Source organism: Cydia strobilella, chromosome 12 (genome assembly GCF_947568885.1).
Source record: "Cydia strobilella chromosome 12, ilCydStro3.1, whole genome shotgun sequence".
Lineage (NCBI taxonomy): Eukaryota > Metazoa > Arthropoda > Insecta > Lepidoptera > Tortricidae > Cydia > Cydia strobilella.
The window spans coordinates 6,905,467-6,977,555 of record NC_086052.1 but is presented as its reverse complement, the minus strand read 5'-3'; the positions used below and the strand labels follow the sequence as shown (position 1 = coordinate 6,977,555).

At 38.9% G+C, this 72,089-nt stretch overlaps 1 protein-coding gene across 37 annotated transcripts; it reads left to right on the top strand.

The window, feature by feature from the left end:
• Positions 1 to 12,195: 12,195 nt before the first annotated feature.
• On the top strand, positions 12,196 to 36,049 carry LOC134746024 (myosin heavy chain, muscle). 37 transcript variants are annotated; one of them, XM_063680230.1, is made up of 25 exons: positions 12,197 to 12,489; positions 13,035 to 13,178; positions 14,858 to 15,042; positions 15,482 to 15,677; positions 16,788 to 16,851; positions 16,930 to 17,028; positions 18,415 to 18,518; positions 19,525 to 19,666; positions 19,853 to 20,118; positions 20,748 to 20,918; positions 23,801 to 23,980; positions 24,223 to 24,379; positions 24,857 to 24,915; positions 26,220 to 26,307; positions 26,594 to 26,711; positions 27,506 to 27,623; positions 28,322 to 28,458; positions 28,902 to 29,028; positions 29,416 to 29,625; positions 30,566 to 31,452; positions 32,026 to 32,104; positions 32,803 to 33,048; positions 33,234 to 35,069; positions 35,387 to 35,426; positions 35,629 to 36,049. In XM_063680230.1, the coding sequence occupies exons 1-24, from the start codon at positions 12,283 to 12,285 to the stop codon at positions 35,408 to 35,410; spliced, it is 5,844 nt and encodes a 1,947-aa protein (XP_063536300.1). In that variant the 5' UTR covers positions 12,197 to 12,282; the 3' UTR covers positions 35,411 to 35,426; positions 35,629 to 36,049. The 37 variants fall into 37 exon arrangements, with proteins under 37 accessions (XP_063536292.1, XP_063536268.1, XP_063536293.1 ...); XM_063680222.1 differs by lacking the exons at positions 20,748 to 20,918; positions 24,857 to 24,915; positions 27,506 to 27,623; positions 32,026 to 32,104; positions 35,387 to 35,426 and adding exons at positions 21,094 to 21,264; positions 25,618 to 25,670; positions 27,065 to 27,182; positions 31,808 to 31,886 and having other exon boundaries at positions 12,196 to 12,489; positions 19,525 to 19,662; positions 19,849 to 20,118; XM_063680198.1 differs by lacking the exons at positions 20,748 to 20,918; positions 27,506 to 27,623; positions 32,026 to 32,104; positions 35,387 to 35,426 and adding exons at positions 21,094 to 21,264; positions 27,065 to 27,182; positions 31,808 to 31,886 and having other exon boundaries at positions 12,196 to 12,489; positions 19,525 to 19,662; positions 19,849 to 20,118.
• The last annotated feature ends 36,040 nt before the right edge of the window (positions 36,050 to 72,089 follow it).

Below are 72,089 nucleotides of genomic sequence, written 5' to 3'. Positions count from 1 at the left end.
AACAAATAATGGATAATGGCACGTTAGCTGCCGAAAACAGGGGTGGTCTAGGGGCTGTGGCTTCAACAACGCATACTGAAGACGGTGGTTCAAATCCAGCCATAGGCACACGGCTTTGCTATGGTTAAAATTATAAAAACGTAGGTAACGGTTTCTGAGTCCTGTTTTTTGCCCAATCTTATCTTATAATTATTGACTTTAGAATAGATATAAATAATTTTGGCGATAACGAGTCTCCTTGTTTATCTCCTCTTTCGATGGAAAATGTAGGACCAGTAGTTTCTAGTTTTATTCTGGTTGTACTGCTCATATAAATATTTTTGATTATTTGTATACACTCTTGCTCTACTTCCTGAGTCTTCAGAGCAGTCCATATACTTGAGTGTGACACGGTATCGAAAGCTTTTTTATAATCGACGTAAGCGATATAGAGTGCTCTTTGCTTTTCTTGATACTTTTTCATGATTAGTTTCAACGTATGCATATCGATTGTAAAGCAGCTGCTTGCTCTATTGATTGTTTTGCTTCTAGTGTTAGTGTAGCACTTATTCTGTTGTTTATGATGGTAGAGAATAGTTTGTAGATACACAAAACTAAGCTTATAGGTCTATAGTTTGTAATATCTTTTGAAATCGCCTTTTTTGTAAATTAAAATTATTTCCGACTCCTTCCATTGTGATGGTATTTCAGCAGTTTCTAACATGTGGTTAAATAAATGTGTCAAGGGTAGAGTCAGTAACAAGTGGGCGACCTTTATAGCTTCATTTGTGATGCCATCTGGTCCTGGACTTTTATCTGCCTTTAACCTTTTTATTGGCTGTATAACTTCGTTTTCAGATATTGGTATTATATTTCCACTTTTGTTTTTGTTACTAGAGTTTACATCGCTATGGCTAGTACACTCTTTTACTTGGGCACTGTATAGTCTTGTAAAATTCAGTTGCTACCTCTGTGATTTCTTTCCGGTTGTTTACGGTTCTGCCTTCTCGGTTTAAACCGTCTATCCAGCATTTATTTGTTCTTAATTCTTTAAAAGTTTTTTTTAAGCTTCCCGTTTGTTGCAAGTGCTTTTCGATCGTCTTCGATCTGTAAGTTTTATAGTCATGTTTTATTTATTTACTTATTAGCTTGTATAGTGCTGATAGTTCATCTTTTGATGCCCAAGTCTTGGTTTTAGTATGATGTAGCTCCTGTGTTCTCTTAAACAAAATATTTAAAAGCAACATGCCAATATGTATGAAAACAAAAGTTATGAGAACATGCCTCCCTGCCATGCATAACCTATACGCATGCGCATGTCAAACTTGGAAGTATACTTACATAACATCTTCACCTGAGGAGGGGTTCGTGCATAACAATAAACCTAAAACTACATAATTAACAATACACCACTCAATATATAATATAAATTTATTTTGTATGTTTTAAAAACTGTAGAGGGGGAAGTCCCCGAGTGGCGGACACCTAGCCTTTTTGAAGAAAATAAAAAAGTTAGTATTTGAAAAAATATATCTTATTTATTATTATTTATTATTTTACTGTTTCTGAAAAATATACGCGTAGACCTACAAAAATGTGCCGTGTATGTGCAAAACACTTGAAGCAATTCCACATCTGAATCACTTATCATGTAAAATACTTCATTAATTAAACTGTACTAAATTATAGAAATATCTCCAGGCTGTCAACACGGACATCAGCTGTTATTTTAGCATTTAACGCGTGTTCATATTTCCTGTCAGATATTCATATGAAGATGTGCTAAATTAAACTCTAGGCCAATCAGTGCTTCTGAGTATTTGAGACTTCTGTACTCCAAAGATTAGCGTTTAGAGAAGGGAAATATCAGATTAGATACACAAAACTTTTTAGTATGAGTTAGCGTTATGCATCATTGCTGTGACATTAAATGAATGGCCTTTAAATCTTAATATTTTTCTTATAGATACAAGTATGTCCAAATCAAAACTTTAACGTTTTCCGCAAATTTTTAAAATCAGCGTAATGCGTTAAATTAACTGCAAGTTAAATAATTGTAAAAATTGTAAACATATTTTTGATAAAATAAAACTATGAAAACGGATTATATCGCGTATATTCAATATACGTGATATAATCTACCTTCTCGACTACTTATTCAGAAGGTGCTGCTTTTTTATATATTGCTCTCGCGTTTGTTTCACATAGCAAAATAAAATAAAATAAAATAAAATAGATTTTGGTTAATTTTGGATATGGGAACTCATTTAGCATTACTGAAAAATAAATGCAATCTGAAAAAGCAAGTTTTATTGAATATGATTCAGTCTTTATTATAATTTATCTGATCGGTCCCGTCTATTCCCCTCATGCATTATCTGGCCCCGCGCCAGTCTGTCTGCTTGCATCAGCTAATCGGCCCAAGCTGCGCACAGGCACATCTTCGCAACTGAACTAAAGACTGGAAACCAGTATATAATGTGGTCTCCGATTACATACAGTTATTGTGGACCTTGACGTCATACATAAAGTAGTTACTTTACGTATGTGTCGACAAGAATAACAGCAAATATCTGTGTAGCTATGAAAAGCTTTAAGTCAAAAAGTAAAAACAAACTGACGTAAAAATCTCATCTTCTCTGATTTAAATCAATAATATATAGGTATTCATTTTATTTCCAGTTAAATCGCGAATAGTGAAATGGAACTAACCAATGGTGAAATTGAGGAATGCAGAGGCGCTATCATGGTTGAATTTTTATCACTAGTCATGTCATGCGTCACTTTCGCACTTAATACATACTTATTTGAACGTGACAGGCATGATGACAGATGATAAAAAACCGACCATATTAGCCCTACAGGGCGTAGCTTTTTATCAAATATGACATTCTTATAATAATTAAAATTTTATGCAAATTGACAGTGCTAGAAATATTAAATAAACTTTGTTATTAATTAGACAATAATTCCTCCGATTTATTAATTATCAGAGTAAATTACTTACTATGCTCCGGTATGGCACACCTAAATAGCATCAAGTTGGCACGTAGGATGCATAAATTAGTTTTATAGTTTCGTTAAAAGGAGTAATTCCTGTAAATTGTCTGTAAAACTTTACGGATCAAGATATATCTACAAGCGATTAATAAGAATTAGTACCTATTACAAAATCGCTGATGTGAAAAGGAAGCATTAACTATAAAACTAAAGAATTAAAACAGTGAACATTGATGAAGTTTTAATTACAAATCTCTTAAATGTGTGTGATAATGAAATACTTGACATGTCTTAATGTACAAACATTAAGACATGTCAAATGCAACCCGCATGAAGCCCGATTTGGGAGAAATGCTTCATACCTACTTATAAACGTATTATTTTTAGGGTTCCGTACCCAAAGGGTAAAAACGGGACCCTATTACTAAGACTCCGCTGTCCGTCTGTCCGTCTGTCTGTCACCAGGCTGTATCTCATGAACCGTGATAGCTAGACAGTTGAAAATTTCACAGAGGATGTATATCTGTTGCCGCTATAACAACAAATACTAAAAAGTACGGAACCCTCGGGACGCGAGTCCGACTCGCACTTGGCCGGTTTTTTTAATATTTTTATTGACAATTATTATTGTGCCAAAAAATTGACTGTTTCATACATTTTGGCTGGTCCATTTCCTATGGGAGGGTAATTTTTTTTTCTAACCTTCGTGGTTGGTCCAATAGTAAAAGTTGCTCAGTATAATCCCAAAACCTCCCTGGCAACGGGAATGCACTTATGTTTTAGCCATCCTGTATAAGTACGCGAATTTTCCAAGTCGAAGGAGGCACCAAACCTTATTAGACAAATGCATTTCGCTGTTCAGGTACTACGGCCTTCGTCACACATGACGATGAGCTCCAAAATGTATGTACACAAGACGAAATCATTCTTTATACGCGTGCCAAGAATGTGATTGTTGCGTGCTGTTTATTTTCGATCTTGTAAAATAAAACTGTTTTATTACCAGTCGACGTTTACTTTACCCTATTGAAATATTTTAGTTAACAAACAACATTGACTTTGACGTATCTATGCCGCTATATTATTATCCTGATATGGTTCGGTTTACAATATCCTTGTCACTTGTCACTTGTCTCGTATTGTCGTTTTATATAATCGGTTTTGATTGCTAACCTCAACATCAGCTTAAATCATGGATGTAAGTAAAGGGAGGTAGATATGGGACCTGGCGCTCGATCGTGAGCCATCAAATATAGGTTCCGGAACCTATATTGAGTAAGTCGTACGGCTGACGCCAATATGTCAAGACTGTCACAATCATCTACTAAATATTGCCTGCATTTGAGTTTTGTCAACTATGAACGTCACGCGTCTATTATTAATAAAAGGTCATTGGCTTAAATAGCTAATAAATTACCTAGCTTTTAATCCTTTATTTATCTACATATGCTAAAAGATGATAATATATTTAAGTATTTTAGCCCTTTTGCTGGCTCCACTTTATACACGAAACATATTTTATCAAGCATATTGTCACGGTGATGATACTAATTTCTCTTTTGTTTTTAGATATTAACTAAAATCTGCACTTGACAGACTGATTAACGCCACCCGGCGCGGCGGTTTACTATGGAACTTTCCATACAAAGATGTGTAGGGCAGGGGTGTGTTAATACTGAGTATTTACTCGATATTTACTCAAAGCACCCAGTAAATACTCGTATTTACTCATTTCGGTGAGTTAAAACTATTATTAATAAAATATTTAAAATGGTGAGATTTAAGAACTAGATTGATTTTTTATTTAATAGTGTTAACGTGTATTAATGATATTATAATAACTATATTATAAATTAATGAAATATAATTATAAAAAGCTTATTACGCTGTTTTTTGGAGAAAAGGGGGTTATCACTGAGAGGCAATTTGGAATTTAATGGATAAAGGTGTTTATGATATGATAAAATGTTTACTTTCAAAATATGGCACTTAATTCGTATCTTTGTTCTAGATAAGTGCATGTTGCAAGCTGATTTACATAATATACAGTTGTTAACAAGTTGTTTATGAAAATGAAACTGCCACGAAAATACTTTACAATATTCAAGCTCTTATCTTATCATGGGATACTCTCCTAGAATTTAGGAGGGAATTAAATCTTCTCAGGTCAGAGGTGTAGGGTTAGAGCCGGCGTTAGCTTTATCGCGTATATATTTTACTTGAATATAGTTGTATTGTATAACTAGCCTTATGAACCGATTTTGCATGTACAACCAGCCTTAAAGTTTATAGTTTATTATGGTTCATTATTTTTTATGTGGGTATTTTTGCACATTGTAGCTTTTCTTCGGTCGCCCGTTCACCACGAACGCTGTAAAGGGTTCGAAACGTCGGGATGTATCATAAATCGGGATATAATCCATTTTCATAGTTTCATTTCTGATTATTGGTTTATCGCTTATCTGTCGCATTAGGCAAAACCAGTAATGATAGATTTAAGTTATAATTACTAAACTAAAACTCACTAATTACTAAAATATTAAAGAAAAATCAACTTTATTTAGTTATCAATCCGATTCACTATGGCTATCAAATTCCAATAATTTATTTCAGAACAAAAAATCCATATACAAATACAGTTAAAATAAAATAACTTAAATAAAATTAAAATCGAATATGTTAGTAACAATAGGTAATACTTATGAAACTGTTAGTACATGTTAAAGTGTAAAGATTAATGTTTGTTTAGTCAAAAGATTCTGTGCTAGAGATGTCGCTGTACTGGCCACAAACTGGTGCGGGTGCGTACAACGTATATCCCTGCCCCAATCGTTCGCTAGATGTCGCTGTTCCCACGGCAAACTAGCTGCAGCTAACGACCTGTTATCATAAACTATACAGGGATTATTAATATTATTTTTGATGTCCTAATTTCTCGCTAGATGTCGTTGTACCGGCTACAAACTAGCTAACGACATTCCGCTTTTAATTATATATAAATAAGATTGTATTTTTTATTGCAAGTTAAATAATAAGCTTGTTTTTTTGGACTTTGATATTTTAAGGCTCGGCTTAAAATATCAAAGTCCAAAAAAAAACAAGCTTATTATTTAACTTGCAATGTACCTATGTAAGTATGTATGTAATATGTATGTAACTTGTTTGTAAGGGTCAAATCTTGCAAGTTAAATTGACCCACTTCCCGGTTTCCGATGAAGCTGAAAATTTGCATACATATATAAATCGGGTGACAATGCAATATTATGGTACCATCGAGCTGATCTGATGCTGGAGACAGGTGTTGGCCATAGGTACTCTGTGATAAAACAACGCAATTAGGTTGCGTTTGTTTTCACATCACCTATTCGAAAAGAGGCTTTTTCTTCCCCGCTAGGAGGGATCAAAGTGGCACTTTTCTTCCCTGCTAGGGGGGATCAAAGTAGCACTTTTCTGTTCTAGGACATGATTTTTTCTTTTTTGTATACAATATTTTTAGGTTAAATAATATTTTGGAACATAACAATTTCCTTATAGGTGATGTGACAAACAGTATGTGCCACATGGTAGCAAAATTATTTCCACCTTGGGCGTTAACACTTGTATCCCTCACTACACTCAGGATTCTATTTTAGAATCCCGCGACAAGCTTTTATATCATATAAATTGTGTAATGACGTTATAAGTTGTTAGTAAAAATTTAAAGGAAAAACATATTTTATTATTTTTAGCGCATTTAAATAAAAGTGTGTTTTTTAAAAGTTTTATTACTTTTAATTTATTTTTATTTTAATGTCTTCTTTTTGGCAAATAAATTTGTGTAAAAAAATGGCATTTGCGTTTTCGTTGAATTAAACACTGAAGTTAAACAGTACACAGGAAATAAATTATTAATGAAATACATTAAAATAATTTATTTTTTTATTTTAATAATTATTTGTTTGTCTATGAACTTGTAGTGGTAATTAGTAAGTTTTGGTTGTGACCTGACGATATGAAACATGTCAATGGAATGATACTATTCTGGTGCACACATTGAAGTGTATCCAAAAGCTGAACGTAATTCTCCAGCCGCTCCTTTGAGTGAATCACTTTATTTACGTGCGGCCAATGTTCTATAAATAATATTGTTATTTTCACATTTGCTCTTTATACACACAACAGGATGAGCAATCGAAATTACTATGCGAAGGTTTGGAATAAATCTTATCTGGTTGTTCCTTTTTGAAGTTACCTTTTGCCAATGTTACCCCTTCCATAGCTACTCCGTTCCATTAAGACAACTTATTAAGAACGGTTTTTAATATTCAATATTAAAAAATATACGTGTTATAATGATGAAGAGGTAAGTAATAAAATATAAAATACCTATGTATATTTTTCGTATTCTTACATTACCAGTAGGTTTTTATGTTGATTATGACGTTTAAAGGAAACTAATATTAACACTCATCAATAAGTAGTCATAAATTGGAACAAGTATAAATTTAAAAAAATTGGAAAAGTAAAAAGCACTAGTTCGCGAAAACCAACTTTCCGCACGCTAAACAGCTACGTAAAGTAGCACTTTTCGAGCAACTGTATTAAAAACTCTTTTGTTCGACCTTTTGGATGATTGAGTTAGCTCAATGTTCAGTTCAGTTTTGTAGCGTTAGTAAAGGGAACAGCATTATTAGCTTATAAAACATAATATTGTTAGTAAATTCACCAGACACCGAATATCAGTTGCTAGATGATGAAAATTAAAAAATCGCTATATGATCGAATTTAAACTGTTGTGAGACATACTAACATTAAATCATTTTACGGTTTAGACTCACTTGTTTGTGTCACTCGCGCGACATGTTTCGGAGAGCCTAGGTCTCCTTTCTCAAGCACTAATAGTGCGAGCAGCGTTCACGATGACCGTGTATTGCGTACTGCAGTACTGTGTACTGTTTAGCGTAGTCTTAACCGTAAAATGATTTAATCGCTACATGTATGCCTATATGATTTGAGGAGTTTCCTATATTCCCCATTGATCCCATATCCCCATTGCCCATTGCCCAATGGCCATTATTCCCCATTGGTTCAATATGGAACTATATTTATACTTTTAAACAACTTTTTTTTAGTTATAATAGGTACCTATTTCTAAATCGGTTCGCAAATGACGGAGTTCTGAAGTAACAAACATAAAAAAAGAAATACGGTCAAATTAATAGCCTTCTCCTTTTTTGAACTCGATTATAAATTATAATTTGTCCAGCGCCATGGCACGAAGATGCTGGCAGCATTTCCTCTTTGGATTATCAGACAAGTGCGTTGAGCGAGGAAGCTTCCGGCCCTTCTAGTCTTATCGACAGATTTTGAAGAGACCTAGAATGCGAGGACCCCACGGTCCAGTGGTCACGACACTCGTAACGCGGAATATAACTTATTATTTTATATAAGTTTTAAAATTAATTAAAAGTTTTAAAATTAGAGTAATTTTGTATGAAATGAAGACAAAAAATTATACAACTATTGGTAGGTATATAAAGTTCAATTGAATACGCGCATAACAAACTAGGTACCTTGGACAGTGTTGCTACCTTTCATAACTGAAATAAACTAGAAAATATTGTTAACCCGGTAAGGCTATCGAATTATTTTTATGGAGCCTAAATTAAATTTACGTCACAAATGAACGGATTGCAGATAATTCATTAAATCAAAGACGAAATGTTTTGACATTGCCCAGTCCAAGTTAATATAAACTTATCCAGCACAGGACACTATATTACACGTAATTATATTATTTAATGAAAACTCGAGAACAAGTTTGAAATATGTGCAGTTTCGCGCTACATTTATGATGTCAGCGCTCAATTTCATCAGCGTGCAGTTTTATGATCACATGTTGCTCGAGCTAGGAATAGACAGATTTCACACAGGTTTAAATGTTTATAATAATAATAAATTATTATTCGACCTATATGCGTCCCCCTGCTGGGAACAGGCCCCCTGTCACTATTCCTCATGCAGACCTAAAGCGGGTTGGGAACATACATATAACATAAGATACACCTTTGATTTTTTTTCGCGGATGTATGGAAGTTTCCTCACACTAATTCTTACTGGGTGTTGTCTTAGGTATATGAGAAACAATTAGGTTAGGTAAGGGGGCAATATGTACTAGAATGAGATGGTATATAACCTGCCTACATAATAACTTAATTATTATTGCTTTCTCACAGCAGAAAGCAGAGCTGCCCCTTGTTCCTGCTATATAGATAATAGTAAGCTTGCAAGCAGGATCGTCACTTTCGTCAGCACCTACCAGCTTTTAGAACAACATGACCTACTTAGACAAGTACGAGTACAATGTATGTGTTACTAAGTATTCTTTAATTAGCCATCACAGACAATCGCAAGGACGCAAGGACTACCGTGAATCCTTCGGCCGAGCTATTTCTATATCCCCAGTAAACTGCTCTCAAAATAGATCAGATTGCGCTTTATTACACTGATGTTGAAAGCATGCTCATGCTCTTATTGTGAAGCTTATCTTTAAATAATAAAACAAAATCGTTGGTAGCCTAGTGGCAAGGCATGCGACTTTCAATTTGGAGGTCGAAGATTACACAGTTATTTACCAGTCCCTTTTCAGTGCCAAGGAAACATCATGAAGAAACCGGAGTAATGTCAATGAGACCTAGTTTCCCTAGTCGCTTTCGAAAAGCTAGTGTAGTGTATGCGGTAATGATACTGAAGATAAAAAAAATCGACCTTTTTAGGGTTCCGTATTTATTTTTATTAACAGGTATGAAATTATGCGAAGCCCAACATTTACTTGGTCGGTTTCTTTATTGTTATTTAGCGAAAAAATTAAATATTTAGGTGAAAAAACATTTGGTGAAATTTATTGCGGCATTTATAGATCGCCACTGATGACTTTCACGATAAATGAATGATAAAAAATAAATAAATGAACTTGAATCGTTACACACGGATCAGTAATCAAACGCTCTTTCTTATCAATCACTGTCCCCGTCACCTAGAATCAGTTGTCAGCTCGCTAGTGAACAGAGCAAAGATCTGTGTGACCCTGAATATTTAACGGCGAGATGTCGCACATTCAGGCATACCTTAGGTGGAACGGGTACAAGGTAAGAAAGTGGCAACCCACACGAATAGTAAGAGTAAAACGCAACCAGCATTTTCCATCTAAAAGGAGTAACAGATAAAGTTGGCACAGTACTAGAAAAGTACTCTACAAAGACGGTGTGCACACCCTTATCCAAGAGAACATGAAACCTGTGGTCACCGAAAGACGTTAACCCTTTCCAGTCACCAGGTGGCGTTTATAAGATTGATTGCAGTTGTAGTAGTTTCTATATCGGCGAAACGAAGTTAACGAACATCACAGCAGTCCAAAATCGTCAAGAGAATAAGTTGACTTTAGCCGTTGGGCTCGTTTTTAAGCATTTACTAGTCAGAATCAAGCCACTGGATTGAGCGAAATAGCAAGCGAGAATAGCAGAGCTAAGGCACCGGGGATCAGGCTGAGACAGGACAGGACCTACCACAACTTCAGCAGTCCGAATGGATTAATGTGGCTCAGGAGAGTTCGGGTCATTGAACCAGGACAGTAAATAAGGAAAACAATCAGCTAACATTTTCACAACTCGAGCGGTATAGAAAATACTCAATAGTTTCGTTAAACTCCAAAATAAAATGCAACAGACAAAATAATGCATACTCTATTTACATAGTACCTACGTGGATACTCTAACCTATTCTAATAACCTTGTAGTAATCTCATATTTTGAAGAGAAAACCTCTAGTGTCTAGGCCTGTTTCACGCCTTATCTAAACAGAAACCACCAATTTGCCTTCAAAGCACCTTAAAGCATTACTACGTACACTTTTTCAGATTTTATTTACATATCAAAGACGATTTAACTGATCTGAGTGCTCGTGAACACCCAAAAGAACTATTTCGAAGTTTTATAGCCAATCAAAGTCTAAGCGGATTTTATTGACGATTTAAACTGCCCTTAACTCCATCAATGTGTATTTAACGTCCAGAATTTTTTTTTATACTACGTCGGTGGCAAACAAGCATACGGCCCGCCTGAATTCCACCTGCAAACACATTCCACTATTTATAAATAAGTACCATTTTAATATCAAATACATCACCGAGTTGTTTCACGTTTTGTTTATGATTATAAATTATGAATTTATATCTGGCTTGTCTCGTCTGTATCTTATACATTCAATAAATAACTCGAAATCAGTGAAAATCTCATACTTTGAAGCTAGGATCTCCAATGACTGGAATATATTTTATTAAAACTATTTCTGATATTACTTAAAAAAAATATATTTAAATTCTTATTGACAGTCATGCAACTGAAACTGTAACAGTGATTCCTGGAATGCAATTGGCATCATTGATCTTCATACGTCTGAAATGCATCGAAAATTGAAAACCGCGCAGCGTGCGCTCACGCTGCCGCCCGAATGAAAGCTAAGATCAGCTGAAAGTGTAGCGGCCGGGCCTGGCATCCACCTAAAATGGGGAGATCGGGCGCGGTGGTGTCGTATTCCTGGTATAAAAACTAACGGAGCGCCCCGCCGCCGGTCAGAACGGCTTCCAACGTGAGTACGCGCGCACGTGGCACGTGCGTCTGTGAAGTGCATCAAGAATCCGAGTGCATAACGAAACCGAAAGTGACGCGTCAGCTGTTTATCAGGATTGTGGTGAAAGTGCTGGATTGTGTATGGTTCATGGTTCAAGGATAGATTGCAGTGCTTGGTTTCGGAACAATCGGTCAGTTCAATTGGAATCCATCGAGAACGTTACTTTTAAAGCGTTAGATGTTAAAGTTGCAAGTTAATATAACTTGAATTTTGAAGGACAAAATAATAAAACAAGTTTGTATATTCAATTCAAATTTAATTAAAGTAATGAAACAAATGAATACGATCGGGCCAGTTATGACGATCTAAATCCAATTGACCCATCAACCAACAGCACCATAAAAGACAATAACCGTTCTGATAATCGGCTGGCGTTGCTCCAGCGCATTCCGCGTGACCTAACGGTTCGGGATAAGCATAAAAAGGCGGTATTACGCAAACGTGAGCTTTGGCACCGTTCCATGCGCGCTACTCGGATTTCAGCCACAAATAGACGCACGCGCCAGTTCCGCTAAACCCCTCTGGGGCTCCGTTGAAATCCTCTCGGGCTTCGCTAAACATCAGCTGTGTTCACAGGAAGGCTCAGGGCTGCTCTCGTGTCTCGACTAGCCCAGAAGTCTCGTTAACCCTCCAACCATGCCGAAGCCAATCGTACAAGAGGGTGATGACCCCGATCCAACCCCGTACCTGTTCGTGTCTCTGGAACAGAAGCGCATCGACCAGAGCAAGCCCTACGACGGCAAGAAGGCATGCTGGGTTCCGGACGAGAAGGAGGGTTTCCTCCAGGGCGAGATCAAGGCTACCAAGGGCGACCTGGTGACCGTCGGTCTGCCCGGTGGCGAGGTAATATTTTCAGTTTTTATTATCAATACTTAAATTCTATCCGAAAACAATAGGGCATCATTGATAGGCTATCAGCATGTATGCTGTGTAAGAAGTGAATTTCAAGATGAAATACCGGAAGCCCGAATATTAGCAACTCCGAACTTTTAATTGAAAAGGCTTTTAGAATTACATTTCTGTTTAGAATTCTGATAGATAACCTAGAATTGAATATTATTTTTAAATTCAAACATGAACTTGAATTTTAAATCAAATAACATTTTCTAATATTTTAATTTATTCCATTTCGATGATGTTGCTAATGTTACAAGTATATTAAACTGATCTTAAATGAGCAGGAAAAGACATTAAAAAAGGAACTCCTATCACAAGTGAATCCACCGAAATTTGAAAAAGTCGAGGACATGGCAGACCTGACATACCTTAACGACGCTGCCGTGCTGCACAATCTGCGGCAGCGATACTATGCGAAACTGATCTATGTAAGTAGGCGCCATTGGCGCCTTTTTATTATTTCGATACTAATGTGACCATCTTTCCCGCAGACGAAAGACTTCAAGAAGGATCTTGTAGGCCAGGTCAACCCGCCCAAGTACGAAAAATGCGAGGACATGTCCAACTTGACATACCTCAACGACGCTTCGGTTTTGTATAACTTGAAGCAGAGATATTACCATAAGCTTATCTACGTAAGTTAGGAGCCACGACGGCTGGAGTTGGAGCCTTGCAGTTTGCATGCCGAATCCTTACTCAAATCTGTAGACACATTACCTGAACTTCAGTCATTACTTGAGAACACGTGTCCATAAATCCATGGTCCTAAGAATTGACTTAGCACTTTTTATCTAGTCTGATTGCCATATTAAGATTGATTACTAGTTGCCACGACATTAGTAAAGTTTTGTAACATGTCAGTCAATCAATTTGTAACTTTGACTTTCAACACTATCTATCATTGCGATCTTATTTTAATAGCCTTCTGATATGTCGATGATATTATTGGAGAGCTACCAAGCCAAAGATCAATAGCTGCTCAGGAGGCGCAATTCGTTTTAGACCGATGGCTCAATTTGTATATAAATAGTGCGTTGGATATCAACGTGCGCTATTTTCGTGCTTGTTATTTCGGTCGCGCTCAAGCTATGCAGACTGTGCGCCAGATGTTCTTAATAGAGCGCGTGCAAAAAACTATGTCACCAGGTGAACGGACATTTTTTTGTACATTTTTATAAAGCTTTACACGTGATATTCAAGTATGAGATGAACTTGATTGGTTTATATTCCTAATTTACAAACATGCATAAGAGGTCAATGTGTCTACCTTCCTATAGTCCTTCCTCAAAACCCTATCCGAACCGTACTTGAACCCTTTTACACAGGACAAGTCGAAGTTCGTCCAGCGATACCGGCGACTGGAGAATTGTGTGTTTCTTGTATCAGATGTTTCACCGTTTTCTTAGTCTACTGATTTCTTTTAGTGCCTAAGTTTTTTTGCAAGAAAGGTATCGATACAATACCCCTTGCAGTTTTACAGAATTCTCGTTTCAGATTGTTTTCTTTGTGGTTTATGTAAGAAATATCCAAAAACTCGTAGATTGTATTGCAGCGCAGAAACACAGAAGTAAAGGAGCCTACTGACTATCAGTCCGCCGGACGATATCGGTTTGTCAGTTAGAACAAAAATTTGACAGTTCCGAACAACTGACAGGCCGATATCGTCCGGCGGACTGATAGTTAGTGGGCCCCTTAAGATGTTTTCAGATTTACTTATCAGATATGATTACGAGTTTTTTGATGATTCTATTATTTTTCAACATGGAGACTCAAAGTATCGATACAGTACTGTCTCCGTGTTAGTGTGTCTTTACTTAATTGGTTTTTGACCTGACGATTGTAAACTAAATACGTAAAAATTACACCACCATTTTTTTACCATGTTTACCAAAAATATTAAAAGAACGATAAGTCTTGGTACACGTAATTAGTTGACAAAAGCAGGATTGTGTGGATATCATTACACTTAGGTACGTAATTTTTTTTCAAAATCTAAAATTTACACCATATTTTTTTTTTCAATTGTTTGGCATTAAATACTATTAAAATCAATCATCTCTTTATCCACCTACAGTTATATTATCTGCAAGCCAAATTGACGACCGGGAACAATTTACTGTCTCTTTTACTCTTGCTAGGAGTCTTAATTACTTCAAGTGTGAATGAGAAGTTTGACGACCCCGGTCATCAGTTTGGTTCACGGATAGTATAGTAATGTCGATCAGTAATATCCACATAAAAAAAAACATATCCCATACTTTTCGTCACCCTCACTATCAGCCTCTGTGTAACATGTACGATTATGATCCTCTAGACGTACTCTGGTCTCTTCTGCGTGGCTATCAACCCCTACAAGAGATTCCCCGTGTACACGACCCGATGCGCCCGCCTGTACCGTGGCAAGCGCCGCTCGGAGGTGCCTCCCCATATCTTCGCCATTTCCGACGGCGCTTACGTCAACATGTTGACCAACCACGAGAATCAATCTATGTTGATTACGTAAGTACATTTCATTACACTATTTTCATAAAGACATGGATAAAGTTTTTTTTATGTCAGATCAGTAAAAGTCCGAGATTTATATATTATTATTAATAGTAAAGGGAAGCAGCAGGCTAATTGGTCGACTTCAAATACTCTTAAGCCAGGCAGAAGGCGAAATTCGTCTTACTAGCTTCTAAATATTACGAGTATAACATAAATACAATCACCGTTATGCCTATGCGATATTCTCGTATATATTTTGGTTTAAAGATGTAGCGCATATAATATGTATTCTGTATTTATATATAATTATATGCGCTATATCTAAACCAAAATATAACCCTACCCATACTTACCTAAAGATGTTTTAATATAAAGTAAAAGTTTCACCAAAATGTAAAATACTTTTGCTTTCCCTTACCCTTGCACTAATCAAAATCCTTACAATTCCCAGCGGTGAGTCTGGTGCCGGAAAGACTGAGAACACGAAGAAGGTAATTGCGTACTTCGCCACCGTCGGTGCCTCCCAGAAGAAGGACCCCAACCAGGAGAAGAAGGGCTCCCTGGAAGATCAGGTCGTCCAGACTAACCCTGTGCTTGAAGCCTTCGGTAACGCCAAGACCGTCCGTAACGACAACTCTTCCCGTTTCGTAAGTATACGCATCATTACCTATTAGGAAACATTAAATACCTACTTAATTTTTTACGGATACCGAAATATTAAGCAATCTTGGTTTTATATCGCTTGGTTGACAACCGGTCTGGCCTAGTGGGTGAAGCCGATGGTCCTGGGTTCGAATCCCGGTAAGGGCATTTATTTATGTGATGAACACAAATATTAGTTCCTGAGTCATGGGTGTTTTCTATGTATACATATAAGTAAATATGTATATCGTCACCTAGCAGCCATAGTACAAGCTTTGCTTAGTTTGGGGCTAGGTTGATCTCTGTAAGATGTCCCCTGATATTTATTTATTTTTTGTCAGATTAATCCTCAAATTGCTAATTAGATAGTCGTACCATTAATATTTGAAACTAGCTATTGCCTGCGACTTCGTACGTGTGTATTTATGTTGATGGTTATATATTCTACATGAGCATCAGAACGTTATGAAGCAAAAGATAGCAGTAGTATGGACGGTTAATCATTTGTTAATAATTTTATAACGCATGGCATTTGTCTGTCACAACCTACGAGGTTTTAAGCCCCTAACTAAAAAAACCCCTTTTAAACCAACTCACGAGATGAATTTTCTATAAATCTGATTTCACTATTCTTGTATTGTAATACTTTTTTACAAAGTTTCAAGTCTCTTACTTAAAAAAATGTCCGTTCCCGACACAAAAACACTGAAATTTCATAAAGCGCAGATACCGCTTTTCTTGTTTTTTAGTTTTATGTCTTTCTACGACGTACTAAGTCACTGACTAAAAAAAAAATACCGAAACAAACTTTAAACCCCTTCTACCTTCCTTAGGGGATAAATTTCCAAGCCCCCATAAAATCGTTCCCGATGCTAACTTTCAACCCCATTTGAACCTACATACCCACTTGTTAAATAAAGACTTCTAAATTCAATAAGTATTTGAATTGGGAATACAAAGAACCGAAATAATTATTATATTATCTTTTGAAGTCAATTGAAAAAGACAAACAATAAAAAGTATAAAAACTTAATAAAACTGATTATCTTGTTGACTTATTTTTCTTTAACTTGCATAATCTTGGTTGATTTTATCAGTTATTCCTCTGTGCCTAGGGTAAATTCATCCGTATCCACTTCGGCCCCTCTGGAAAACTGGCTGGTGCTGATATCGAGACCTGTAAGTACTTCGGCATTCTACACCATGGAATACATCAGTGCCTTGAAGAATTGATTCTAAAGTTTTAAATTTCTCCAGACCTGCTCGAGAAGGCCCGTGTCATCTCCCAGCAAGCTCTTGAGCGTTCTTACCACATCTTCTACCAGATGATGTCCGGCTCAGTTGATGGACTGAAGAGTACGTACAAACATAATACACATCACAGTCATTTAACTTAGCAATATCAAGGAAATTATAATTGGTTTGAAAATATCTCAAAAATAAATATCAAATTCTTCTAGTAAAGGTTGTAGGCATTGGACATGTAAAAGAAAAAGAAGCCTATATATTTTTTGTTTATCATATGTCCAATGTTTTCAATTAATATTTTATATGCAGGATATTTTTTAATATTCTGTAACCAAACCCCTCGAATTTTATTGAATATATAAATTCTTAGGAAATATTAATTTAGTTTACAATCTTCTGTGTAGTTGAAGGTCTCTGTTATCATTCAAATTATTTTGGACGCCCACACTTAATACACTTACACAACGAACACTCGGACAATATCCTTATCCTTACACTGATATACCTACTTCGTTGTTAATAACGTGTGTGTTTATGACATTTAGCCAAGTGTATGCTGTCGAACGACGTATATGACTATCACATCGTTTCACAAGGAAAAACGACAATCCCTGGTTTAGATGATGGAGAGGAAAGTGTGTTGACTGACGTAAGTCTTGGCCCCCAACAATCTGGGAGGCTTTCTCGAGTTTTGTTTTCCATCCGATTGCCCTTTCGCGTTGATATGGGCGGTCGGATCATCGCACCCGTTGGCTGGTGTGACAGTTAGCTTAAAAAGTGTGTATCTCTTCCAAAAACACTAAGGGCGTTAATTGGCATGTCTTAGTTCAGTTTGTATTGTTTGTAAGCGCACCAATTACCAAGAATGACTGTTATTGGTGTCCCTTTATAGGCAAGTGCATTTTATCGAACAACGTCAATGACTACCACATCGTTGCGCAAGGCAAGACTGTCATTCCCGGCGTCGATGACGGCGAGGAAATGAGGCTTACTGACGTGAGTCCAGAACACGACAAACTGGCTCATTTAACACTATATCTTCTTCACTTCATTTCTTCGGCTGTTTCTGTCGCTTGTAGCTTTGCTTACGGCGCCGCTAGTGCCGCGTATGTGTGTGTCAGATCTTGGCTTGATGTTCACAGAGATGACGATGCTAAGCAACCGAATCTCGGACTATCCCCTCGTAAGTCAAGGGCAAACTCGAATACCCGGCGTCAACGACAGCGAGGAGCTGATGCTGACGGTCGTAAGTGCGCCGACGGACGCTTCAGAGTTATTCGTGCACTGGACATTGAGCAATCTCTGACACGCACATGCTCGACCCCCGCGTTGTCCAAAAAGGGCTTTTTGCACAGAGTTTGGTTCCCCTTCACCCCCACAGGTTACCCGACACGTTAACAAAATGCTACACGACGAAACATTTAGGATGTTCCACTTTTTCGGCATAAAGGGTGATTTTAACTACTAAATTGTTCAATATTGTTTGACCAACAGCTAAGTGTTTCTTGTCCAACGACATCTACGATTACTATAACGTCTCCCAGGGTAAGATTACCATCCCCAATATGGATGACGGCGAGGAATGTCAATTGACTGACGTAAGTTGTCTGCGATTAGCAGCAGTTTGAGAGACCCACCGGAAAATTACCCTATCTGTTACCCAATACCATTGTCGTTACTATAATGGTGAAATAGACAACCATAAATAGTTTAGATATAATCACAGCCAAAAGGATTGACCTGGGATTATAGATAGAATTTAGTACCCTACATTTTTGGATTGGGGGGTCTAAAATTAATTCACCTCAAAATTTAGATTCCTGTGCACTGAAACCAAAATGGACCTGTACACGTTGCCCCTTATAACATATAATAACGCTTTTTTGTTTTACATTTTACTAACGATTAATTGTATTTTGTCTTGTATTCACTAAGGCCTTTGAGTATTTGTTTTCTATTATCTCAGCACTTCAATTTTTTAGTACGTTTCGTCAATATAAATTTGCAAATATTAGAATATTAGATAGTGTATAGATAGTTAAATTTGCTGAGAAAATTTTTCGGCTCAAACCCTAATCTGCCAAACAATGGGTATTGTTTCTTTTATGCACCGTGGTAGCTATCAAATTTCTCATTAGTGAGGATCAAGCCCGTTTAAAAGGCAATTTTAGCGTTCTACTTATATTATGGTTAAAATTTATGTTACAGCTTTTTGTTATCTCGGTTGGTCGTCTTACGGTATCCAAACGTGTTATTTCCGAATGCTGTTTCATGAATTTGAACCTTAATACTATCACGATAATTGCTTTTTTAACGAAATTGTTGCTTTGGTACGTGCCGAAGGCTCTGTATAAAAGAAACAAAAGCTTTTATTTAACAGATTAGGGCCCTAGCTGAAAAAAACATCTTAGAAAATTTCAACTATAGGGAGCTCAGATCTTATTATACATATTTTGTCTAAAAATTAATTTTGGCTAATTAGTAAATGTAAATAAAAATCCAAAATGTCCTAAAAATAACTAAATTCGTACGATAATTTATGTATTCAAGGCCTTACTGACACTTTATGAAATCTCGATATTGACATGTGTTTTGGTATTATAGCAAGCTTTCGACATCCTTGGTTTCACCCAAGAGGAGAAGGACAACGTATACAAGATCACCGCCGCTGTCATGCACATGGGTGGCATGAAGTTCAAGCAGAGGGGTCGCGAGGAGCAGGCTGAGGCCGATGGCATGGAGGCAAGTTCAACACAAAATTTCATATCAATTTGAAGTAACCATAGAACATCTCGCCTAATACTTATTAAAAGTTACAAAATCTTTTTATTTTTAATGTTTATAATTTAAAAGGCAATTTTTTTTTCGAAAAATGTTTAAAAAATTTATATAACTGATGAAAACTGATATGTGATTGTCTGATTTCAGGAAGGTGAACGCGTCGCCAAGCTCCTTGGTGTCGATTGCCAAGACTTGTACAAGAACTTGCTTAAGCCCCGCATCAAGGTCGGCAACGAGTTCGTCACCCAGGGCCGTAACAAGGACCAGGTCACCAACTCCGTCGGTGCCCTCTGTAAGGGTGTCTTCGATCGTCTCTTCAAGTGGCTCGTTAAGAAGTGTAACGAGACTCTTGACACCAAGCAGAAGAGGCAGCACTTCATCGGTGTACTGGATATCGCCGGGTTCGAAATCTTCGACGTGAGTATCGCCGGCAAGACTTAGGTACATCTCTTGCTTTCTAGTGAAAGTCAGAAATGTAACCTTATATTAAGTAAATTTCACGAAATCGGTTCTAATATTTGCAATAAAGTGCTATTGCTAAAGCATTAACACTTTAATGCGGTTAACAGAAAAAATATATTATAAGAAAGTAGTTATTTAGTTTTAATTAGTCAAAATTTAGTTATTTATGTAGAGTAGTAGAAAAATCATTACTGATTTTTCAAGATTTTACTGTTTTAATATCCATTTGATTTCCTAGTACAATGGTTTTGAGCAACTCTGCATTAACTTCACAAACGAGAAACTCCAACAATTCTTCAACCATCACATGTTTGTGTTGGAACAAGAAGAGTACACCAGAGAAGGCATCCACTGGGAGTTCATTGATTTCGGAATGGACTTATTGGCGTGCATTGACCTTATTGAAAAGGTATACTGAGTGTAAAGCACGCTCGGTTGAAGGCAGTTCCATGTGTTTAGAGTATAGTTTATATATACTTTAGTTTATTCTGTGCCCTACTAACTAATCTACATGTTAACGAGATAGCATAGTCTTTGTTAACCATAATTGTGGATTTACCTGGGTTTCCTATTGTTCATAAAAGTTCAACGGTTTCGAGCAACTCTGCATTAACTTCACCAATGAGAAGCTGCAGCAATTCTTTAACCACCACATGTTTGTGTTGGAACAAGAAGAGTACACCAGAGAAGGCATCCACTGGGAGTTCATTGATTTCGGAATGGACTTATTGGCGTGCATTGACCTTATTGAAAAGGTATACTGAGTGTAAAGCACGCTCGGTTGAAGGCAGTTCCATGTGCTTAGAGTATAGCTTATATAGACTTTAGTTTATTCTGTGCCCTACTAACTAATCTCCGTGATAACGAGATAGCATAGTCTTTGTTAACCATAATTGTGGAATTACCTGGGTTTCCTATTGTTCATAAAAGTTCAACGGTTTCGAGCAACTCTGCATTAACTTCACCAATGAGAAGCTGCAGCAATTCTTTAACCACCACATGTTTGTACTTGAGCAAGAAGAGTACAAGAAGGAGGGCATCAACTGGGCGTTCATCGATTTTGGCATGGACTTGCTCGCTTGTATCGATCTGATCGAGAAGGTAATAGTCGGTGGTGGTCGATCATCCCGTCGACGCTGGAACTCAAGACGGGGATTTTTCAAACTTCAATCAAATATCGAACAGACCCTCCAGTCTCTGGCAGGGCTTCATTCGTAGGGACTAAAACCAACAGCTGCGGAATGTGATCCGTAGTGAATCCGTATCTAACCCATGGCTTAACTTTCCACATTACTTATTTCCCTGCAGTTCAATGGTTTTGAGCAACTCTGCATTAATTTCACCAACGAGAAACTGCAGCAGTTCTTTAACCATCACATGTTCGTGCTGGAACAAGAAGAGTATCAGCGCGAAGGCATCGAGTGGACTTTCATTGATTTTGGCATGGATCTTCAAATGTGCATTGACCTTATTGAAAAGGTAGTTGGCGAAAACGCAACAACAAGAGCTTGCCTCATGCCACAGGGTGCCCGAAAGAAGTAGCCATAGAACTTTTACTTAAAATTTAATTCCATTCGTTACTTCATTCGAGCTACCCACCAATGCAACGTGTTATATGTGTTCTGTGTTATCTGTGTTCTTTGTTTTTATTTTTAATATTTTCTCACACCAACGGCCATCGTTTCCACACAAACAATGTTAGTTGTTTAACAGATACAATTATTTTTTCCATGTATCACGATCCAGATGAACGGGTTTAATCAGCTATGCGTTAATTTTACGAACGAAAAATTACAACAATACTTTAACCATTTCATGTTCGTGTTAGAGCAAGAAGAGTATGAACGTGAAGGGATCCAATGGACCTTCATAGATTTTGGTATGGATCTTCAAGCGACTATAGACTTAATAGAAAAGGTATTAGAATCCAGTATAGCTTACGATAGGCGCGATTAGACGACGCTTGGGGCTGAAAACGTCTCCCGCAAGTACATCTCTGGCTGATCCCTTGCTCCGCGGTATAAACAAATGCTTTGCGCACACGATCCTTTTCAGCAATCGAGGCTAAAAGCATTTTTAATGAAAGCAGCATCCTTGCGAATCTTTACACGCTGTTTTATTGTATCAAATGATCGACATATTCTATAATACTGTATTCACAATCTCTAACAACCCCTATAGAATCTGCTGCCTGTGAGGAATGCTGGCTAGCTGTTAGGCTGATTTAAACTTGTACTGAAAAAAAAATATATATGTTTATTTTTTTACTCTCACCTATGATCTCTATAAATGATCTTTTGCATTAGAAAACACTATTTTTTTTATAAATTTTTAAATTGATATTTAGGGGTCGCTACTGACATATGAAAATTTGTGAAATCAAAGAAAGACGATATTTTTATTATTTGTATCTCGTATAAACTCACGGGTATATACATCCCGGTCATTTGATAGGCGTGCGTGGGGATACACATCCAACACGTAGAGTCCCTTTGGAGAAGTTTGCTGTTATTATTATTATTATTATTTTTTATACTCTCAACCTCTAAAACGGATGTATTGTATTAGAAAACAGTCTAGATTTTTTTATTTTATTTTTGAATTGATATTTAGGGATAGCTACCGACATTTCAAAATGTATGAAATTAAACGAAGGCGATATTATCGTAAATTACGCCTTTTATTATATAGCAGTCACATAAACTATTATAATAGATAAATATTATCATGGAACATAATAAAAGCAAACCATAATCCCACATCGCAGTACGTATTAAAAAAAAAAGTTGACCGGTGGTACTGGTGGTAGCGACCACTAAATGTTATTAAACAATTCTCAAATTAATTACTAATTATTATTTTAGTAGGTAGGATGAAAATAATGAGGTGAGTAAATAAAATTAAAACTTTGATTTCTTGAATCACCTTACTAGCTGCTGTGTTATTGGATATTATTAAATATTGATCATTATGATATATTTATCACGGTCTGTACCCACACCGCCGATAGAACACTTGCAAAACTACAATATCAGTCTAATCCGTTAATAAGCATATATTTTTTAAGCTAATTAGCTATATTAACTGCACCAGTAATACCAGTATTTTTAACAACTAAAAAGTCAGCAATCAAGTTTAATAAAAAAAGACACTAAAAATATGTGAAGCTATGGAAAAAGAAGCACTATTTTATAGATACAGTACAAAGTTATATAGCTAATAAAATTACACTCACTATTAGAAAAAAGCACACAACTACGAATGCATGCCGCTTAACCGATAACGCTTAACAAAAATATACACGCTAGAACCCCCTTTTACACAAAAGTAGTATTTAAAACCTTTATTTCTCTTTTAATTTTTTTTCCTTTGTTACAGATTTATAATTAAATTAAATTTGTACCTTTTGCCTCATTTTTATTATTCACTTGAATTTTATTATCGACTTTATCTTGATGAAACAACAGCTACTCGTATTTAAATTTCCTCTCCAAGAACATAATTATAGCTTGTCCTATCAAAATTTACATTTCATGATACAATTTTAGTCGTAAAGTAACTACACTTGGCATAAGTAGCATTTTCAGAAGATAAGCAAGCCGTACTTCGTGTTCTAACGCCATCGGTCCGTTTCCAGCCCATGGGTATCCTCTCCATCCTTGAGGAAGAATCTATGTTCCCGAAAGCTACCGATCAGACCTTCGTTGAGAAGTTGAATAACAACCACTTGGGCAAGTCGCCTCCGTTCCTGAAGCCCAAGCCTCCCAAGCCCGGCTGCCAGGCTGCCCACTTCGCCATTGGCCATTATGCCGGCAACGTAAGTATCTTTATCATCAACAATACCAACGATCATTTCACTTCACTTTTAATTATATTGAGCTGATATTTGGTTCATAAACATTTTCTTTACTTAAACAACAGAATGAAAGTAAGCTTCCCTTTGAATTATATCCTTTTTGAAAATCTAGCAAATAAAATGATTGCTAATGTTGGTATCTAAATTAGTTCACTCAGTCATTCACTACCCACCACCTTAATTCACCCACCCTCCTTAAACAGGTCGGTTACAACATCTCAGGCTGGCTTGAGAAGAACAAGGACCCCCTTAACGACACTGTCGTAGACCAGTTCAAGAAGGGCACCAACAAACTGTTGATTGAGATCTTCGCTGACCATCCTGGTCAGTCCGGTGGTGCTGATGCCGGTGGCGGCAAGGGTACGTATCAATAACTTTTACTCAGATAAGGATTCAATTGATTTTTTAAATGATAATTTTTAATACTGATTTCGATAAGCCCCTATAGCAATTTTGATCTCTACGAAAACAGGTGACCAGGTACCATGAGCTGTATTCATACCTTCTGTGAACATATAATATCATCACACACCACAAGACGGGTGATATAAAACCCAAATGTCACTTACCAAAATCACATCAATACTTCAGTGATCTTGGATTATTTCATTATACTTAATGATTAAACGAACTTACCATAAGTGAAGTTCTATTACAATTTTATTATCCGAGTTGCTTCGTCGAATAGATTAGAAATAAACACACATTGTGTTTATTTCTAATCTAGAAGACCTAGCAAAGAGGATAATTACACACTATCATTCTATTGAATGTACTTGCATCATTGTCTACAAAGACATATTAATGTTTATTTCTCATGTCACTTTTCAACTTAAGGCGCTGGAGGCAAGCGTGCTAAGGGTTCTGCCTTCCAGACTGTATCATCGCTCTACAGGGTAAACTTACATTCATTGAAAGGGATTTGCTTCACTGCCTTCGGCGTAGCTTCAGTATCGTCTATCATGCCTAAGATTAACCCTTGTTACTACTACTGAATCTACTGATTACAACTTAGTGGTAATTAGGGTCAGTCTTCCACGCTTTCACATTACCTTGTCAATGTCAACATAATATTAGAGGGTCGGTTTTTTGTCTAGAAGTCTTCTAGAAAACGATTTTCGCTCATGTCGTCTCGGACATGGGTATATTTGGTATTAGTGCATTCAGTATGGTGTCCTGAACACAAATATATGAGATGACAAGCGCGAAAGTGGTGGCGGTAGTTGCTGTGATGTCATAAAGTCGGCAGTATATTTTTTTTTACTTTTTTTTTAAACATACCATGTGTGGTACCAAATGTCTCAAAAACTGGCGATGTCAAGCGCGAAAGCAGTGGACCCCCACCAAATATATATATGTCATCAAATATTTATTTGTGTTCAGGACATCATACTGAATGTACTGATACCAAATATACCTATGTCCAAGACGACATGAGCGAAAAGTAACCTAAAGCCTGTTCGGCCACTCTACTATATGTTTTACAGCACAGCTCATGTCGCCGATAGTCTATGTTTAGCCATCGAGTATTGTCCCGTCATGTTGCCTTGTGATCGTCTTGGTACTAATCTATGCTTGTTTATAATGTACGTTCATAGGCGGTCGCGGTAAGAAGGGTGGTGGTTTTGCTACTGTCTCCTCCGCGTACAAGGTTCTTAAGTTTATATTAAAGATTGATTTTTGGTTTATATTGATGTAGCTTCATATATTCTACATTGTTTTTGAAAATTGTGGTAGTAACATTTCATAGACGTAATATTAAAGGTAACATGAAAATTACCTGTTTTATGTTTTTAGAGGTTGTAATATTTTACATGCACTATGGTGTTATAGTGTAGATCAATGCACTGTGGAAAAATTACACGCACAGCGCATAACGTCCCCAGGAACGTACTGTACGACGCTGCTGGGTCTAATAGCTTTGTGTGTTAGTGTGTGTTTATTAGGAATCATAACTTTAGTTTTGTGTGTGTGTGTGTTTATTCACATCGTCACGTCATTACATGTCAAATCTACGTCAATATTCATGTATCATCGAGTGTCGCTTTTTATGTTGTTTGCAGACATTTCTATTAGACAAAACTAAGAAATGTTCTGGGTAAATAATCAGTTGTATTGGATTTAGACAAACATGAAAAATGCTGTTGTAAATACTATACAAAATCACAATTGTGCATACTAATTTTGTTAATCCATACAGGAACAACTTAACAACCTGATGACAACTCTGAGGTCCACCCAACCTCACTTCGTACGTTGTATCATCCCCAACGAGTTGAAACAGCCTGGTGAGTAATAATTGTGCTAAATATATTTGTGTTAGTAAAGTGACCAATATCACTTTATCTTCTTTTCCCTTTCACTCGTTTTAAAATTTTACTATTTGTCTTTAGTAAAGTAAATTGAGACTTTTCTATCTCTACTCTATTACAACTATAAGGATAAGTAAAAAAATAAGTAATTGGTTTAAAATCTACATACCTGTTTTTTTAAATTAATTAATACACATTAATAGCGAAGGCTTTCTATTTTCTGTAATTTCCTCTTATCCGTGTGCGTGTATTCGCTCGCCAGGTCTCATCGACTCCCACCTTGTCATGCACCAGCTGACCTGTAACGGTGTGTTGGAAGGCATCCGTATTTGCCGTAAAGGTTTCCCCAACAGGATGGTCTACCCTGACTTCAAGCTCCGGTAAGATCCCAACATCAATATCAAAAATAATTCAAGAATTCAAATTACAACTATAACTTTAGTATTTTATGTCTCTGTTTTGATTATAGAGGGTTATGTTTATTTTTATATGTGGTTAGTCAAAACTTTTTTTTAGCGCTGGTATTTTCTGGAGCAACTATTCTGGTTTTACCGCTGACTTGCTGACATCATCAGTCAAATTTACATAGTTCATAGCTATGAGTAACACTTGCTGAAATATCATAGATTATTAATAAGCTGTTTTATATAACGACAAATTATTTTAATGACGTGTCACATACAGAGTAGTTGGAGGGACTCTATTTATTAAATAATTGATGTTCGACAAACAGTTACATGATTCTGGCGCCAGCCATCATGACCAACGAAAAAGATCCTAAAGAAGCAGCTAGGAAGTGTCTGGAGTCTGTCGAACTCGACCCTGAGAGCTATCGTATCGGTCACACCAAGGCAAGAATTATAATGGGGTCCAGAATGGTTTTAGCATGGAGAAGTAGAAATTGTTAAACTCTAAAGAATAGAGTTAATGTTGAACCCTTTTTGTTGACCCATTGTTATTTCTAGGTCATTATGTCATAGAAGGTTCCTGGGATACATGTTATTAATCTTAATTGCAGTCCATACCCCTAATCGTATGCAGTGTGGTTAACATATCAATGTTTTTTACAGTATGTCCCACATTTTGTTCCACCCTCTCCTTATGTGCCTAGCACGTCTTTAGAACTATTTATTGTGACTCTCCCTCATTGTGTGGAAATATTTTGATAATGTAGTTACAAGATCCTGGCCCCTCAAGCTGTGGACAAGGAAACCGATCCTAAGAAGATCGCCCAAGTCATCCTGGACGCCACAGGCTTGGATGTCGAATCGTACCGTCTCGGTCACACCAAGGCATGTTCATTCGGTTGCGTAGTTAGCTGTGAGAAAGCCAATTGCAAGTTATCAATACTTCAGGCAAATTACGACCACCATTTACAATTGGTACAGTAATTTGTCCAGTAGACTAAGCCGCTTCAAAGGGCCCAAGTGACAAGGCTCCTGTTTGGATTTTCCCCTATCCTTTCTACCTGTACATACACATACATACACACACACTGTTATATTTTTGTATGCTCCTCAAACGCAGATACAAAATTCTGTGCCCGGGGTTGGTCAAAGACGGAATGTCGCCAGAGAAAGCCGCCGAGAAAATTCTCGAGACAACCGGTTTGGACTCGGAATCTTTCAGACTTGGAAAAACAAAGGTAGACGTAGTACATGAGTAACGGATACACATACACATTCCGATATTAACTCCTCTTATTCTTTTACTGTCTGTATCGTCTGTACCTCGTGTTGTCTATGTGTCGATTTTTTATGTTTCCATGTCATGCCGCTTCAAAAAGTCTCCGTTTTTTTTCGAGATTACTCACGCAAATTCCCCACTAACATTAGATGTAGAAAAATATATCATTTAAAAATATTATGTTCATATTTCTGACACAAATAATGTGTAGAAATAGTTTTAAATATATTAAAACTAGATGTTACCAGTTACTAACTCTACAAGTCGGGCGTCTGGATTTGTTCTGACTTAGCTATATATCCAGGTGTTCTTCCGCGCTGGTGTCCTGGGTCAGATGGAAGAGATGCGTGACGATAGGCTGTCCAAGATTGTGTCTTGGCTCCAGGCCTACATTCGCGGTTACCTGTCCCGCAAGGAGTACAAGAAGCTGCAGGAACAGAGGTATGATATCTTACCTTATACAGTTTCTTTAATAACATCGCACACTTACACTGTTACTTTTACTAAAGCGGGATCATTACCTGAAATAAAATAACACTTATTTATTCTGGACAGTTACATATATTAAATTCAATTAGGTATAGTAATGAAATCGATATTTGGCATTCCAAATCTTTAATATTTTTTTAAAATGTTTTTTCTTAGTTATTATCTTTTGAAATTTTGTTATTAAATTATTTATTTAATCTTTATTGCACAAAAGAAAATACAATCGCACAAAAGGCGGACTTAATGCTATGAGGCATTCTCTACCAGTCAACCTTCATAAAGCCTTACCTTACCTTCAACCTTAGTTATATCATAATTGCAAATATCCGACTTCATTATGTAAATTAAATTATATTATTCATAAAGATATGCTAAGTTAAGTTTTCTACCACTAGGGTCGCCCTCCAAGTTGTCCAGCGCAACTTGCGCAAGTACCTGCAACTCCGTACCTGGCCCTGGTGGAAGTTGTGGCAGAAGGTCAAGCCCCTCCTCAACGTCAGCCGCATCGAGGATGAGATCGCGGTAAGCATCACTCAACGCATTAATATGATGGAGCACTCTGACCCAATAAATAATCAAATTTAGCGGCGTGAATCAAGCACGTAAATAGCTAACCGCACCCACCTGCCGGTTACGTGACACCGCACCTGCCGCAGCCATTTCTGGAATCCCCCCCTATCGCCCCACTCACCTAGCTAAGTAATCATGCGCGTGGGCGGCTATCGCCCGCTGGAAAACTCCAGCGCCCCGTTCAGTCGAGCGGTCGGCTGGGCGCGCGCCTAACTCCCCTAACGAACGAACCGACATTCCCTATCCAATCAATTGATGTGATCAATAAAATTAAATAAAATGGCAACGATACACGTTTCGGAATGGGATGGTGTGGATAAAAGTGTGGTTGAATTGCAGAAACTGGAAGAGAAGGCCAACAAGGCGATCGAGGCTCTGGAGAAGGAGGAGAAACTTCGCAAGGAGTTGGAGGTCCTCAACGCCAAGCTGCTGGAGGAGAAGACCGCTCTGCTCGGCTCGCTCGAGGGCGAGAAGGGCTCGCTGTCCGAAGTCCAGGAGCGCGCCGCCAAGCTCCAGGCCCAGAAGTCCGACATGGAGTCCCAGCTTAGGGTAAGTGTTAATTATTTATTAGTTATGTGATAGTATAGCACAGATCATGTACATTACTCAAACAATAATAAAAACTATTTATATTGATATCCTCTAGAAAAATGAAAACTTCACAGCGTCATAATAGAAAGTATAGAAACAAGGCATATTAGTCATAATAGTCGAATTAGCAAAACTTAGTAAAATAATAATTTTAAGCCCCATAATTAAGAGTAGGTATAGTAATAAAAAAAAATCATGTAGTCACTTTTGTGATAATGAATCTACTTTTATTATTATGAATCGTCAAGAGAGAAACAGAAAATCTTCATACATAGTCGTAAATTGTTTTGGTACCTCAAACGATAGTGCAAAAAAAGTTGTGAACCATCATCTACTAGTGGCTTGCTAAATTCCTCCTTATACCCTTCAGTTATTAACATGTGGCATATCCAGGCGGATAATAATCGTAAAATTTGTAACATATTTTTTATCCCGGTAATGATGCGTCATCTTGAAATAGCAATGAGCAATTTGGGTCGCGAATACTCTGGCGCTAAATAAATAATGTACCTAATTAGTTTAATTAATTAGCTGAGATTCCTGCGGCGAGTAAACATACCGGACATTAGTTACTTAGAAGACATCCCGTTACAAGCCAAATATGTAGCCGTAACACTGTTGCAAAGCAATGCTTCGTTTGCTAGAGTATTTCTTTAAATAAACACCGTTATGTTTACACTAAAAGCAGCTTGAAGAGTTAAAAATAAATTGCACGTCTGCGGGTTGCACGATTTTATTGCAAATCATTAATTGCTATTATTTGCCGATAGACAGAAGCCAGACGTGTTTAGAGGAATTGCGAAAGCAATTAAAAGCCAACTGTTTATTTTTTCGATGCCTAGTTTTATATACTTGAATACTGAATACCGTATACTGATTCGAGCTGTTGTGACCGTAGGACACCCAGGACCGCCTGACCCAGGAGGAGGACGCCCGCAACCAGCTGTTCCAGAACAAGAAGAAGTTGGAACAGGAGGTCTCTGGCCTCAAGAAGGACGTCGAGGATCTCGAGCTGGCCGTCCAGAAATCCGAGCAGGACAAGGCCACCAAGGACCACCAGATCCGCAACTTGAACGATGAGATCGCCCACCAAGATGAGCTCATCAACAAGCTCAACAAGGAGAAGAAGATGCAGGGCGAGTCCAACCAGAAGACTGGTGAGGAACTCCAGGCCGCCGAGGATAAGGTCAACCACCTCAACAAGGTCAAGCAGAAGCTCGAGCAGACTCTCGACGAGCTGGAGGACTCTCTGGAGCGCGAGAAGAAGCTGCGCGGTGATGTTGAGAAGCAGAGGAGGAAGGTTGAGGGCGACCTCAAGCTGACCCAGGAAGCCGTCGCCGACCTCGAACGCAACAAGAAGGAGCTGGAGCAGACCATCCAGCGCAAGGACAAGGAGATCTCCTCCCTGACCGCTAAGCTCGAGGATGAACAGTCCCTTGTCAGCAAGCTGCAGAAGCAGATCAAGGAACTGCAGGCTCGCATCGAGGAGCTCGAGGAGGAAGTCGAGTCTGAGCGCCAGGCTCGCGCCAAGGCTGAGAAGCAGCGCGCTGACCTCGCTCGTGAACTCGAGGAGCTCGGCGAGCGCCTTGAGGAGGCCGGTGGTGCTACCTCTGCCCAGATCGAGCTTAACAAGAAGCGCGAGGCTGAACTCAGCAAGCTGCGCCGCGACCTGGAGGAGGCCAACATCCAGCACGAGTCCACCCTCGCCAACCTGCGCAAGAAGCACAACGATTCCGTCGCCGAGATGGGTGAGCAGCTCGACCAGCTCAACAAGCTCAAGGCCAAGTGAGTATTATACGTTATATTATATCCTTTTCTACTAGAGCAATGAAAACACAATTTTTATGCTCTAGATTATTGTAAGCTAAGTATGTATGTACGTGCTTTTTTTATAATCAAATATCCTGATTTCATAGATCGTAAAAATAAGTAAACGCAATTGGCGAAATAAAAATAGTTACAGCAAGAGGCACTCGATGCTGAATATTTATAGCACTCCTACGTGGCAAATCTTATAAACATCAGCATAATGTTTATAAATACACTTTTAATATGCAAAGGAAATGTAATTTTGTATTGAACCTTTAAATTTGAACTGGGACTTGAAAGCTTGGGATACTCAATTGTACTGCTAATTCAGGGCTGATCATGACCGCGCGTCTTGCTACTCGGAGCTAAACAACACACGCGCTGCCGTCGATCAGGTGGCCCGTGAAAAGGTAACATGTCATCCACGAGGCATGTGTACCGAGTTCCCCCGCATGTTCCCTAAACGTGAAAGAACCACGGCCCACTCAATGCCCACAACACAAACACATACCAATTAGGTGATATTAATCGTGTTTCTAATCCATCCAGGGCTGAGAAGGAACGTTCTCAGTACTTTAGCGAAGTCAATGACCTCCGCGCTGGTCTCGACCACGTGTCCAACGAAAAGGTATAAATTGTTTTGGCATCAGCAGGACTTCGCTTCGCTTTCGCCAGTTAGATGGAGTTGCAACCCAAGTCGCACAAGAGCTTTATAAAGATTTATACAGCCCTTATAATGCTTATCCTAGGATAGTAGCTGTATATAAGAACTTAAACAACTTGTGTGCTTGGGACCAGACACTACACACGCCCAATTTAACATACCTAATATAGTTTTACTAAACGCAAAAAAGCTATGAGCGCTGTAACGTGAAACTAAACTACAGCTAAAATGTAAAAAACTTTTTTGAATGATTTTTAAACTGATTAATCCCTATTCTAATTATCTTCTAACATTAGTAACATTAAATAAAACCTTTCAACAACTAATTATTGAATAATATAATTAAATAACATATAATGTGCCTAATATTATGTAAGTTAAAAATAGTCGTGGTGCTTACCGTAACAATGTATCAGAAGTTTTATAAATGTAAACATTTGCACCAACCTATGTATGTATAATTCAATATTTCTCTGCAATATTTTTCTTCTCATAATAAATAATACCGTTTGTTTTTAACACAGTCATGATCTGTTAAATACACGCTAAAACGAATATCAGCCTGCATCACCAAAATTTAAATATTAAAAGAATTCAAACCATTAAACTTTCAACTAAACCGTGAAAATACCTTCGTCTAACAATTATTTATTTCCTAATAGGCTGCCCAGGAGAAGATCGCCAAGCAGCTCCAGCACCAGCTCAACGAAGTCCAAAACAAGGCTGACGAGGCCAACCGCACCCTCAACGACCTGGATGCCGCCAAGAAGAAGATGTCCATCGAGAACTCAGACCTGCTCCGCCAACTGGAGGAGGCCGAGTCCCAGGTGTCGCAGCTGTCCAAGATCAAGGTGTCGCTCACCACTCAGCTGGAGGATACCAAGAGGCTCGCCGACGAGGAGGCCAGGGTTAGTATACAATATAACATGGTTCATCTAAAAGAAAACAACAACAAAGATAACTCAAACGACACATTGTTAGATATTGCCATATTGGTGCGTTTTAGTATCAAGCTGAGACTTACTTGGTCTAATGATGCACTTAACAAGGCTTACCGACATAGAAGCTAATTAATGTGTTTTCTTGTTAACAGGAACGCGCCACCCTTCTGGGCAAGTTCCGCAACCTCGAGCACGACCTGGACAACATCCGCGAACAGGTCGAGGAGGAGGCCGAGGGCAAGGCTGATCTTCAGCGCCAGCTTTCCAAGGCCAACGCCGAGGGCCAGATCTGGCGCTCCAAGTACGAGTCCGAGGGTGTTGCCCGCTCCGAGGAGCTCGAGGAGGCCAAGCGCAAGCTCCAGGCCCGCCTCGCCGAGGCCGAGGAGACCATTGAGTCCCTCAACCAGAAGGTCGTTGCCCTCGAGAAGACCAAGCAGCGCCTCGCCACCGAGGTCGAGGACCTGCAGCTCGAGGTCGACCGTGCCACCGCCATCGCCAACGCTGCCGAGAAGAAGCAGAAGGCCTTCGACAAGATCATTGGAGAATGGAAGCTCAAGGTCGACGACCTCGCCGCCGAGCTCGACGCCAGCCAGAAGGAATGCCGCAACTACTCCACCGAATTGTTCCGTCTCAAGGGTGCCTACGAGGAAGGCCAGGAACAGCTCGAGGCTGTCCGCCGCGAGAACAAGAACCTCGCTGACGAAGTTAAGGACCTGCTCGACCAGATTGGCGAAGGTGGCCGCAACATCCACGAGATCGAAAAGGCCAGGAAGCGCCTGGAAGCCGAGAAGGACGAGCTCCAGGCCGCTCTCGAGGAGGCCGAGTCCGCCCTCGAACAGGAGGAGAACAAGGTCCTGCGCGCTCAGCTCGAGCTGTCCCAGGTCCGCCAGGAGATCGACCGCCGCATCCAGGAGAAGGAGGAGGAATTCGAGAACACACGCAAGAACCACCAGCGCGCCCTCGACTCCATGCAGGCTTCACTCGAAGCCGAGGCTAAGGGCAAGGCTGAGGCCCTGCGCATGAAAAAGAAGCTTGAGGCCGACATCAACGAGCTCGAGATCGCCCTCGACCATGCTAACAAGGCTAACGCCGAGGCCCAGAAGAACATCAAGCGTTACCAGGCCCAGATCAAGGATCTGCAGACCGCCCTTGAGGAGGAACAGCGCGCCCGCGACGATGCCCGTGAACAGCTGGGTATCTCCGAGCGCCGCGCCAACGCCCTCCAGAACGAGCTGGAAGAGTCCCGCACTCTTCTTGAACAGGCCGACCGCGCCCGCCGCCAGGCCGAACAGGAGTTGGGCGATGCTCACGAACAGCTCAACGAGCTGTCCGCCCAGAGCGCCTCCCTCTCCGCCGCCAAGAGGAAGCTCGAGTCCGAGCTGCAGACCCTCCACGCCGACCTCGACGAGCTCCTCAACGAGGCTAAGAACTCCGAGGAGAAGGCCAAGAAGGCCATGGTTGACGCCGCCCGCCTCGCCGACGAGCTCCGCGCCGAGCAGGAGCACGCCCAGACCCAGGAGAAGCTCCGCAAGGCCCTTGAGCAACAGATCAAGGAACTGCAAGTCAGGTTGGATGAGGCCGAAGCGAACGCCCTCAAGGGAGGCAAGAAGGCTATCCAGAAACTCGAACAGAGAGTCAGGGAGCTCGAGAATGAGCTTGACGGTGAACAGAGGAGGCACGCCGACGCACAGAAGAACCTGCGCAAGTCCGAGAGGCGTATCAAGGAGCTCACCTTCCAGGCTGAGGAGGACCGCAAGAACCACGAGCGCATGCAGGACCTCGTCGACAAACTGCAGCAGAAGATCAAGACCTACAAGAGGCAGATCGAAGAGGCGGAGGAGATCGCCGCCCTCAACTTGGCTAAGTTCCGCAAGGCGCAACAGGAGCTTGAGGAGGCCGAGGAGCGAGCGGACCTGGCCGAGCAGGCCATCAGCAAGTTCCGAGGCAAGGGCCGCGCGGGATCCGCTGCGAGAGGAGTCAGCCCGGCGGTAAGTTTCACTTTCTAATCTGAAGTCATACACAGATTCATTATTTCTTGGTCACTTTCATAACGGTGGATTATAAAGATAACAAAAAACATTCGCCTCTTTCTCGTAATACTCCTAGACATATGCGGAAGCTTTATCTTTTTATGTTATCCTAACCATCATATGTGTTTCAATTTCTTGATGCACACTATTTGAAACATTCTTAACTACATAGAAGGAACATTTTAATCTGTGTAAGACTCAACTCAAATATGCTATTGCTTCCAATTTTCTTAGACACCTACTGCTATATAACTAAACTGTGTTCTTTCGTCCAGGCGTCCATAAAAGGGCGCGTTTAGTGAACCAAGGAGATATGTAAGTTCAGCTTACCCCCACGGCGACAGGAACGGTCGTCGCTATCTGACACCTCAATCCAACAGCCAATCAGCTGTCAGATCAGGCCTATTGAATGCAAGCCATTCGAAATTTGAATGCCTCCCTATTTATACTGTCCGGCATGTTTCCGTGTTCTTATCGTTTGGTGAATGAGATGCTGATATATTTCTTCTCTTTCCAGCCCCAGCGCCCGCGCCCCGCCTTCGACGGCTTCGGCACCTTCCCACCAAGGTTCGACCTGGCTAACGATGATTTCTAAACGTTCCACAAAACCAAAACGGACTGTACAGATTTTCGTTGTTAATTTAACTTAATTTTTTATACATAGCAGTTAAAAAGCGTGAAACGAAAACTGTAAAACAAAAAAAAACTTTATACACTTTAGTATTCTTATCTTTTTACGAAAAGCTATTTTGTAACTTGTTGATATTTATTTATTTATTGCTGATGTATGTATCGAGAGTGGGGGTGGGGGGCCGCGCGGAGCGACCGCCGCGATCCCAGAGACACGCCTACCAGCCCCTTTACCGACGCTCGCGCCGCGCGCCTCTCTGCCCTCTTTGACATCTAATAAAGCGATATCGTTGTCATAAAACATTTAACATTTTGGTTTTCTTTCTATAGCCCTCTATCATACCTAGCTTTACCACCAAGATGTATAAATAGTCGTATTTATAAAGCAGCACAAATACAAGTAACTTCTATGTTAAACACAATTATAACATAGAAGTTATAGAAGTAAATCTTTCCATGAACCTTACAAAATTCGGATATATATACTATTGGATCATGGTCTGCCCTATTAGTATAAGTAATGACAAAGCAATTATACTGAAGTCTGAACTGAAGACTTATGGAATTCACGACCTGATATAAGTTTCAGCATCTCTCCTATACAAAAATTTCACCTTTCATGGGCTGATAGCCGGATGGAAAATTGCATTTTCACATCACCTATTCGAAAAAGGGCTTTTTCTTCCCCGCTAGGAGGGATCAAAGTGGCACTTTTCTTCCCTGCTAGGAGGGGTCAAAGTGGCACTATTCTGTTCTAGGACATGATTTTTTTTCTTTTTTGCATACACTTTTTTTAGGTTAAATAATATTTTGGAACATAACAATTTCCTCATAGGTAATGTGAAAAACAGTATATGTGTCACATGGTAGCAATAGTAGATTGTGTCACAAGAAAGCAAAATGACATATTTACGGCGAGGGCATACAATTGAATCCTGAGCGTAGTAATGGATTCAAGTGGTAACGCCCAAGGTGAAAATAATTTTGCTACCATGTGACACATACTGCTTTTCACATCACCTATGAGGAAATTACATACATATATTAGGTTTCAAAACATTATTATTTTAAGCAGAGATCGATACGGACAAAGTGCCAAAAATATGTATACACGACCTTAGTATAGGTAGGTACATACTTCTGGCACTCTGTCCGTATCGATATTTTCAGACGTGACTGTACTGACAAATTAAAAGTACCTACAGCTCATAATTATGTACCTAATATCTTTTCAAAGACAGCAGCAAACACCTAAAATGATACAATGAAAATCAAGGACATTATTTTTGTAGATTTTTCTGGTAACAAATTAGCTCTTACTCCTTTGAACCAAATCTTTGGAAGAACACTATGAAGACTGATATCACTTATATTTATTATTAAAAAGTTATTGATTTAAACTAAGTATTTACAAAATACACAATACAGAACCGCATAATTATGCTTTGTGAAATATTTGTACAAAACTTTTTAAATATAATAAAATAAAAAATAAAAATAGCCTTTATTTCAGACAATTACATGGTTTCACTTGTTACCTTTGTATATTACATCTTAATTATTTATTATAATAGGGTTGTCTGTATGCCTTTTGTTGGCAAAGGCCTCCCCCAACTCTTTCCATTTCTCTCTTTCTAGTGCTAATGTTGTCCAGCATCCACCTGCTTCCTTCTTTATTTCGTCAACCCATCTTCTATTGGGTTTACCACGTTTTCTTTTCAGGTGTTTTGTAAACCAGAACATTTCTGTTTTGGACCATTTTCCGCTTCCTCTTATTGTATGTCCTGCCCATTTCCATTTCAGTTTTCTGATGGTTCTTGTAATGTCTTTGGTTCTAGTGTACCTTTTTATCGTTGTAAGTCTAATTCTGTCTGACAGTCTTTTTCCTATCATACTCCTTTCCATAGCGTTTTGACAAACTTCTATTTTTCTTATGTGAGATTTGTTAGTTGCCCAGGTTTGGCATCCGTATGTGATAACAGGTTCTATGCAGGTATCAAAAAGCTTCCTCTTGATGGCCATACTTGTGCTTTTATTTTTCATAACTTCTTTTAGACTCCAATATCGCTTCCACGCATTTCCGATCCTTCTATCTATTTCTTTCGAGGTCAAGTCCTGTGGTGATATTGTTTGGCCCAAATAAACATACTCTGACACATAATCTATTGTGTTATTATTTATATTTATACTTTCCAGTTTGCCATTCGTCATTGCTTTAGTTTTTTTGGGTGTTCATGTAAAGACCAACGTTACGGCTTTCTATGTCCAGGTTACGGCTTTCTATGTCCAATATAAACTTTTTAAATTGCATAGACAAGTATGGCTGCGTTTAAGGAGACCTAAAATGTCAAAATAAAAATTAAATTATTAAACTAATGTTTTTTTACGTTTCTTTGTAAATATTACGCAAATTAATTAATTTACTTAATTTAAATATGCTATTAATTATTTTTTTTTTTTTTTTTTTTTTACTAGCCTAATTTAGTGTCCCACTGCTGGGCAAAGGCCTCCCCTCGTTTCCTCCACTCGACCCTGTCGTTTGTAGTAATTAATTTTAAATACGCTAATTACATTTATTGTTTACAATTAAGTACAACAAAATATTATTTAAGTTAGAAAAATTGTATGCACGTAATCGATTATAAAGAAATTGTAATAGATTATATGCATACTAATTTCATGTCTTTGTGTCAATATTTCATACTGGCAACAAAATGTTCTTGAGCAGAAAAGTGCCACTTTGATCCCTCCTAGCAGGGAAGAAAAATCCAGTTTCCGAATAGGTGATGTGAAAAATAAATATTGTGAATACATTTTTGCAGAGGCCGGGAAAGGGCAATTCGTGGATGAGTTTAGATTTTGTCCGACATAAGCGAAAGCGATGCATAATATAGTATCGATCTTTGCTTAAAATAATAATGTTTTGAAACCTAATATATGTATGTAATTTCCTCATAGGTGATGTGAAAAGCAGTATGTGTCACATGGTAGCAATATTATTTTCACCTTGGGCGTTAACACTTGAATCCCTCACTACGCTCAGGATTCAATTGTATGTTCAATATTATAGAATCCTTCGCTTAATTTAGGATTCAATTGTACGCCCTCGCCGACATATGTCATTTTGCTCCATTGTGTTCCTTGTGTTGTGTGTTGTTGTGTGTTGTTTTGTTGTTTGGTACTATAAATATTAAACATATGTGCCTACATGATAAATAAGTTCAATATTGCCTAAATGTAAAAAAATTCGGAATAAAAAAAATTTTTTGGCTTCTTTTCGCCCTCCTGCAAACCAATGAAGTGGCGTAATGGCACAAACGTATTCTCACCCGGCAAACTTTATAATGTATAGTTTGTCAAAGGACTGTCTCATTTCAAACATAGACAGCCGGGCTAGCACATGATTGGCGCGACAGTATGTCGCCGCGACATAGACTACCCCTCCCCCTTTAATTCGTACAGTTAGTAAAAGACGGGTAGTCTATCTCGCGGCGAGATACTGTCGCGCCAATCATGTGCTAGGCCTACAGAGAGAATCATACTATCTTTGTCTTACACTAGTACTAGCACCCAAAAGAAAGGGATGAGTATAATTTTCCTGGTTGTTACTGACTGACAAATTGGTTTGAACAACTATAGACACAAAACATATTAAATATATATAGATACATATTATCTACTTACCTCGTTAAGGCTGTGATTCCGAAATACGCAGGTTTTCTTGCTCACAATAAGGAATACGAGTTCATTGGGATTACACACTGCACGCATTACCACTCGCGATTATAAACAAACATTTATAATTCTTTTTTGCGAACCGAGGGACACGGTTTTATTATTACGTCAGTATAATATGATAATAAATAATAGTTCAATGCCAAGGGATGACATATACTGATTTAATGTTTTTTTTTTCTTCGATAAAATGAGCTTTGTCACTTTTGTCAGTGTCAAGTCGGGACAATTTTCGAATAAAGTCATATATTATACTACTCTTTGATAAAGTCGTCGTCAATAGAACTTGCAAATAATCCAGGCCATAAATGATCAAAAAAAAAACTTGCAAATAATGTAAACAAATATGACAGATTTTGTTAGCGTTTGACACCATAACCTAAAACATTTTCACGAAGGTTATTTTCCCAGAAATTTTAATAATTAACATTTAATTTAACTAAAAATTTATATAAATAAAATATTTGAGTATATACATTGTTGATAAGTGCATGGTTGTCCTTTTAAAGAGCGAGATTACGACGTAATGAAGGTAAAATGGTTTGTTTACATTGTTTGCAAGTTCTATTGACGACGACTTTAGTGTGGACTTGTAGAGACGCAAAACTGAAAATGGCTCGCCAATGAATTTCTACTTGATTCGATTGCTGCTTTGCAGCGAGCGACGCGGCGCGCGGCAGTTCGCAATACACAGTCATCGTGAACGCTGCTCGCACTATTAGTGCTTGAGAAAGGAGACCTAGGCTCTCCGAAACATGTCGCGCGAGTGACTAAAACAAGTGAGTCTAAACCGTGAAATTATTTATTGTTTATGTCTCACAACAATTTAAATTAGAATAAAATAATTTGATTTGTGCCCAAAGTTGGCTACATTATATTAAGTACTACTTACCTATGAAATTGGTGTTTTTTTTACAGATATTATTTCAGTTGCTACTCGGAACTACCGTTTGTATGGAGAACCGAGCTTGACAGAGACCCTTAAATGGGGTAGGTACACAGATTTAATATATACGCTATATTTATATCTGTGGGTAGGTAGGTATACTTAATATACTTTCTTGAGAGAAAGAAAGGCGAAAGGAAAAATTGTGTGGAAAATAAATAAACTTTAATGTTCAAGTAACTTTAATAACCTAGTATCACAATTCGGCTTGTTCCTCTTAACGTACATATGTCAATTAACGAATCATAATCAAATCACTTAGATAATACTTAGGAACTGTTGGGGACTTTGGTTGGGGAATATTTACAATAAACTCTAAACAATTAACTAATTAACATTCGGTTACTCATTAACAACTTGGATATATTAATTTAGTCCAAAGAGTTCTTGATAGTAGAAGAGAAGTAAAACTTAAGAAAAGTCCTTTCTCCCAGTTTGACAGCTGAAAAACTAGTACGAGTAGATATAGCTGTACTTACTGTGCCACTTGTTTTGTGTTCACTGGATCTTGGGATTTGTTTTGACAACCAGATTTACCGCATAAGGCCAGGATTACACTCGTAAGTTTTACTTACGTAAGTAGGGACACAGCTATACTACAGAATGAGATATAAATATCGTTATCTCATTCTAGCAAACAGCTTTGTCCCTACTTACGTAAGTAAAACTTACGAGTGTAATCCTGGCCTAAGCAAGGCTCGGAACGCCCGTCATTTTGAAAACATAAGCCTGTTTCGTACAACGTTTAAATATATGCCCCAACGACGTCCTTAGACTGTGAACAAACATTTTAGACTCATAAATGGGTCCTAAATCATGGTTAGGTATGTTTCAAAATGACGCGTTTTTTAGAGCCTTGCTCGTAAGCGATCTTACAGCGCTATGGACATCAGCAGCTGTCAAATTCGAATCACGAATTTGTCTTTAATTTAGGGTATTCTCCTATTAGAGTCACCATCAGATATATCAGAGCGGCCGAGGTGCTCAAAAATATCTGAACACGCACTCTAACGCCTTGGCAATAGAGGCGTGTGCAGATATTTGCGAGCACCTTGGCCACTCCGATATATCTGATGGCGACTGTACCTACTCAGTATAAATAAGATTCTTTTTTAGAACTGTCAAAACGATTTGCTAATATGGAATTTATACGAAACATTACACAGTGGCGTCACGGTCAACGAACTCACCTACTTTTTATATTTTTATCCGATTTATTAAATAGAACTTGTGTTCAAAAATAACTGCTAAGTATCTATGTTTTTCGAATAATTATCTGGTGCTTTCATGCATGGTGTGAAATATTTTATTTTAAATACAGTCAAATACCCTATTTTACACATTAATTAATTGAGTTGGTTTTTTTATACATTTTGTTTTCTACCTTGAGGCAAACAGAATAACGTCGATTTTCAAAGCAAACTGCCTTTAGTATGATTCTTAAGGGGCCCACTGACTATCAGTCCGCCGCCGCCGGACGATATCGGCCTGTCAGCTAGAACAAAAATTCAGTTCCGAACAACTGACAGGCCAATATCCTCCGGCGGACTGATAGTCAGTGGGCCCCTTTAGTAATTATTATAAATATCTAGAAAATAAGAACTAATCTGTCAATAACAAACACAAACTAGAGGTAGCAAACAGTAATACTATTCATAATACCTATTCATATACTTCAAATAAGTTTTCGGTCATTTTTGAATTTAGATGGTTATATTTAGATAGATGTGGCCATAAGACAAAATAATGTACTAAGGTTTGGTTTTATAACAGTTGAGTTAAAATTACAAGGAACAACAAATAACAAATTAGCTTTGATTTTGGCACTTTAACAAATCACAATTTAATAACATTTATAACTTTCTAACTGCAATTAGGTACCTATTTACATTTTAAAATTACACACGGTTTTTGTATTCTACAATCAGAATAGAGTGAGCAACTTAATAGAAACAAAAACCGGCCAAGTGCGAGTCGGACTCGCGGACGAAGTGTTCCGTACAATTACGCAAAAAAATCACGTTTGTTGTATGGGAGCCCCACTTAAATATTTATTTTATTCTGTTTTTAGTAGGTATTTGTTGTTTAGCGGCAACAGAAATACATCATCTGTGAGTTTCAACTGTCTAGCTATCACGGTTCATGAGATACAGCCGGTGATAACAGACAGACAGCGGAGTCTTAGTAATAGGGTCCCGTATTCCACGACAAACAACATCTTGTGTAACTGGTATTTTACGAGTAGGTACATCATGCATGCTCTTCTCTTTGACATTGTGTAAACAAACATACTAAATGCTACAATTTTGGTATAAGTTTATGAGCAAGTAATGAGCATTTTATTAAAATAACTTGCATATAATTTACCACTATTATTATAGTTTATATATTGGCATTTAGTTTTTAAAGAAAAAATCCAAGTTAAGAAAAAAAAATTCTTATACAATTACTTATACTTATCGATAATAGTACATTACTGCAGGCGCCGGGAAAGAAGGGCTTGCCGGCTGAGTAGGTATAGACGGCCGACCGTAGGGAGGCCGGATAGTGATACGAAGCCGGCAAGCCCTTTTCACGGCCAGGCATGTATAGTGCTTTTCTCAAACATATGCAATGAAATAAAGAAATACACCACTCAAAAAAAAAAAACAAATTTCTTCTTCGACTTTGGCGGCAACAAGTTATTAATTGCTAATTCTGCCTCCGCTCCGCCCTCAATTGCGAAGGAGTACAATTAATTTCTTCGTCGCTATTATCATCGGAACTCACATTGAAATTTTATTTATAAATATCAATCACAAATATAAAATTCCAATCCCTACATAATGTTTTTTTTTTTTTTACGGAAATCGTGCATATTTCGCGTGTGTAGTGTTCGAATAGACCTTATTAGGGTTATTATACACAACCTGATATAGTTGGTCAAACCAAATTGTCAGTAAATAAGAACAAAAAAAAAATACTATACTCATCATTTTCTTTTGGGTGCTAGTACTAGTGTAAGACAAAGATAGTATGATTCTCTCTGTCTATGTTTGATTATGAGACAGTCCTTTGACAAACTATAAATGCAGAGGATTTTAAATATTGTCTATGGTCTCTGGTCACTTAGGCCCCATACGCACGAGCATTCGCTAATCAGCGAAATCGACTCCACACTCGCGTTCGCGGCTTCGCGCCGCGTACTATGGAGCGGGCTATACAGATTAGAATACTTAATATCAGTTCGTGTGTAATAGGCGTTAACGCGGATATTTTTGGTCCGATAACCATTCAGCCACTAGAAAAAAATTAAAAAAAATAATTCAGCTGTTTAGCCTGTTCATGAACACAGACGCCATGTTTACATTAAAATTAAAAAAAAAATTACTTCCCGGCCTAGGCCTTCAATTTCGTATGAAATTCCTTTACAGATCTCTCGAGTTGCTCCGCCCGAAACGTGATACTTTGAAGCCTGTTTTGACGCACATAAGGACGATATTTCATTGTATGTTTGAGAAAAATGTGTTTATGGTCGTTCGGTTAATGGATTAATATATTTATCCTTTTGCCGGATACCTTCTGCTGCTGAGATGTATAGTATACAACATTGCTTTCTTTGTCCCTCTCAGCGAAAAGTATCCTAAAAAGAATAGATATAATAACCTCTTTATGGCCAGGTTATGTGGTTATGGGGATCCCATGCCCCAATGACCTTCGATCTGAAATATCTGAATCCCTTAGTTTTCTAATGTTTTTTGTAGCTTATCATATTAACAGCAACTATCCCATATTTACTTCAACGTTCATTGTTTTCGAGATATTTGGCATCAAAACTGAACAATTTTAGGCCAAAAAACTGGTTTTCTTGCCATAATTTTTGTGTTAGTTAGTATAAAATTGAAACCTTAGACATATTTTTACAGAAGTCAAAGACGAACCCAAATATGTAGATTTCGTATACAGTAAGATCTTTCACAGCAATCGAGATACGAAAAAAGTGTTTTTTAGACAATGTTCAAAAAATTCATACATAAATAAGTATTCGTTTCATTCAAAATCCGGTAAACAAAAATGGAGATAAAAGATTGAAAAATCCATTGAAGCTCTTTGTCTTATATTTCTATATGTAGTGCAAAAGTAGGATACGATTCAAAACTTGTCAAAAATCGATGAAAACCTCGGGTAGCCTCTTATGTCAAATTGCAGTAAGTTATCCGACGTCACACGAGCACTGGGATACGCTTCGAGCGCACTTGTATGTTATTTGCCTTGTGCTATAACCGTTTCTCAGCGAGCGTGGGCGGCAGTGGTCCGTTCGTCAGCAGGGGCTCCTGAAGCGGGAAGGGAGGAAGGCCCCCCCGCAGCGCGCGGGCGTCTAGCTGAAGCTCGGCGGCGGGGGCGCGGGGTGCGGCCGACGGGGGAGCGGGTACTGAGGGGAAGTCTGACGGATCCGTCTGCACTTGGCGGTCAAAACACGAGCTCGGTGTGCGATCTGTAATATGAATTAAATATGATAATATAGATATAGACAGATGAATAAGGTCTAAGATCTTATAAATGATAAGACGTGACGTGAAAATAAAGAAGGAAGTTATAGAACGATTCGGGTTGAGTGAGCTTAGATAGCTCACTTGCTGGTTAGAGGGACTGGATCAGAGTTCTAAAGGATCGCGAGTTTAAATTTTGCTCAACTTGATCACACATAGCCAGGCATCAGATAAACCAGGATGTTGCGCTCCTTTCGGAACAGACATAGTAACATAGATACCGTCGTTAAGTGTAGAGCGATCAACCGAAGCCCGTCATACCGCTAGAACATGTGCTAAATTTTATTGTATGGGAAATTCACTGCTGAGTGGCAATTGGCGGTGGTGCAATTGGCCTATAGTAACATGCCTTCGTTAAGTGTGGATGTGGAGCGATCAGTCGTCGGTTTAGCTGTCAGAGGTGCGCGTTGCGGTACCGGCGCCCTCGACAGCGGCGCAGACGCAGAAGAACGCAGCTCCGTCGCCAGCCTCGCAACAACAGACAAATACGTCATTCCGCTACGGACTGAACAGACGTAGGTAGTGTAACATACCGTCGTTAAGCGTGGAGCGATCAGTCGACGGCGTGGCTGTCAAGGGCGCGCGCGGCGGCAGCGGTGCGGCTGCGCCCACGAGAGCGGCGCAGACGGCGCCGCCGGCCGCTCCGCCTCCTGCCGCGCGCCAGCGGCCCGGCATCAGGCAACCCCTGACGTTGCGCTCCGGTCGGAACAGGATTATGTAGACCTGGAAACAAGATTTTGTTCATTTGTTAATTTATTTTTGCTTTGTCTCATGATAGAATTCCAAACCCAATTTATCTAGGTAAGTTTTTTTAGCATTTTTACAAATCAAAGCATATCAGAATTTAATTACTAAGACACCACCTGCGTAGCTTTATTTAGATCCTCGACAAAGCAAAGCAAGAGACGGGCGAAATAAAAGAGACGGAGAAACTGAGGTAGATACATTCCAGGAGTGCAGAAAATTGTAGTGCCACATGATACATATGACTTGCTACATAAAATTAAGTATAATCGCATAAACACTAGCTAGATCACGCAAGTCTTACGCCGCCACGGAATGCAAGAATCAATGAAGACCTTACCTTAGGAGCGAACAGACAGGCAAGCGTGACGGACGCACTGAGAGAAATGGTGACGGCAATTGTCGTGACTCGCAGCGCCACGTGGCTTGCCGTGCCGAAGTATAGCGGCACGAAGGCGAGCCAGATCACGCAGGTCGTGTACATCGTAAAACCTGCAAGGGAACATAAGGATGCGGTTATGTCGTGCGAATCGTGTGATATCATACGCTACTAGTATTCTGTATAATTTGAAGCTAGAGCAAGTTATATTCAGACAACTGAGCTGATGGTAAGAAAAGATGGGTGGGGCATGTAGCATGTGGAATGTGGATGCCATTCTGCACTCTCAATTGAAAAATATAATATGAAGTACTATTAGAAGTATTATAATATTTTTAGAAAATATTTTAATTTGTTCTAATACTTCTAATAGTATTGATTTGCAGCGCCATCTCTCTCGCTAGCTCGGAATCACCTGAGATGATCGAGTGATGGCCAGGGGGTGCCATAAGCCTCCAGTAAAAAGTGCATATACTAGGAAAAATTCGACCTATGCCGCTGTGGCCCGGTGGCCGAATGCCAAAGACACCTGCCGCGATAGCAGAGGACGCTGGTTCGATTGCAGCCTGGGACATTGGAGGCCTTGGTCACTTCTTCTTAGTATATGACATTTATGTCAGTTTATAATATGTAGTGTTGTGGCTTTTGGTCATAATAATTTCTCAGTTCTTTGCGAGGAGATTAGAAGAGACAAGGCGGTAATGAAAATTGATAATAAATCACAACATTAGTACACTCACCGATATGCTTGCTTTCATTGAAAGCTTCAGGGATCTTGCGTGTCAGTACAGCGTAGACTGTGCAGGTTGCGATTAGTGCAGCAGGGTAGCTGAATGCTAGTGTGTATGACGCATCGACGTATGCGTCACAGACGAGTACGGCTGTCTCGCGTGATGGTAAATGCCTGACCGCCCGCGCGGGTGCCGCAGCCTGCCATACTCCCACTATGACAACCTGAGGAAAATAACATAATTTGTTACCCAGGAGGTCAAAGAGAAGCTAAACATTGGTCACATCCAAAGTCAATTCCTAGGCTCTAACTATAGTTGTGCCGTTCTAGAGAAAGTTCTCTATTTTGTATGACTCGAGAACGGCACAACTATAGCTCTAACATATTTACCTGAACACCAACGAGTAATGCACACACGCCAAGCTGCGAGCGCGGTGATATGAAAGCAGGCCGCCGCGCTGATCGCTCACCCGCCGCGAATATACGCGCGATTCGATTGGTCTTCGTAAGCAGTGCCGCGTAGACTATCGTAAAGCACAGCCCGGTGCCGAATCTGTTATAAAAGACGTTTTGTTTTGGTTTAAACTACTTCAACTGTTTTTTTAATCGGAACAGGATGTCGGGAACAGATCTTCAGTATTGCATTGTAAGCAACAGTATGGATTAATCATAAGTACCATAACAGTTAGCAATTCTAACGGACAATAGGAAAACGCCTGGAGATAATGTAATGCAGATATGATATTCTGGTGACAATATTACGAGTAACAAAGTAACATTATGTAATTTGACGATAGGCGCTTACCGTTGCACAGCACACAAGGCATCCGTAGGCCGGATAACGAGGGCGAATGTGACGAGGTAGCACATCAGGATACCGCCGAGAAGTACGTAGCTCAACTCGCGCCCGCTCGCGCGAACCACAGGAGTATCTCCGCGCCATATCCATACGCCGATAACAAACCTGCAAACAGTCATCTTCAGCATTTAGAAGGATGTTGTTGAAGCAATGTTACACAAGTCACTATATTTTAATTCAAAATCTTCTCACTCACTAAGTCAAATATATAGCCGTCACTTAGTTTGTGTTTATTCATGTATTTTCATCGTTGTTTCCGTGCAACGGATGATGAAGCTCGAGTCTTGTGCAATAATGGCTAAGTACCAGAAGAGTTGGAGGCGATAGGTAGACTATAGGAAGGAGTATGCGGGAAGAAGGGTGCAGTACGTTGCGTTAGGAAGTGTGTGTGTGTGTGTGTGTCAGAGTCACACACACACACACACACACACACACACACACACACACACACACACACACACACACACACACACACACACACACACACACACACACACACACACACACACACACACTACACATACTGAACATTGAACCTACACACATGGTGATGTACACTGAAGGCACTTATTACTAGTCGTATCGTAGCGTCGGGGTTCCTACTCAGTGAAGAGGATTCTTAGCGCGCGGAACTCCAAGGTGCCCCGCGCGGCGGGCGAAACAGGTCCCAGGTAGTGCGCAGGAAGCAGGGCTCAGCGCGTGCACGATGTATCAGAGAATATGCAGCACGCCAGTGTCAGTGGGTACTACTCGCAGAAGGCGCTGGTCGTATTGTCGGGATACATACACGGTGAACAAAATTCCTAGCGCAGAGAACGCCATGGCGCCCCGTGCTGCAGGTGAAGCGGGGCGAAGATAGTGTGCGGGAAGCAGGGCGCAGTGCGTGCGCGTCTCGTCTGGTAGCGTGCCACGTGGGCACTCGCGGCACGCCGTCTCTGACTCTGGAGCACGAATCTGAACAGTAAATATTTTTTAGGGTAAAAACGGGACCCTATTATCAAGACTCCGCTGTCCGTCCGTCTGTCTGTCTGTCCTTCTGTCACCAGGCTGTCTCTCATGAACCGTGATAGACATAGACAGTTGACATTTTCATAAATGATATGTTTCTGTTGTCGCTATAACAACAAATACGGCCAAGTCCGACTCGCACTTGGCCGGTTTTTTTTAGTATTATGACATTTAATAGTAGTGTATAACTATTATTTCAATTTTTTTATATTCTTAATCTATACCTAGCTGCTATATCATTTATTAATTTAAGTGATTAATAAAGTTATTGTAGTTATTGTGACAAGAACTTCTATAATTATCAAGAATATGGTGATATAGCTGATAAGCTATTGATTGTCTCACTTTTTTAGCTCCACTTTTATTTGTTACCATTGCGTTTAAAGTTAGGCAAAAATACAGTGAATGCATTAAAAAATCTAATAATAATTCGAGTATAAGTATATCAAACAATCCGCTTGCGAGATTGACATGATAGAAAAATTATAATCATATAATTATATATATTATATATATTATACTCTTTGATAATAATGTTTTTCACAAATATTGGGTAAGGTGACAGCTGCCATCTCCAAACATTTTATAACCTTACAACCCAAAATGGTATTGAGATGACGGCTGTCACCGTACCCAAGCTCAAGCTATGTGGAAAATATCAAGGAAAAATACTAAGATAGAAACTTTATCTACTGGCATATTATAGCGCCCTCTGTTGACATAATATGGTGAAAATTCTTAGTAGACACGGAGACAGTTTCCCACAGAACACTAGAACTAGACCAAACTTAGCAGGACTGCTAAAAAGTTCTGGTATTCGACGCTAGATGGCTTTATAAATTTTTATGGCTATTTAAATTTTTGACAAGCAAACTTATAAATATTCTTTATTGTATTGCAGGGTTTATTTTATTGTATTGTTATAAGGGTCTTATTGCTGAACTGTGACCCTCTGTCTGCCTGCTGATGATCAATGATCCTTTTTTGAGATTGCTGTCACCTTACCTCATACTGAGTGCAGTTGAAGCAGTGCCAGCAGCAGCTCCCTCCCTCGACGTACTTCTTGGCCTGTCCTAGCTCACACAGCGCTGCACACGGACTCCGGGGGCCGACGGGAGTCTAACTTGAATGTTTACCTCGTACTGCGTGCAGTTGAAGCAGTGCCAGCAGCAGCTCTCTCCCTCTACGTACTGCTTGGCCTGCCCCAGCTCGCATTCGGCGCTGCACACGGACTCGGGGGGCCGAGGTAATTCCAATTTGAACTGGATCTCTGCAAATAATATGCATTTCGTTATACATGCTTATTTCCGCCATCGTTTTACGTGACAACATTTCCATCCATTCAAGATTAATACGACCTTCAAGAAAAGAGCGTACTCCCATCTTAGACCGGCAACGTACTTACAATCCTCTGGAGTTGCTTGTGTCCATGGGCGAGAACGGTAATCGCTTACCATCAGGTGTTTCTTCTGATCGTTTGCCTCCTATATCTTAAAAACTTATTTAAAGGTGATACCAACGGGACGTAAACTATTAACAATACCTACTTTATAAGGATCGACGATATAATTATTCAAAAATACATTCTTGTTGCAAATGTTTATTAAAATCAAGTTTTTTTGTCGGTACTCTAAAGTAATTAGTAAGTAAGGAGTGTTAGGGTCGGCAACGCGCATGTAACTCCTCTGGACTTACAGGCGTACATAGGCTATGGAGACTGCTTAACATCAGGCGGGCCGTGCGTTTGCCACCGACGTAGTATAAAAAAAAAGTAATCTTTAAAGTACTTTATAATTAAATAGAGCCATTTGACAATCACCTACCATCCATTTCCAGTTCAAGCTCGCCATCCAGGTACCGACCGACCCTTAGCCAGCGAAAGATTCCCGGCTCCACCTGCTTGAAATGCATGATATTGTATCGCGCAGGACCATCGCCGTTATTGTCGAAGTGAAACTCTTCGCGGCTCATCCCAGTGAACCGCACATTCCTCAAGTATCGTAGAAGGAGAGGTCCTTGAGGAGGTTTCATTGCCGAACACAATCCTGGAGCGCCTCCGCACTCAACCGCATGCATATCTCGTAAAGCATGAGCTAATGCCAATACCGCATCAGCTACAAACTGGAGTTGTGCTTCTAATTCCGTGTTCTCATTATTCAGTTGTTCTTTTCCGGTGCAGCGGCGAGCATGGGCGTTGTAAGGCGTTCGGGCAGCCCCTGGACCTTCCCAGCGGCATTGGAACTGCTCTTCCCAGAATTCTGTAAAGAAAAATGTTAGAATGTGTAAAAGAGTTTATGCGGAATGCGAGGTACCTGTAGTTTCTCCCCTGTTAGAGGGATTCAAAAACTCATTCAACTCTTTACCGTACTCTTATAATAACAACTCTTAGAATATTTTCAAAATAAATCATTGAAGTTTTTGAAGGCGTGGTGAGAACATAAATCACAAGAAGCTTTTATTGGAAACTCAATCTCTCGCAAGAATGTCCATTAAGTCGTAAAACTAACGAGAACTCTCCAACTTTCGCCGAGTAAAAGTTGAAATGCAAGTTGTAGTTTACTTTAACGCTCTGCTATCTAATAATGAATATTTAGTCCACCTAGACTCACTTTGCACTGACCTTGATGAAGCAAAGTCTGGTGGTGCCATAATAAAACTCATATTTTCATAGTGATATGATACACTTTCACTGCAACCTCGCTGCATGGTCCAATTCTACTTTCAGATAGAGAGTCGTATGTTAATATGGTACTAGTCACAAACCTAACTTAACTTCAAGTGATCTTTGTACAGTCACGTCTAAAAATATCGATATGGACAACGTGCCAAAAATATGTATACACTACCTTCGTAATACAGCGGGGAAATGGGGGCCGCATTTTCTAGATGTATTTTAGTTTTATTTAGTTTTAGTTGCAGTTTACCTACAAACCAGGGATTCCGTTTGTTGTTGTCCACGGTCAGGTTGAGGAAGTACTCTCGAAAGCCCTCGACCGGCCGCGCCAGTGGCTGCACGGAGATGGTTCCCTCAACCGCGCGCTCGCGACCTGTGGCACAATAGATTAGAAAAAACCGGCCAAGTGCGAGTCAGATTCGCCCACCGAGGATTAGCGGATAGTTTATAAATAACTTGATCGATGGCTTTTAAGCAAAGCGGAATGACCACATTTTACTTCATATTTACTACGAGTAATAATTGATCATAGTTACGTAAAATAAATTTTATACAAGAGTGAAAACTCGTTTGTAGAGTTAATTGTCATCTCCCAGTCTGACGACATTTCTCCTGAACATGGACGGGAATACTTGCCTGTGGCGACGAGAGCTCGCGCCGACCAGCCATCAGAACCGACCCAGCCGAATGTCCCCTCCGCACCTGCCCGCACCACCGCCTGCATCACTCCCGCTACCTCTTGGTCTGACCCGAATACTATCACTCCTAAACATACAACATTTGCGGTAAGTCTTCGACATTCACGTAATGTATATGTTAGGGGTAATGTTAGGTTTATTAAGCTCATGTTTACCCTGATATAACTAGTATTACCCGAGCCTTTTGGGTAAAGCCCGAAAATTTAAACAACATTAATCTGTATTCGGCGTTTATCCGTACGCATTTAGGTCTACCCAACACTGGCTGGGTAATATTAGGTGTTGTGTTATCACTTCTGACATTACCCTCCCAGTGTTGGGTAGACCTAGGTAGATGTATACTTTTTTTTTGACGCAGGGGTAAATGCATTTACGCATCTCGCCCCCCGGGCAATGGGGAAGCCCATTGGGGGGGCGGTATGTGGGACTCGCTCCTCCCAAGGCTCCCTCTGCTAGTCAGAGGGAGAGGAGGAGAATACCCACTAACATCCCCTGCGGCGTTTCCGTCACTTGCCGTTGACGGGAGGCGCCATGTGATCGCTAGCATTCTAACCGCGACGCCTCCCCAGGTAGATGTATACCTACGGGTAAACGCCGAATACAAATTAATGTTGATCGAATTTTCGTGCTTTACCCAATATGTTTGGGTAATACTAGGTATACCCAGGTAAACTTAAGTTTCCTTAAATTCGGGCTTTACCCAAAATGCTTGGATAATGGAAAGAGAAGAGTCGTAGAATGTATTTGATCCCATACATTTCACGAATCTTCTCTTTCTGCACAGACTCTACTAGGTCTACTCAGGTAAACTTGAGTTTACCTAACCTTCTAGTATTGCCCATAACATTTAAGTAAACTTAAGTTTACCTGGGTATACCTAGGGTTACCCAAGCCTCTTTTGGGTAAAGCCCGAAAATTAAATCAACTTTAATTCGAATTCGGCGTTTACCCGTATACATCTAGGTCTACCCAACACTGGGAGGGTAATGTCAGAAGTGATGATGATGATGAAGTTTGATGGGTAGACCTAGATGTGTACGAGGTAAACGCCGAATACAAATTAATTTTGTTTGTTGTTCGGACTTTACCCAAAAGGGTCGGGTAATACTAGTTATACCAGGGTAAACTTGAGTTTAATTAACCTGCTAAACCCGTAACATATACACAAAAAAGTCAATTAAAAAATCTTTGATAACCTGACTGTTGTGCACTGTTCGAGCGGCCTTACTGTGCCAAGCACAGCTGTTGCAAGCACAAAGTGAATTATAAAAAAATTAACGATCACTTTAAAATACCTCCCACGGTGAAAAGATTAATAAATAGTGCGCTTACCTCTCGCTCGAGGTCGTGAGAGCAGACGCGCCACTATAGCATCATAAGCGCTGGCTGTAGCTTCACCGGAATCCTTTACTAGTCGTTCTTTCACCGCTATACAAATTTCGTTTCGGGCTAGAAGCGTTTCTAGTTCTTCGAATGCCTGTAAACAACACAGAACCAACATTTGTGACTTTTATGTTACTTAAAAGTCAGTTATTGCCAAGGTTTATCTAAATGAATCTGGCAATTATAACGGCAATATCGCCTTTCTAGCAGTTGACCTGGCCCCGGTTTTTGCACGTTGATAATTATTCACCGTACACTGCTAGTATAACCAAGTAAACTTTGACGTTATGTAGCGCTTTACTTTGGGCGTTTTCTAAAATAAATACTGAAAACCTGATTCTCACAGATCCTGGTGTTTTTGGGTTCTTTCAACTCAGAATCAGCATATTCAATCCTGATGATTAAAAAAATCCCAAAAATTTGTATGAAAATTGTACACTCAACTACTTCACGCACATACAAGTGAAAAAAAATTCACACTAAAACGTAAAGTAATGGAATGGACATTTTGGGATATCTTTTTTATAATGTCAGGATGGAGAATGCTGTCGATTCTGAATTGAATAAGCCCAAGAATGTCCAGATTTGAAAGAATCAGGTTTTCAATATTTATTTTAGAAAACGGCCACTTACTGACCCAAAAATAGGAAAGATACAGAAAATGATCAGTGTCAGGTGTCAATTAGGACGTGAGATTACGGTTCGGGAAATAACGCCTGAAAATAAATGTACAGGAAATTATTAGTGTCAGGTGTCTATTTGGTAAGGTAGGCGCCAGAAATGGCCTTTTGATGGATAACAGTACAATACATGTATTAGCAAATAATATAAGTCGGGCCTATGCCTTGAACCGTATTATAGTTGGTCAAACCAAATTGTCAGTAAATAATAACAAATAAAACTATACTCATCCTTTTCTTTTGGGTGCTAGTACTAGTGTAAGACAAAGATAGTATGATTCTTTCTGTCTATGTTTGAAATGGGACAGTCCTTTGACAAACTATAGATTATTATTATTATTCTACAAACTGTCAAATCGTACAGACACAACACTGATAATATTTTACTCTTATACCGTTCGAGTGATGGTTTTGGATAACAGCCAAAAAATTTTGTTCAGCCCACGTTGGCTCAGTGTGGTTTAGCACGGTTACACTAATGAAACTAAATTGAATATGCATTTAACCTCACGAAGCTATTCTAAACTGAAAACTAACTGGTTGAAAATAAAGTGTGTTCTAAAATTCTAAACAAGTTCCGAGTTGATTGTTTTAACCGGTCTCGCGTCTTGCAGAATTTTAATAAGCTAAACTTTAGCAGCTAAAGCACTGTTCACGTACCTATATAGACTATTGTAGACCAAAGTCACCACAAAGGAAGTAACTATTAATTTTTTTTAAACAATGAAATACAAGTGGATAAATAAATAAAAAATATCCCAAATCTTGGTCGCTACCTAGAAGGCTGGCCGCATTGCCCCGCTGAATAGCCATGCTAATCCGCTGAACAAAATATTGGCCAGCCCTTTGGTCACGCTAAGTCTCTATAAGGCGTTTTGCTAACTCCTTATTCCTTATAGACGTGATGCGCGCTAGGCCCCCACGGCCTCAGGGTTTCAACCCCAAACGCCGCAACGCAAGTACGAGTAGGTATGTAACTACTACTAAGGTTGACGTACTTGCGACGTTTGAGGCTTTCGGCCGAGGAAGCAGCCGCACCAGCGCCAACTTTAGTGCTTGGAAATGGGATGACGCCAGGATGTATACGCTAGTAGCATCCCAGGCATGAGGCCAGCCCATACTCCAAGGCACCATCGTTATTCTGTCAGGCCTCTTACCATTGACCCTGGCCAGACCGTTTTTTCAGTCTGGATATTTTCATAAGATCTTAAACAAAGTTAACTTAATGTTACTAAATATATCCAGAAAAATACAGAGAAAAGTTTTGTAATTGAACATTTCTCGTCACTGCATAGCTAAATTCACCTTAATTCCATAGTTAGACTCCTCGTAGATGATGGAGACGTATCGCCAACCGAACTTCTTGACGATTTCGACCATAGCTCTCACTTGGTGCAAATCTGAAGGTATTGTGCGAGTGAAGTATTCGAAGCGTGCTTTGTTCGACAGCTCTGGTGACGTTGAGAAGTAGGAGACCTGAGGACGTGATTTTTATTTATTTCGTGAGGTAGACCAGCGTACTTGAAGACATGTAACGGCTAATAGTGGTCAAAATTTCGAGCCTATCGTTCCTAAACCCTGAGGATGTCATTTTTATTTATTTCGTGAGGTAGACCAGCGTACTTGAAGGCATGCGGGTAATAGCGGTCACAATTCCGGGCCTATCGTTCCTAAATCTTTTTATAACAGGAAGTGATCAATATTTGATATTTATAAACAGCATCTGGCTTTGTGGCACCTTTTTTACCTAGTGGTGCATAAATCTATACCTGGGGGATCTTGAACAATCGTAGCAGGTTGGCAACTTGAACGGAAGTGACGCTGGAGGCGGCGCCCACGACGCCGGAAATGATTTGCCGTTGTACACCACGCGTTGCGCACGCATACTCCTCCTCTATATTGCTGATAGAGCCTGTAACAACAATGACAAAGTGACATCCCTAACTTTTCTTATTTTCATCATCATCCTTGGCTACTGTTTCAGAGCCCAGGATAACGTAAAGGCACTGAGCGGACATGCCATAGTACGGAAATCGTTTGAGTATCTATGTGCGCACGTCATGTCTGTATACGCATCAATCTGTGTGTAAGCTCTTTAAGAGTCCCCAGCAAACTCGGTTCTCCATACAAATGTAGTTACGCTCTCATTTTAAAACGACTAGCTAGATTGCTCTGAAACTTTGTACTTACAATACCTTATGTATGTCTAGTCCTGTAATTAGTTTATGTAGCTTCATATACTATAGTAAAACAAAACAGCAAATTAAAGTTTTTCATGTACAACTTGTTTTTGCTCTATTTCGTTTATGGCTTATATATTAGAGCTATATAAACTAATTACAGGACTAGATATATCACATGTCATTGTATGTGCAAAGTTTCATTACAATCTAACACGTTGCAAAATTAAACAGGTTGAAAAAAATGCCAAATTTCGACGTTAAAATATCTTTCTGTATATTAGAACGTATTGATTTTATAAAAATAAGCATAGCAGAATTTTGAGATCTGTTTTTCTGGACCTACATCTACAGTGGCGCCAACTGGTGAGCACAAAAACGGTAGCTCTCATTCCATTCGGGGCGAGGTGTAGGGTGATAATACTATTACTTATTCTGTGGTAATGGCGCCTGACCACTACACGACTTTTAGAAGTAATTAAATGCAGCCACTAGCAGTTAAGCTTGCCGGAGAAATCAAGTTTAACGGTGATTAAATTTGTTCACTGTAGGTTAATGCCACTAATCCATTGATTCACTAATAGCACTGGCTGTTTAACGCCACCATTTATTTAACGAGCACTGACCACTCCTTGTTTTCTGGCCAATCAAAGGCTTTGGCACTATGCCATACAAACTACTTACATAAAACCACAAAGTCGTCAAAGTGCTTGTGACAATGCCATTGGTGTTAGCGATCAGTACTGATCAGTACTGAGTAGCTGCCTGTGAGTTTGTCTGTTTAGATGATTTCCACGATAGAAACCATCTTAAATATGTACCCCGGGACTTAAACTATACCACGGCAAATTTGACCTAAATCGGTCCAGCGGTTTAAGTCCCCGGCAAGCTCTCCATACAAACGTAGATACGCTCTCATTTTAAAACGACTAGCCAGATTGCTTTGAAACTTTGTACTTACAATAGGATAAGGTCTGTAATTAGTTTATGTAGCTTTAGATACCATATTTAAAAAATACAGAGAATTTAAGTTTTTCATATGTAGGTAACTTGTATTTGCTCTATTTCGTTTATACATATTAGAGCTATATAAACGAATTACATCAGAACTAGATATATCTAATGTCATTGCATGTGCAAAGTTTCATTACAATCCAACACGTAGTTTGAAAATGAGAACAAAACTCCGTTTGTATGGGAAGGTGAAATTCGGCCGAGCTTGCCGGGGACTCTTAAGCGTGAAGAGGTAACACACAGAGAGACAGAATTATTGTATCATTAGAGCATGTCTGGGAAAGCACTGAACAAGTAGGTAGGTAAATAGTATGTATGCATTAGGAAAAAGAAGAAATATCTTGGCAGGAAACCCTACTTTCGGGGTCTAGGCAATAATGTTCTGTTATGGCCTACATTAGTACGATAATATGTCTTTCCATAGTCATTTGTTAGATACTTAGAAACAATTTCCGACGACGCGACGCAGCTTAACTTACGACATTTCGTCTTTTCCGTAATCGTGATAAAATGCTTTATTTTGCCGGCCAACGCTCGGACTGAGCACAGTTGAATGTATGCAGGACAAGGTAACATTGGCAAAAAGCTTGGGTCTAATACGGTATTCATTAACATAATGCATTATTGTGTGAAAGGTTTAATCCACAGTCCACAGGTAGCAAACTAACCGATAAAGTTTAAATAAAAGTTTGTTCTCCGCAAAAACCCTCTCGTGTATCGTAAATTCACTTTGTACGGTGTGAAAGCTTACCTACACTGCAGTGGTTACAGTGGAAACTCTAACTTTGTCCCTGGAGTATTTCTACGATTCAAATGATCTCTTTTGCATATGAGAGACACGCGGGTTTGTAAAGCTTCCTTAAAGTAACGCAGCAAAAGGTATGCCATAAAAATAAACACAGTTAAGTAACAACACGCTCTTATATAGCTGCTAGTGGATCACATTTTTAAAATTTAATTGAAAAAAAAAAAGTCAACGTCTGGGTTTCATGCTAACGCAGAATATGGTCCAAAAAACTCTCACCGTTTGTATGTAAAAAAATACTTAACTCAGTTTTGAGAGGCTCAGTATAATCTTCAATCTGATGTTCTTCAAATTCGTATTTTGCATAGTTTCCCACAGTATAATGCCGTATGACTTATGTGAACAAACATAAGCATAATAAGCTCCTTTCTTACAGAGATAGAGAATATTAGGCGAAACTGCGCAGGGGGCGCCACTACCACATTCTGAGGGTCTGTCGCGAAACAAGAAAATCGAAATTTCGTTATTTAACATCTCACTCACTCACTCATCCACTCACTCACTCACTTACTCACTCTCACTCTTACATATTCGAGCGATAAATCCCGGTAGGTCCTCTGTAAACAAACCGCCTTGATGCATCAATGTCATATTTTATTATCTCTGAAAACTTGTCAAAAAACTGTTATAGGCACAGTATGTATAAGTTACTCTATGGTTTACTAAAAAGGGGCTAGTGCTGCACTCCGGTGGCAGAACATTGCAGTAATACCCTCTATTCTCGAGTCAAGGAAAAATAAGACAAACCCACCTTTAATGAAATCTAGCGCCATCTCCAGCCCATAAGTGTCGTTGTCGCAATCGTCAAGCACAAGCGCACCTATCTTGACGCCAGGCGGCCCGATATCATTGGCCGCGGCGTAGTCCAAGGCGTAAAGCATGGCTTCTAACGCCTGGACACCACCCTGCGCCATCACTGGCCCGCAGGTCGCGCCTTCCGACCGCCCGTGTACCTAGGAAAAGATAGCATTGTCTCACCATAGATACAGTACCCGGCGATAAATATTGCATAATGTTGTTTGGAAAGAGACAATTAGCTATTTACCGAGATTTCCGAAGTCTGGCGACCGTCCATCATAAATTTAGGACACGGAATTTTGCGTGGTGCGACTACTGATATATAGGTATTACATTAACCCTTATCTTGGCATTGTAACACCCGTGATACAAGGAACATTAAAAAATCTAGCAGGTCCAGGTTATTACCTAACAAAATAATTCTGTTATAAAGATGTCGAGTTACCATGCATCCTTTATTATAGTAAATAATAACGCACATACGTTTCATTGTAAGTTAATTTGTAAATATCAACATGGCGCCACGGATACAACAGATGTGGTTTCGTACTGTAAGTTTTGCATTTCCTTTAGATTAGTATATATTTTTCCACAATCTGCATTTCGATGCATTTACTATCTCTTAGTGCACATTTAATACACAGAATCTTTACATGAGACTGTAATATCATATTTGATACATTGCCAAGAACTTCAGAAAAGTACATGTCAAAGGGGTTGTATCAATACTTTGCCAAGTTGTCGTCAGAATAGGTTAACATGTTTTTTTTTGTGGGGTGTGGGGTGTGGTTTAACATGTTTCAAATATGATATTATATTAGTTATCGCATTATTTAGTTATTGAACTTTGGTTTTTTAAAGTAATAGATGATATTTTACTGTATATTCGTAGACGCTGTAGCCTTATTGCTACGTCGTAGACGGTAGCGCGGAATATTTTATTTATGGCAAAAAATGCCACCCAAGTTAAACATTTTTTTTACTCTTAATTTGTTGTTTTCTTTTCCTATACATAATATATACATATAACTTTTTGTTGACGTGTTTTTTTTTAAATCTCTACGAGATAAAAAAATTCTACCATGTGATCAGGTATTCGTATATATAATTTATTTTTACGGAAGTAATTAAATAGTCATCTGATGCTTTAGATTGCATTATGTAATTTTTTTAATAAAATCCACATTTTTCTTCTAAAAATTAGGTATCTAGTTTGACGGAGGATTGGCATTGTATTAAAAACATATGATTTTCCGAAACTGGAAAGCCCTGGATTTTTTTTTCTTGATTTTATTAGGTAAGTATGCTCAATAGGTGTAGAAAACTATTTTCTTTTAATTTAAGGTATTTTCAGCCTTGCCAACCTAAGGGTTAAGGGAAAGAGCACCGCTTTTTATCGATGTATCGATTAAGTGGCCCACTGATTATAAGTCCGCCGTCAGTCACATCAGCCTGTCAGTTAGAACAAAAATTTGACAGTTCCGAACAATTGACAGGCCGATATCAACTGGGGACTTCCGGTTCGAACGCCATCTTGATAGTAGCCTCGTGATTAATTCCTTTATTTTTTGTTCATTAATATTGTTTAAAGTGTAATATCGATAGCTTTATTATACAGTAATCTAATTTGGTAGTGTGCAGTGAATGGAGAATTAATCTCAAAGCGTGTTTAACCACCATTTTGGAGTCAACGGCCGGTAGTCCACGTGCTTCTCGTAAAATCCAGCTATCGGTTTTACGAGACAACAACAACGAACTACCGAACAACGTCGTGCTCTAAGAGCATTTGGTATTTCTACCTCTAACCGTGTCTGGCTAGAGCCCTAGAGGCCCATAATTTTATTTACCGTACACTGGCTGAACAAAATCTAGAAATATTAATTCGATCCCACGTGGATCCCACTTTGACGTTGGCGAAATCATCGACAGTACCGATGGAGCCATACTACTTAAAGATTGATTGATATCAACTGGCGGACTTTTGAAAAATGTCAAAAACTGATTTGACCAAAAAAATTCTATATAATTATCGAATCTTCGCACAAAATTTCAAGAGAATCAGTTAAGAAATGCGACCTGTAGTCGAGAACAACAACATACGAATGCATTTTTGTCCAAGCTGAAAGGGAGACCTTCACTCCGTTCGATCAAAAAAACAATCACTGGTAAAAAAACAAAAACAATTTTCTGTTATCAAATAAATAACATAATGTACCCAAATCACGAGGTGTGCCTAAAACAGATAAGTATTTGTAAAGTTCTTTCGAATCCTCCAAGATTTTCATTAGATCCAGATGTGTGTGTTAAATAATGTTAAAAGATCCAGTCGAATTGAGAACCTTGTCTCCTTTTTGAAGTTGGTAAACACAACAGAATAAAGATAAAAAATACCTATGATGAATATTTTCATTCTACTTAACTCAATAAATGACACAAAAATCTATAGTTATACCTATTTACATAATTCGTCACGTAACATACTGTCAGGAATATTAAATTTATGTGACGAAAATTTGTCGCGCTATGTGCCGCACCGTATACTCGTATAATCAGTTATGTTTAAATGGCATTGACGATAATCCCGACATATTTTTACGATGTATAAATAAGGCGAACGTTACACATTTTAAAAACATGTCGCCTCACGCGTTGCCCGGCCGAAATTAGTTACAGTATTCGTGAAAATGTTTTAAAAGGCTTCAGAACTAAACTCACTCACAGAGTTCTTAATACACATGCTCTCGTTCCGCTTCAAAGCACACTGGCTCCGCAAGCAAAATACGGAATTAAGTACGGAAGACCACACCCGTGTTTTCTCATTTCGCTTATACCTGTGATAGTCTGGCTTGCTTACACAAAAGTAGGTCTTAATTATTTTCACTGTGCGATATTTTTACAAGCTTTTATTTAGCTTGCCCTGTTAGTACGTACCTATGTATGTTAGTGTGGGTCAAATCTTGGAAGCTAATTTTGACCCACATCCCGATTTCCGATTGAGCTGAAATTTTGCATCCATATGTAAATCGGATGACAATGCAATATTATGATGACATGGGTCTGATCTGATCATGAAGGAGATGGCCATGGAAACTCTGATAAAACAACGCAAACTAATTGTGCTTGGGGTTGTTAGAATTGTATTGATGAGTAGGTATTATATAGTAGCCTGTGGAAAGAAAAGTACAGTCAGCGATAAAAACCTGTACCAAAAATGAAATTTTTGCCAAAAACGTTATATTTTAATAAAATAGCGCTAATTAGATAAAAAAGGTATTTAAACAAACATGACCTTTTCTGGTTCAAAAGGACATTCAATCGTGCTCCTAAAACTTCTGTCCGCTTCCAAATAATTTAGCCTTGATATCATGTCACAGGCAGGTATCCGTTCCCTAATTAGTAGAACATTTTTAATAAACAAAGTCAAGGAGTACGCTCTTTTCTTGAAGGTTTGAAGGTCGGATCGGTCCGGAAATACCGCATGCGACAGTTCGAATGGTTCCTCTACACGATGGGCCATCATACTGGCCCACTACGATGGGCCAGCATGTAGAGAGGGTAGTGGTGTCGGATGGCTTTTGGCGCGGCGGGATTGCGATGGGATGGCCAGTCTTCTCCGAGACCACGGGGACAACGCCATCCTCGAAACGTCGGATGCTCGGAGGTAAATTTAAAACTTAATTTTACGCGATTAAGTCCCGTTGTTGTGAATAATAATAAAAACACGTATCTAAATAATAATAAAACATAAACGTTTGAACGAATCAGAGGTGAGCTATTGATGTAAGGTCATATCAAAACAAAATGCATACCGTAACGAATTGTTACATCATAATCGGTTCTATATACGAGTATGTATTCTTACATTTCTTAAAGCGCTGATGTCTGTAATTCATTATGAATTGAAATAAAAAACTTTCTTCATTAAACATGAAATGCCTCGGTTAATGTTCTAAAGAAACGCAAATATCAACGTGACAGGTTACGAACAAACAGCGCGCGCCAAAATAGGTACGATTGACGTTTATGAATTTGGCATTAGCTATTTCGTTTGTTATATTCTAGGTAAAAATATGGTATGATATTGGTACGATATCGCGTGAGATGCACTGCAAGTCGTATCATAACATCAAACTTGTAACAAAATGGCAAATCTCAATACCGCTCTGGATTATACAAAATAAGTGCATTCCCGTTGCAAGGGAGGTTTCGGGATCATATTGAGCAACTTTTACTATGGGAACAACCACGAAATCGCAATAGTTATTTGTGCAACAAGATAGGAAAGTTGGTTTTTCTTGCGAGTGTTTATTTTGAGTCCCGAGAAAGCGAAAGATTCTATAATTGAATCACGAGTGAAGCGAGTGATTCTAAGGTAGAATCTTGAGCGTAGCGAGGGACTCATAAACACGAGATGTAAAATAACTTTGCTCTCGTGTTGCACACATCATTTTTCACCTCAGTAGTGAGAACATATTAAAGGTTAATGTATTTCGAATTACACAGAATAAACAGAAAAAAAAAAGTATAATATGTACGATACGATAAGATACGATACGATACGATACGATACGATACGAGACGAGACGAGACTGGACTGGGAGTGACGAAAGTAGGCTTGTTCGAGCTGTTGAGGTGAAAAAAATTTTTTACCCCCTCATAGAAAATGGACCAGCGAAAATGTACGAAATAGCCAAATTTCTTTTTGCGATTTCGGGGTTGGTCCCATAGTCAAAGTTGCTCAGTATAATCCCAAATACTTATTTTTTAGCTATCCTGTATACGAGTATCTGGATCATCGAGCTCAGTTGGGAAAGCGCTGAGATGAGGCAGTAGTTTTCTTTTGCCAATATGAGTTAAGCACCACTTTTATAAGTAGGTATCAATAATCGCCTGTCACATTAATGTTCCTGGAATCAAATTGCATATTTTTATCCATATACTTCTCACATGATCGATGTGATCGAAAAACTCGTGAAGTGGCTGATAATTAAACATGGGATAACTTGGGGCACTTATACCTACTAAAGTGACGTAGCAAAATATTTTATCGACAATTAAATATATCGATGTTAATATATTTATACAAAATCGCTTTGTATACCTGCTTCTTAAATTCTAAAAAGGTGTTGTTTCTAAGAATTTCTGTTATTTTCAATATTGGCACTAAATATTTTATTCTAATCATTTTATATTGTTATTTATTATGTTTTTTTTTAAAGTTTACTCCATTTTCATTTATTGCTAAAAGTACATAAAAAGTGAAATTTGCCTTAAGCCATATACCATTAGGTACATAAACCATTTCGGGACAAACCTTATTTATTGTGTAAAATATGCCTGAAAGGAGTTCTTTATCAAAACTATTTTGACAATGTAATGACTAATCATTTCTATAGACCTGAGAATAAAACTTTGTCAAGCTCTGGTACTGTCTAAATTTAATTTAGATAGTTATCGGCCCGTGTTTGTACAAGAAAACACAAAAGCTGATCCAAAGGGTTTAAAATGCCTGTGCCCGTTATTGTTTCAACATTCCCCCTCGAACTTCGGTTTCACCTTTCCTATCCAGTGCAAAGCTGCTTAAGATGGAACATAGGCGACACCTTCACTTAGCTTCTCTTCTGTTTGGTGTAATTAAATACGGCAAGCCGTCCTATCTTTCGGAGAAATTACTTTGGCGACAACAAAGGCGGACCGAACGTAATACAGCTAACCTGAAGCCGCTCATTGCACCGAAATATAAATGTGCTGCATTCCGTGGCAGTGCAAGTGCTGGAATGACTTGCCGCCGCCTATTAGAAACTGTGGTTCCAAATTCGGTTTGAAACGGATACTGCGTGAAATACTTTTTGACACAAATTAAATCTGGACCCGCTGCACGTTAATTATTTTTTATTTTTATTTTTTGTTTTTACAATTACAATTACAATCATTTATTAATAAAATTACAATTTTACACGTCATAGTAATTACATTGCAATACTATTCTAAATAACACTATTTTTCATATACATCTACATTAAATTTTTAAAAATTATAATGCATTCAATCAATGCTTTCAATGACTATTCATTTATTATGTTTTGTTTTATATTTATCCATCTTATTAATTTTTATATGTCACTCCCTAAGGACTTGGCAGAATAACAGCGTTGGAATTTGCCTCGTTTGCAAATTGCAACAAATGCTGAGACAGGGCCTCTTCCCTACTGCACACATTGCTGGACCCGTGTGTAATTTTTAGGGTTCCATACCTCAAAAAGGAAAAAAACGGAACCCTTATAGGATCACTCGTGTGTCTGTCTGTCTGTCTGTCCGTCTGTCACAGCCTATTTTCTTCGAAACTATGAAACCAATTAAGTTGAAATTTAGTAATGTGTAAGTTTGTGACCCAAAGACGGACATGTAACGTAAACAAATGAATTTGAAACTAGGGGGCCACTTTTGGGGGGTAAATGAGAAAAATAAAAAATAAAGTTTATTCAAACTATATTATGTTACATATCAAATGAAAGAGCTCATTGTGAGAATCTCAAATATATTTTTTTTATAATTTAAGGATAAACAGTTCAGAAGTTATTCAAGAAAATAGGCAAAAAATGACCATTCCCCCCCCTTTATCTCCGAAACTAGTGGGGCTAAAATTTTGAAAAAAATGTACAAAATAGTTCTTTACCTATAGATCACAGGAAAACCTATTAGAAATGTGCAGTCAAGCGTGAGTCGGGCTTAATTACTTAGTTTTTGATCCGACCCCCTACGGGTTCTTTAAAAATATTTCACTCACGTTTCACATAAAAAACACATGGTTTAAATTGTGTAATGGACGGAACACGGAACCCTTGGAAAGCGAGTCCGACTCGCACTTGGCCGGTTTTATTTTAAATAATAAACAGCCATAGGGTTGATATTTGTTCACCAAAGGGAGCGCTAAATTTAGAGACTATTTAAGGCCGCTTTATTAAGAGGCTTCTCTGAGTTAACATATTTACTATGTAATTAATCTCTAGTTGAAATGTCACGTGTGGGTTGTTTTCATTGAGAATGTAATTAAATTATCAATATAATTTTACCTGTAGGTATCGCTTTATTATATTATTATTAGGATGCTCTTGTTTCGTACATTGGGGTTCGCTTCGTCAACTACATATGAAATGAAACCCATACCATGGATGATGGAAGAATAACATCCCATTTTGAATAATAACAAGCTTCCAGAATGCGTAAATAAGTATCATTTATTCATTACATACAAAATGCTTGTATGGTTTCTTATGTTTTAAATGCATAAAGACGGCATTAAATAAGATTTTTATGTGTGATTACACCTCTGAGCCGCCTCTACCTTTACAATAACGCTTACGCTTAAAAGATAATTGAAGTACCCATGTAAAAGAGCCATCACATTTCATGAGGGTTAAAGAGACGTACTACTTACAAATGAAAAAAACGTCACCATTTTTAAACTTTATAGTACCAACACATAAGCGTCACGTTTCGAACTGTAAGATACGTCAAATATTAGGTCTAGAAACGATATGGATTAGATGTGCCGTATCAAAAGTGTAATAATGGTAATTTGTTAATAATGTATAGTTAAATTAAACTTTTCTTTTAAAGTGTTTTGTTCCTTTGGCCTTGCTAGGGTTTATCATTCCTGACACGCCATACTTATAAGAGTATTATTATGTTAGTATTCGTTTTCCTCTGATGCTGTCTTGTGAATAAATATAAATAAATAATATAAAATTGATTTCTTGAACGCTCGATATCGGTTTGGTTTGACAGACGTCATTGTCTTTTTTAGAGTTCCGTACCCAAAGGGTAAAAACGGAACCCTATTACTAAGACTCCGCTGTCCGTCTGCCCGTCTGTCTGTCTGTCACCAGGCTGTATCTCATGAACTGTGATAGCTAGACAGTTGAAATTTTCATAGATGATGTATGTCTGTTGCCGCTATAACAACGAATACTTAAAAGTGCGGAACCCTCGGTGCGCGAATCCGACCCGCACTTGGCTGGTTTTTTAAATGTTTTAAATCTTTTTTTTTTGCTATTCTTCTTTTTATTTTCAATTTTTTAAGCATCATTTCTTTTATCGTATTGTCCTGTGTATGTGTGCTTTATGAAATAAATGTCTGTCTTCATTTTCTTCTTCTTCTTCTAATGGGCGGCTGACGGATGCAAAATCCCCATCCCCATCGCCATCTTTTTTATCGATCTCAAATCCCTAGAATGTGCCCCGATATATCACAGGTTTGCTGATAATATATTATGACGATGAAAAACTTTGCTAACTACTTTCTATTTATAGTATGAGGGAACTAATACTTTGCTTATTAAACCAAAGACTCATTCGCTAAATAATACAAAATCGGCACTTTTTATTTACTTACTTTTGTATTGCTTTTTTCCAACTCAAAAGTTTTGGTTTACCTACTTTTCGCCGAAAATTGTATTGCAGAATTTCACTTGGCAACCAACTTTTCGCCAAAGTTTCATTTGGTCGAATTTCATTTCGCAACTTTACATAATCCAACCTAACCTAACCCAACCTAGTACGTCATTTTCATTTCCCAACTATGGGGTTGGGAAATGAAATGGTTGCGAAGTAAGGTTATGCCAACCATTTGTTTTGTCAAATGAAACATTGGCGAAAAATGGTTGCCAAGTGAAATTCGGCGAAATAAATTTCGCCAAAAAGGGAGTACACCAAAAGGTTTATTGGCCTGTCATTTTTGATCTCCACCAATGCCAACACTGTGGACCATATGCGAATGTACAAAAGATAGGAAAGTGATGATATAAGAATGTTGCCGATTCAGAACAGTGGACCATGAACAAGGTTAAAGAAGGTGACGAAATAGGATTGTGGATGAAGCTGTCCTGGCCGCGTAGCCAACGTGCCAATCGTTAACGCTCCGTAGCGTATCGTAGTCATCTCTCTCTGTCACTCTTCCATATTAATGCGACAGTGACAGTTGCAGTTTCAGTTTAGATTTGAACACGTATAGTGAACTAGCATTTTATTGGGGGTGGGAGATTGTTCCAGCCTGTAACCTTACCATAATATGAGTATACCGAGCCGTACAGCACCACTTGTCAAATTCGAAGCACAAAATTACTAACCGAGCACTAAGCGCGAGAGAAGCGTCCCCGTTTCAGCTTTCGGGTCAAATACTTTTGTTAAGGATATGCAACTTTCCTGTGATATCACAAAACAAATGGACTTGAAATCCTAATTTTCTTGCTGGACCCTTAAAGACATGTTCCAACCTACTACTTCTTAAACGCTTAAATGATTAAAGCCTTAGTATAAAATGTACCCAAATCGTTAACTTTCGTATTGCCACAGAAAATACCCCAGTTTAGTCGAACTTTTTTGACCCTTTTGTATGTCCGTCTGTTCTCTTCTAAAGTTCGCATTTGTTAAACACTACTCGTTAAAACTTGTTAGCGGGCTCGATAATTGTATGGTTTTTTTTTGTCAATTTATTTTGGAAATTTTTCAAAATGGCGGGGTTCGCGAGGTTTATAAATATCTCATCTGAACGCGACACCCTGTAGACTCTATAGATACACTTACCGGAGACATCGCGAAATTTGTACTGAATTGTCAATATTTTCACAACCACTCGGCACAAGCTTTTGTGAATCAATTTGTAAGTGTTTGCTCGTTCAATTGTAGAAATAATTTCCAATGCAATATAAACAAAAATTCCGTGAGACACGGATATATTAAGTGTATGAGCTTAAGTTTGAAACAATGAGGTATTGTATTTTTGGGCGCGGCTGCATAGTGGCTACCGAAAGTTTCGCTTTAGCTTATAGTGGAAATAACAAAGCTCAAAGGCCCGAGCCAGTAGCAATATAACTTTATCGACATTTGATATCGATCGTGTCATGCATTATGGATTTGTGTCCTGTGACATACGTTCTATTTTATTTTAATAAGTCTACTTTTCGGTAGCCATTAATTTGCAAACAGGTTGTAAACATGGACATATAGTTATTTGTGCAACAAGACAGGAAAGTTGGTTTTTCTTGCGAGTGTTTATTTTGAGACCCGAGAAAGCGAAAGATTCTAAGGTAGAATCTTGAGCGTAGCGAGGGACTCAAAAACACGAGATGTAAAATAACTTTGCTCTCGTGCTGCACACATAATTTTTCACCTTAGTAGTGAGAACATATTAAAGGTTAAAATGTATTTCGAATTACACAGAATAAACAGAAAAAAAAGTATTATAATATGTACGATACGATAAGATACGATACGATACGAGACGAGACGAGACCGGACCGGACCGGACCGGACCGGACCCTACCGGACCGTACCGTACCGTACCGTACCATTAAAAAAATGTAATAAAAGTATGAAGTTCATGGCCTTCACTAAATTAAAAAGCTACATTGTTTCACTCACTCCCAGTGAGGAAAGTCGCACTTTCCTCACTCCAGGGAGTGACGAAAGTAGGCTTGTTCGAGCTGCTGAGGTGAAAAATTAATATTGCATGACTTGTGGTCTGTGTGGTGACCGCGAGTAGTCTAAAGGTTACATTCGGATAGTGACTGCAGGCAGAGCGGTACCGTTGCTCACGCGGTGTACCTACTTGGGCGATCAAGACGCGAAGGCGAAGTGGCACGGTGCGATGCGGTGCCACGGTCTTAACCTGCGTCGCTTTGAAATCGCGCCGCACCGCACCGCTTCGCGTTCGCGACTAGATCGTTTACGTAGAACGCGGATTTACTCCTGCAGCGTTGTAGCACTTGTAGTTGGCGATGTAATTGTTAATCTCCCTTGTTAATTTCCGTTGACGTCGTTGCCGCATTACTGTCGCTATTAGAATGGTCAATTCGTCAGTCATTTTATCAAGAATATTGGCAGTGACACCGCCCGCGTCGATGCTGCAGCAGTAATTTCTAACGTTGCAACAGTAATCCTGCTTCTTTTGTTAACCAAATGTCACCTTTAATTAATACAATAGTACAAAATATTTCCATTCGTGACAGGTGTCTCTGACTACCTATGTTTTAAACTGTTAATTGAACTTACCTGCTCAAAAAACGCTTTTCTTAGTCAATTCAATATTATAAGGTTTTACAGTATCCATTTCAGATTGAATCAACAAAATGAAATTAAGTTGAAATTGATAAACTTTACTGGCTATGCTCACATAGGAAAACATCAAACTTTTCATGTACCTATTGAAACAGTTTTATAACTTGGACAGTTTACATGATTTGAAGCAGTTCGTTCATATTGCGTGTTCAGTGTTGAGCAGTAAACAGTAAATGTTTAGACTCTCCAAATTGGATCCCACGCTGCTCCGGGGTGCGAGTGGGTCGTCGATGGCCCGATTTTTATTTTATAATAGATTTTTTTCGTCCGATTTTAATAAAATTTGGTAGATTTTCCGTACCTAACGATTGAAATTTCATCCTGGCCTAAAAAATCTTTCACTGACTTGCGAAATCGTATAGTATTTTCGTATCTCAATGAAAAATTACATACATTTTTCTGATCCCAAATTGTGATTTTGTATTTATTCCTCCTAGAAGGAGGACCCCTTCAAAATAAGATAAATTTTATCCAAATCTAACAAAGAAGGTTGTTCCAATACAAAATCCAAAACCGGCCAAGGTTCCGTACATTACTCAATTTAAGCAATGTATTTTTTATGGGAAATGTCTAAAAAACCCATAGGGGTCGGATCACAAACTAAGTAATTAAGTCCGACTCACGCTTGACTGCACATTTCTAATAGGTTTTCCGGTGATCTATAGGTGAAAATCTAATTTGTTAATTTTTTTTAAAATTTTTGATTCAGTAGTTTCTGAGATAAGGGGGGTGGAGGGGAAGGGTAATTTTTTTTAATAACTATTTATCTTTAAATTATAAAAATATATATATTTGAGATTCTCACAAAATGCTCTTTCATTGATATGTAACACGATCATCATCATCATCATCATGTCAGCCGATAGACGTCCACTGCTGGACATAGGCGTCCCCCAAGGCTCGCCACTCAGACCGATCCTGTGCCGCTCGCATCCACCGAATTCCCGCGACCTTCACCAGGTCGTCGCTCCATCTCGTTGGAGGCCTACCGGCAGTTCGTCTTCCGGTACGCGGACGCCACTCCAGAACTTTCCGGCCCCGCCCACTGCCACTTAAGGTTTGCAATTCTGCGAGATATGTCGGTGACCCTAGTTCTACTGCAGATATCATCATTTCTGACTCTATCACGCAGAGAAACCCCGAACATAGCTCTCTCCATTGCCCTTTGCGTGACCTTGAGCCTTCTTATGAGGCCCATCGTTAGCGCCCACGTCTCAGATCCGTATGTCATCACTGGCAACACACACTGGTCAAAGACTTTTGACTTAAGACACTGCGGCAATTTGGACGAAAAGATACTGTGGAGCTTCCCGAACGCTGCCCAACCGAGTAGGATTCGACGAATGACCTCTTTATCGATGTAACACGATATAGTTTGACAAACTTTATTTTTTTATTTTCTCATTTACCCCCCCAAAAGTGGCCTCCGTGGGTAAAATTAATTAGTTTACGTTACATATCCATCTTTGGGTCACAAACTTACATATGTGTACCAAATTTCAGCTTAATTGGTCCAGTAGTTTCGGAGAAAATAGGCTGTGACAGACGGACAGACAGACAGACAGACAGACGCACGAGTGATCCTATAAGGGTTCCGTTTTTTCCTTTTGAGGTACGGAACCCTAAAAAGTACCAAGTTACAATTTCAAAATCTACATATCACCCTCAGTCTCTAATAATATTGAAAACGTAATATTGAAATCAATAAATCAAGCGAAAAGTCGCACTAAAAACCATTTTTCACTTTTCACGAGTGCGGTTTTAAATCATTTTTATATAAGTAGCCTTTTTACGCCGGAAATTAACTCGTGGTTTGTTATCACGTTTGTAGTTTTTCTTCTCAACTTTCTGCTTCAGGTTCTTAGGTACCGTGCAACGAAAGTGGCGCAAGCAATTAGAAACTACTAAGTGAGTTGCCAGCTTTTCTTAAGTTTTGTCAGTTAAATATCAGATACGTAGGTAAATTAGGGTAATTTCATAAAAGAGGTGCCGAGGAATATCTACTCGATATACTGGAGCCCCCCGGAAGACCTGATAAAAGTGAACAACGAAGCTATCAAGTGGATTA

What these genes read in the sequence shown, in the direction of transcription:
- LOC134746024 (XM_063680198.1), top strand. Translation starts at nt 12,283, where the DNA reads ATGCCGAAGCCAATCGTACAAGAGGGTGATGACCCCGATCCAACCCCG. An exon ending in AAGAAGCTGCAGGAACAGAG is followed by an intron (nt 28,459 to 28,901) that starts GTATGATATCTT and finishes TTCTACCACTAG; the next exon opens with GGTCGCCCTCCAAGTTGTCC. An exon ending in ACATGGAGTCCCAGCTTAGG is followed by an intron (nt 29,626 to 30,565) that starts GTAAGTGTTAAT and finishes TTGTGACCGTAG; the next exon opens with GACACCCAGGACCGCCTGAC.